This window comes from Anomaloglossus baeobatrachus, chromosome 1, assembly GCF_048569485.1.
Source record: "Anomaloglossus baeobatrachus isolate aAnoBae1 chromosome 1, aAnoBae1.hap1, whole genome shotgun sequence".
Taxonomy (NCBI): domain Eukaryota; kingdom Metazoa; phylum Chordata; class Amphibia; order Anura; family Aromobatidae; genus Anomaloglossus; species Anomaloglossus baeobatrachus.
The window spans coordinates 919,035,801-919,107,889 of record NC_134353.1 but is presented as its reverse complement, the minus strand read 5'-3'; the positions used below and the strand labels follow the sequence as shown (position 1 = coordinate 919,107,889).

Below are 72,089 nucleotides of genomic sequence, written 5' to 3'. Positions count from 1 at the left end.
GGGTACATTCTGAGAAAAAAGGAATTGACTGGTGAGCTTGGGAACTCAAAAAGGCTTGGGCGTCCACGGATGACAACAGTGGTGGATGATCGCCGTATACTTTCTTTGGTGAAGAAGAACCCGTTCACAACATCAACTGAAGTCCAGAACACTCTCAGTGAAGTAGGTGTATCTGTCTCTAAGTCAACAGTAAAGAGAAGACTCCATGAAAGTAAATACAAAGGGTTCACATCTAGATGCAAACCATTCATCAATTCCAAAAATAGACAGGCCAGAGTTAAATTTGCTGAAAAACACCTCATGAAGCCAGCTCAGTTCTGGTAAAGTATTCTATGGACAGATGAGACAAAGATCAACCTGTACCAGAATGATGGGAAGAAAAAAGTTTGGAGAAGAAAGGGAACGGCACATGATCCAAGGCACACCACATCCTCTGTAAAACATGGTGGAGGCAACGTGATGGCATGGGCATGCATGGCTTTCAATGGCACTGGGTCACTTGTGTTTATTGATGACATAACAGCAGACAAGAGTAGCCGGATGAATTCTGAAGTGTACCGGGATATACTTTCAGCCCAGATTCAGCCAAATGCCGCAAAGTTGATCGGACGGCGCTTCATAGTACAGATGGACAATGACCCCAAGCATACAGCCAAAGCTACCCAGGAGTTCATGAGTGCAAAAAAGTGGAACATACTGCAATGGCCAAGTCAATCACCAGATCTTAACCCAATTGAGCATGCATTTCACTTGCTCAAATCCAGACTTAAGACGGAAAGACCCACAAACAAGCAAGACCTGAAGGCTGCGGCTGTAAAGGCCTGGCAAAGCATTAAGAAGGAGGAAACCCAGCGTTTGGTGATGTCCATGGGTTCCAGACTTAAGGCAGTGATTGCCTCCAAAGGATTCGCAACAAAATATTGAAAATAAAAATATTTTGTGTGGGTTTGGTTTATTTGTCCAATTACTTTTGACCTCCTAAAATGTGGAGTGTTTGTAAAGAAATGTGTACAATTCCTACAATTTCTATCAGATATTTTTGTTCAAACCTTCAAATTAAACGTTACAATCTGCACTTGAATTCTGTTGTAGAGGTTTCATTTCAAATCCAATGTGGTGGCATGCAGAGCATAACTCGCGAAAATTGTGTCACTGTCCAAATATTTCTGGACCTAACTGTATAATTTACATGTGGTGCATATCATTGTTTGCAGGAAACCTGATACATTTAGGTTAAACATTGGAAATTGATGGAAAATGAAGATGGAATATATGTAGTGTAGGATGGCCAATGGATAGGTCCTTGAGGGGAGATACAGTATGTATCTTCGAGATTAGTAGCTTTATTGATGTACGCCCAGAAACAAATCCCAAGCACATATAGTGCTCAGAGAGTTAATAGGGCGTGTCAGGGCCAGGTTTACGAGCAATCAGAGAGATGGGTGCGGCTGACTGCTCACATATCCCCACCCTAAGGCATGAAACGGCAGGTAAAATGGAGATCCATTGTCTCACTCAGGGTCTGTGTGAGGAGGTGTGTGTGTTTTTTCTTGCTAAGAAATAAGAGTTGGATATTAACTTGAGAAGAAGAATAGGTTGCCACTCACCGGATATCAATTCAGTCCTTTATTTCATCTTGTTAAAAGTTAAGGTCTTAAAGGGAACCTGTCACCACTTTTTTGGCCTATAAGCTGCGGCCACCACCACTGGGCTCTTATATACAGCATTCTAACATGCTGTATATAAGAGCCCAGGCCAGGGTTATAACATAAAAAATACATACCTAACGGTCGCACTGTGGGCCTTGTGGGCGTCTCCGTCTTCCGGTGCCGGCGCCTCCTCTTTCGGCCATCTTCATCCTCTTTCTGAAGCCTGGATGCATGACGCAGCTACGTCATACACACTTGCCTGGTTAGGACCTGAATGCCGGCGAGTGTGTATGACGTCAGACCCGTCATGCACCGCGGCTAGAGAAGAAGGAACACAAAGATGGCCAAAAGAGGAGGCGCCGGCACCGGACAACGGAGACGCCCATAAGGCCCACAGTGTGACTGTTAGGTATGTATTATAAAGAGTTTTTTATGTTATACCCCCGCCTGGGCTCTTATATACAGCATGTTAGAATGCTGTATATAAGAGCCCGGTGGTGGTGGCCGCAGCTTATAGGCCAAAAAAGTGGTGACAAGTTCCCTTTAAAACAATTGTTAGTGCAGTATCTACACACTGCATCTTGGCAATTTATATTGCCTTTAGAAAAATTTTAAAACACCGCTCTGGGTATAACCACGTATTATTGGCGGTCCTAAAAAAAATTGCTAGTGCAGTATCTATACACACTATTTGGCAATTTAAATTGCCTTTAGAAAATGTAACTAAAATCACCGCTCTGGGTATAACCACTTATTATTGGCGGTCGTAAAAAATTGTTAATGCAGTATCTATATACTGCATCTTAGCAATTTTTATTGACTGTAGAAAAATGTAAAAATACTGCTCTGGGTAGAGCCACGTATTTAGTGCATTATATAAAAAGTCATTATTGCCACTTTTCTGGGTCTGCTCTAAATGACGCACTGAAATAAATGTATTGGTATTGGTAGTGGTCCCTGCTGAGAAATTGCTACTGATCAAGGTAAAATGGTGTTCTTCTAATTTTTAGTAACTAAATAATTTATCTTTTGTGTAAGGTGTCTGACAGGTGTGGGCGTAGGGTTGTGAAACATCTGTTTTAAAGGGGCACATTAACCATGAGTGGTAAATCATGACGAGGTTGTCGTACAAAGGGGAATAGGCGGTGACTTGGAGGTGTACATGTGAGAAGTACTATTAGTCAAAGGTCTAGTGAACAAATGCCAGCTCATCCTATTCCAAGAGATATGAGAATGACTTCCGTTAGTGGACAGCCTACTCCACTTGATTTCTTTGGCAGAAGCACATTGCTTCAACTTCGACATGAGACTGATAAACAGCAGGTGCTAGAGTGAATGGCAATCGCGGCATCAAGTGGCCTCTCCTCCTCTTCCTCCATCTCAACATCACACACACTTAATTTCCCAGAGGTGCCAGCCCAATTATACTTGCATACCTCCCAACCGTCCCGGATACAGCGGGACAGTCCCTCTTCTGAGCCTTTGATCCCGGGTCCCGCCCGTGAGGCTGTTTATCCCGGCTCCACCCACCCACTGTAGCCCCGCCTCGCTGTTTCTCCCTTCTATTCATTACAGAGCCGAGCGCGCACCTACTCCTGTGACTGCTGCTGAGGTATGAATCACCCCCTGCAGCAGAGCGACCCCTCCCTGCAGCAGAGCGATCCCCCCTCCCCCAGAGCCGACCCCCCCAGTCCTGGAGCCTGCGTTTCTCTGCAGCTGTTCTCTGATTCCCCGTGTGCGGCTTCTCACTGCTGCAGACACGCGGGGAGTCAGGACGCTGAGGAGACTGTGCAATCAGCACTTCTCTCTCCTGCAGATAGCACTGGCCAGTAATAACCTATGCAGAGTGGCATCTGCAGGCTTCTATTAGCTTACCGATCAGTGGTCTCCTGCCTGTGGAGCAGAGCTGCTGGGTCCTAGCTTCCCAACAGCTTCAGCTCTGCTTTATCCTGGCTCCTCTACCAGTTAAAGGGAACCTGTCAGCAGAAATTTCACAATAAAAGTAAAAGCTTCCCCTCTGCAGCTCCTGGGCTGCTTCTGGAAAGGTTCCTGTTGTTATTGTGCCCCCTTTGAGACCTACAAAAATACTTTATGAAGTCTTACCTTTTTGTATGCAAATGTGTTTTTATGGTCACGGGGGCGGGCTGTCTAGCGTCCGTTATTCCCCCTCCTGCCGCTTTACGCAGTCCCCCATTGCTCATTTACATACACAAGGACACCTTCCTCATGTAACTGTCCTCCCGAAGTTTTGCGCATGTGAACGCTTTTTCAGGTGATTGCGCAGGCACGAGATTATGGGCGGCGCTGTGATTGTCATCAGCAGCGTTAACCAAGTACCCGCCCATAATCTCGTGCCCGCACTTTTCCCTCTGACTCCACCGTTATGCGCAAGTGCTGGCCATATGAACCATGTTACCTATTACTGCTTGCACGAGATTATGGGCGGGTACTTGGATGACGCTGCTGATGACAATCACAGCGCCGCCCATAATCTCGCGCCCATGGTAATAGGTAACGTGGTTCATATGGCCAGTGCTTGCGCATAACGGTGGAGGCAGAGTGAGAAGCGCGGGCACGAGATTATGGGCAGGTACTTGGATGACACTGCTGATGACAATCACAGCGCCGCCCATAATCTCGCGCCCATGGTAATAGGTAACATGGTTCATATGGCCAGTGCTTGCGCATAACGGTGGAGGCAGAGTGAGAAGCGCGGGCACGAGATTATGGGCGGGTACTTGGATGACGCTGCTGATGACAATCACAGCGCCGCCCATAATCTCGCGCCCACGGTAATAGGTAACATGGTTCATATGGCCAGTGCTTGCGCATAACGGTGGAGGCAGAGTGAGAAGCGCGGGCACAAGATTATGGGCAGGTACTTGGATGACGCTGCTGATGACAATCACAGCGCCGCCCATAATCTCGCGCCTGCGCAATCACCTCAAAAGCGTTCACACTTTGCACAGTGCTCAGTCTCGCGAGAGTGGCACTGGGCATGCACAAAACTTCAGGAGGACAGTTACATGAGGAAGGCGTCCTCATGTATGGAAATGAGCAATGGGGGACGGCGTACAGCGGCAGGAGGAGGAATAACGGACGCCAGGCAGCCCGCCCCCGTGACCATAAAAACAGATTTGCATACAAAAAGGTAAGACTTCATAAAGTATTATTTTAAGTCTCAAAGGGGGCACAATAGCAACAGGAACCTTTCCAGAATGCAGCCCAGGAGCTGCAGAGGGGAATCTTTTATTTTTTTTGCTAAATTTCTAGTGACAGGTTCCCTTTAAAGGGAACCTATCAGGTGCAATCTGCACTCAGAGCCAGGAGCAGTTCTGGGTGTATATTGCTATTCCCTCCCTAACTGTCCCTGTATACACTAGCATAGATAAAGGCATCTATAGAAAAAGTATTTTTAAAGAGCTTATATCTTATGCTAATTAGCGCGGGGACTAGTCCCAAGGGCGTTACTTCACTTGGCTAGTCGGCTCACATAGCGTGTTAGTACTCACACAGGGGCGTAATAACATGCTAACATGCTATGCGAGCCGACTAGCCAAGTGAAGTAACGCCCTTGTGACTAGTCCCCGCGCTCATTAGCATAAGATATAAGATCTTTAAAAATATTTGTTCTTGATCTCTTTATCTATGCTAGTGTATACAGGGACGGTTAGGCAGGGATTAGCAATATGTACCCAGAACTGCTCCTGGCTCTGAGTGCAGATTGCACCTGACAGGTTCACTTTAAAGGGAACCTGTCACCAGATTTGGGGCCTATAAGCTGCGGCCACCACCAGTAGGATCTTATATACACATTCTAACATGCTGCATACCTCCCAACCGTCCCGGATACAGCGGGACTTTCACGCTTTACGTTGTTTGTCCCGTTGCCACGGGCGGGACGGCCGGCTCCCGGGCTCCGCCCACCCACTCTCTCTCCGCCTCCCTGCTTTTCCCTCCTACCATCCTAGTAGACGTGGCATAGAGAGGAGCGCTGCCTGTGCTGCTGCTGGTACAGTAAACTAATCTCCCCAGCGCTGATTTCCCTCCCTCCCCCCTCACCCCCGGCCGGAGCCTGTCTGTGCGGTCGGCCGGCCGCCTGTCTGTGCGGTCGGCCCGCCACCTGTCTGTGCGGGCGCCCCCCTGCCGCCTGTCTGTGCGGGCGCCCCCCGCCGCCTGTCTGTGCGGGCGGCCCGCCGCCTCATTCTGCGGGCGGCCGGCCGCCTCTCTCTGCGGGCGGCTGGCCGCCTCTCTGTGCGGGCGGCCCGCCGCCTGTCTGTGAAGGCGGCCGGCCGCCTGTCTGTGAAGGCGACCGGCCGCCTCACTGTGGCTGCCTGCGTGTCCGTGCTGGAGGCCCGCCGGCTGCCTGCGTGTCCGTGCTGGAGGCCCGCCGGCTGCCTGCGTGTCCGTGCTGGAGGCCCGCCGGCTGCCTGCGTGTCCGTGCTGGAGGCCCGCCGGCTGCCTGCGTGTCCGTGCTGGAGGCCCGCCGGCTGCCTGCGTGTCCGTGCTGGAGGCCCGCCGGCTGCCTGCGTGTCCGTGCTGGAGGCCCGCCGGCTGCCTGCGTGTCCGTGCTGGAGGCCCGCCGGCTGCCTGCGTGTCCGTGCTGGAGGCCCGCCGGCTGCCTGCGTGTCCGTGCTGGAGGCCCGCCGGCTGCCTGCGTGTCCGTGCTGGAGGCCCGCCGGCTGCCTGCGTGTCCGTGCTGGAGGCCCGCCGGCTGCCTGCGTGTCCGTGCTGGAGGCCCGCCGGCTGCCTGCGTGTTTGTGCTGAATGGGTGTGGATGGGGAGTGGATATGGGCGTGACTGTGAAATGGGTGTGGTTAGGGGGCGTGGCCTAAAAATTTGCCGCGGCGCGCTACGCGCGCCGCAAACTTTGTCCCTCTTTTCCTTCTTTAAAAGTTGGGAGGTATGTACTTGTTTGCGCCCACGTCACAAATGCCCAACTGTCAAACTGACTGTGGAAGCACACAGGGGCGAGTCTGCAGAACTGTTCACACATTCTATCCCACGGGCATCACAGGTCCACTCCAAAGATTCCCAGACTCTTGAGGAGGAAAGCATCTGCACCAATGCCCAAAATCTTTGTGAGTTGGATCCTGGCTCGGACAAAGTAGGGTCCTAGCAGAATCCCAACCCATGTCAACTGACGTTAAGATGGGGGTGATGATGACGAGACTTAGATACCTGAGGCACACGCGTACTGTGCTGTGATGTCAGGTCAGGAAGAGGAGGAGAGAGACAGCATAAAGCATGACAAGCAAGTTGGAGATCCCACTTATTCTCAACCCACAGGCTTGCAGCTGAGTAGCTCAGTAGATGACGAGAAGGAGGAGGAAGACGAGGATGTTACAATGGCATTTCCCTCACAAACACTTAATAATGCAACCATGAAAATCACTGCATCCTTACCCATAACTATAGCTGTGGCTATCAGCAGTTGCAGGCTGCAGTTTGCAGGAAGGTTTGCGTAGCCTGGGCCTTCTGTTATCTACTAGCATTGTAAACAACGATTGAGTAGAGGCAGAAATTACAATTATTTGACTACTGCATGTGTGACACCCTGCTAAAACCAGGTAGTCACAGAAAGAGTTAATTCTCCTTGGCAGCTACACAATCCCCACACAGATGTACAGCAGCCAATCAGGGCCCTACTCACCTCCTCCCCAGGAAAAGGGAGGGGGCGAAAGGAGCTAAGGAAGTAACAGAGCAGAATTCAGGTCAGTTGTGCTATAGCCAGTGGAAAGCTGACAGGGGAGGCTTGCAGCTCCCCAGAGAAAGTGGTAGCCGGGGTTGGAGCCCTGAACTACCGGACTAGGTAGCTGTGAGGGCCACAGGCGACAGAGATCCGGAAGCGGGGAACCTGAGGCGACCGGGACAGGGTTGTAGCCCGCCAGTGCTGGGAGAGGGACCCAATCCGGAGGCTGTTCAAATGAAGTAGTCCAGACAAGAGAAAGACAGACAGAGTGTGGAAGGAAGGACCCCTGGCTGTACATCTGGGTGTGGAACCCGAAGACACCCACCAATGGTGACCGGCCATTTGGCAAGTTGGTTTACAATGGACTGTGTTTTCTGACCACACACATCAGCCTAGCTTAATCCAACACCAAGACAACTGAACTGTGAGTTTCCTGCTCCCTGCAATCCCTGCCACCACCACAACTCCCAATTGGGCCCCGGGACTATAACTCTCCTACCCGTGAAAGGGATCCCACCTTGCTGCCCCACACCATCAGTCCCGGGCACGGTCCAAAGAGGCAGCAGCGGTGCCACCATCTCATCAACGCAACCCACGGGTGGCGTCACAGACAATCCCCCTTTAAATATTCCCCTTTTGTTGTGGAGCCTAGGATCACAGACCGGGTCACGCCACCGGGATACCTACAGAAGTGACCCCTTGGCCCGGATCTGAGTACCCTCTATCCCTGGGCGACACACATGCATGACCATGCACATCGTGAACCAACATACATTACTTTTGGAATCTCACTGCGCTAAAATGCAGACTAATAGGCCTACCCAACCACCGGCCACCAAATCAACATTGTCTGCCAGTTCTTTCTCCCTGGCAAAACTATTGTAACAGAGGTCTCCGACCACAGAGCCTCCTCTTGTGTACCCACTACCGTGGGGGTTAGTGAGGGACCGTCAGGTGGTATGGAAGTGACCATGCCTGGTGTTTTAGATCCATGTGAGACATCCAGCACACCACATGGTTCTTAAGCGGGCTTTACACGCAACGACATCGCTAACGAGATGTCGTTGGGGGTCACGGAATTCGTGACCCATATCCAGCCTCGTTAGCGACGTCGTTGCATGTGAAATGCAGGAACGACCGTTAACAATCAAAATTACTTACCTAATCGTTGATTGTTGACACGTAGTTCCTTTCCCGATTATAGTTGCTGTTGCAGGATGCAGGTTGTTCGTCGTTCCTGCAGCAGCACACATCGCTATGTGTGACACCGCAGGAACGAGGAACATCACCGTACCTGCGGCCGCCCGCAATGAGGAAGGAAGGAGGTCGGCGGGATGTTCGGCCCGCTCATCTCCGCCCCTCCGCTTCTATTTGGCGGCCGCTTAGTGATGCCGCTGTGACGCCGAACGAACCGCCCCCTTTGAAAGGAGGCGGTTTGCCGGCCACAGCGACGTCGCCAGGCAGGTAAGTATGTGTGACGGGTCCTAGATGTTGTGCGCCACGGGCAGCGATTTGCCCGTGATGCACAACCGACGGGGGCGGGTGCTTTCACCAGTGACATCACTAGCAATGTCGCTGTGTGTAAAGCCCGCTTTAATCCAGCATTTCATCCACCGCTACACCTTCTGCACAGTCCACCAGTCCGTTGTGCACACCTTCCTCCACCCTCTCTCCGCACAGCAGCCAGCCCTCGGTCACACAGTTTTGGACACGTAAAAGAGCATTTACTCCCACACATGAGAAAACAAAGTGCTTTAACTTCACCATATGGAATTTGTTGGCCATGGAAATGCTGACTTTCTGGCTGGTGGATACAGATGGTTTCCGAAACCTCATAGCCATTCCAGTTCCCTAGTACCAGTTGCCCAGTCACCATTACTTCTCTAATAAAGCTGTGCTTGCGCTATTCCATCAAGTTACAGCCAAGATTACCTTTTCCTTGGAAAACTCTGTCTCCCAGGGTCCATTTCACCACTGACACCTAGATGAGCAAGCATGGGCGGGGCGTTACATCTCGCTGACTGGGCACTGGGTTACTCTGGTGGCTGTGGGGACAGGCGGGGAAGGGGCCGCTTTCAAAGTCCTGGAATCCCCAAGAATTGCGGGCCAAAATTCTGAATCCACCGCTTCCTCCACCTCCGCTAGGGCCTCCAACTGCAGAAAGCATTCCCCCACCTCTGTACAGCTCAGCCAGGGCTCAACGCAATCAGGCAATGCTGAAATTAATTTGCATTGGAGAACACAGTCCCACAGCTGCAGAGTTGTAGACAGCTATCCAAGCCGAGTTTGATCAATGCCTGTCTCCACTGAACCTGAAGCCAGGGAAGGCCATGTGCGATAATAGTGCAAACTTGCTAGCCACCCTAAACTTGGGCAACATCACACATGTGCCTTGCATGACTCACGTTCTGAACCTAGTTGTACAGAAATTTCTAGCCTAGTATTCCAGGCTGGATGTGCTGCTGCAGAAGGCACGGTTGGTCTGTGCTCAATTCTGCAGCTAATCACCTGCCAACGATACGAAGGAGTTTCGGCTTACCGGTTAACCGGTTGATATGCGATGTGCCAACACGGTGGAATTCCATTCTGCACATGTTGCAGCGACTGTGCCAGCAACAGCAAGGCTTGCTGCAGTACTCCTTGAGGCATAACCTTGGACAACGCAGTATGGATGTGGAGCAAATCACATTTACAGAGTGGGCACAGATCAAGGCCCTCTGCACGTTCCTTGACAGTTTTGAAATGGCTACAAACATGGTTAGCGCTGGCGATGCCATCATCAGCATCACTATTCCGCTCATCTATATGTTGGAGCACACTTTGAATAGTCTGCAGGAGGAGGTTGGGGTCACAGAGGAAGAGGAGGAAGCAGAGGAGGATGAGAAAGGGATAACATTTCCTGTAAGGTCCGAACAGTCGTTGCCTACAGGAGAGTGTAGGCAATTGATGGAGGCGGGCTCATGGTAACAGAAAAACTGGTAGTGAAGGTGCAGGAGCCAAGCACCAAAGGGAAGAGGTAGAGGTGATGCACGCAGAAAACCCCCTAGACGATGAAGATATTGGTCCCGTCTCTTTTGTCCGTGTTTGGTGTGAAAGGACGGAGGAGGCAAGCTTGAGAGTTAACCTGCCACCAACCCAACATGGACTTGGACCACATGGAAGCATCCGACATATGAGTGTGTGACGCCCTGGCCTATCAGGGCGTCACAGGGTATTGTGCAATCTGCCCTTCTGCACAGTATCCACCTCCTCCTTGGTTACGGGTCCCTGACCTTTGGTGTTGCCAAGAACAAGCTAATCAAAATCCTAGGAACACTCTGCACCCCACCCCCAGACACGCCAGTGGACAGCCTGAAGGGAATAGGGTTGACTACTGGGGGGTTGGTTATGGGGAGGTCAGGAGTGTCAGGAGCAGTGCAGCTGAGTGGTGACTCTCGAGAGGAGAGGTCAGGAGCTGGGCTCCTTGGTACTACTAGGTGGCAGACGTTGGTCTGGGCCTGGTAGGAGCTGGACCCCGGTCGCAGGGGATCGTGACAAGGGGCACAGACTGTTGAGGAGGACAGCCGGCGGCCTTGTGCCATCACCGGGCAGGGGCCAGGGCACGACGGGTTACGTGGACCCTAGGTCAGGAAGTAGCTTCAGGCGTCCTGGCAATTTACCCGACGAGGACGGAGCCTTCAAGATCCATTCTCCACCCGCTCAAAAATCGGGGTAATAGCGCAACGAGGGGGATAGGACTTTCCACTACATAGTCCAGAAAATCCCAAGCATGAACCCTGAGAGCAAGCTCACCCAGTTAGCCACACTGGTGAGCGGGACCCAACTAGTTTTATGCTAAAGGGACCAGTTAGAAGAAAAGGTGCCAAGGAAAAGATCACAGGCTAACAGGCAACACCAACGGGCACGGGATCCAGGCGTGCTCCCTCCAAGCAGCAGCGGTGTCAAGAACTTTGGTTTAGCACAGTTGTCGGTGTCAGTGTTATTGGACTGAGTGATTACATAAGTGAGCCTTACCGTCCCAACGGTACCTCCCTGTCGCCCTCATCGAGTCCCGGGGCATACCCCTACCCGTGGAGGGGTTAAACACCAGGCTGCCCCCACCATCGCCAGCGGGTACTTCTAACTGCAGCGGTGGTACTCCACCTTGCCACACACCATGGATGACGTCACGAACTTTCCCCATCTTCCCTTGTAAATATTACCCCTTTTATTCCGAGTGGCCGCGCGACCCCGACCCCCGGGTGTGGAGATCTCTCAAGCCACTGCGGATCCAGATCCGAGCAGCCCCGGCTGCTGACGCGGGGGCGGCACAAGTGCCTTCTTGCTGCACTATTTGCAACTTGATGTCCGTATTGTTAAGATTAGAATTAGTGCTGAATACTGGGTTGCCACTCTGTCAGATCCACAGTACAAGAGTCAATTTAGCAAGATGCTTCCACCCCTGGAAAGGGACACGCGGATGCTTGAGTATCGAAACAAGCTTGTAGACCAACTTTACAGTAGTTTTCCACAACACAGCAGGGACGTACACAGCGTGCATGGCAGTTCTATGATTCCAACTACGGGAAAACGTCGTTTTCTCAACACAGAAACATTAGCAGCAGCAGTTCAAGTGCCAGAACCAATTATATGCTTGTTGGAACTCTTTTTTTACACCATCGCATGCAGCAGCAGAACAGGATAGAAGTCTGACACATAGTCAATGACTAGAAAGGATGGTGCTAGATTATCTAGAGCTCAATATGGATGCAATACGAGGAGTGATTGGACCCTTTTGCATTTTGGTATTCAAAAATGGAAGAGTGGCCTGAACTCTCCACTGACGCCTTGGAAGTTTTGGCCTGCCCGGCAGCCAGCATTCTCTCAGAATGTGTCTTGAGCATTGCTGGTTGTGTATTGACGGATAAGTACAGCCAGCTGTCCCCTAAAACTGTAGCCCGCCTAATGTTCATAAAGATGAACAAGTCATGGATGTCCAGTAACTTTGCCATCCCAGTCCCAGACTGTGCAGTTTAGGCGATGGTGTAGTGCCAGGCTTCTGTGATCAAGAGGCCTATGTCTGTCTGTCATCTTGCTTGCTCTGGTGTCAAAACAAATGTTTCAGGCGTTGTTTTGGTGCCGGTCCAACGCAGCCATATTGCTTCTTTGGCCTATGTGTATTGTGTGCCAATTGTGGCCACTTTTCCTGTTGCCTCACCTTAATTTTTGGAAATGTAGAAACCCAAAGTAGGGTCTCCAAGTTTGCTTTGCTCTATCTTGGCAGGCTTGTGGGAGCAAGAAGCCTACGCCTGTCTGTCATCTTGTTTGCTCTTGTGACAAAACAAATGCTATTTCAGACCTTGTTCCGGTTCCGGTTCCACACAGCCATGTTGCTTTATTGGCCTATCGGTATTGTGTGACAATTGTGGAAATTTTTACTGTTGCCTCACCTTAATTTTTGGAAATGTGAAGACCCCAAGTAGGGTCACCAAGTTTGCTTTGGTCTGTAGTGCCAGTCTTCTGGGGGCAAGAGACCTACACCTGGCACTCAGGCATGTCTTGATTTTTAAAATTGAAATGCCAGGCCACATGTGTTGCATGGATGAGAACTCCCTGGTGTTTTAACGCCCTATGGGGAGGGGGAAATTAATGCTACTATACTGCTCTGCTGTCTGCCTGAAAAATTTTTGAATCTTGAGTCTCCAAGATGGGTCTCCAATTTGGGTATTGTCTGCAGTGGCATAGCTTTGGGAGCACCAGCCCTACACCTGTGTGTCATCCACCTTAATGTTTCCTTCCTTATCTGCCAACATGATGAAAAACTACTCAGTAGAGTCAAGAATTGAATAAATTTGACTACCACATGCCTGACCTAGCACATGCTCAAACAACATGCATTACTATGGTAATCTCACTGCAGCCTACCATGTTTACCTAACCACCGGCCACCAAATCAACTGCATCTGCTGCTTACTTCTCCTGTGATTAACCCCTCATGAGCCCAGTAGATGGGTGTCCCACTCAAAGTTGTCATTAATGAGGTTTCGCCAAGAATTTAGGACTACCAAAATTCTGTGATCTTTACACAACATTATTCATTCATGGACAATAGTGTAATGCATGTCTTCACCATTTAAAAAAAAAATAATGAAAAAAAAAAAAAAATACCGGCCCACAGCCTGTGTTGCATGGACCGTAATGCCCTGGTGTTTTCCAGTCCTATGAGGAGGGCACAATTCCCTATGGGGAAGGGGAAATTGATGTTAATGTACTGCTGTTTTGGAAAACAAAGAATAAAAGATGTGTCTCCAAATCTTGTGTTGAGGTTATTGCCAGTGTTCTTGGAAAGAGAGGCCCACGCCTGTCACTGGCCCAACAATGCATGTCTTGATTTAAAAAAAACAAACAAAGAAAACACAGCCTGTGTTGCATGGACCGTAACTCCCTGGTGTTTTAAAGCCCTATGGGGAGGGGCAATTGATGCTATTATTCTGTTCTGCTGTCTGCCTGAAAGGTTTTTTAATCTCAAGGCTCAAAGATGGGTCTTGATGTTGGGTCTTGTCTGTAGTGGCATGGGTATGGGAGCAGCAGCCCTAAACCTGTCTGTCATCCACCTCAAGATTATCTTTGTTATCAGGCAGTTTTGTGAAAAATTACTCAGTAGAGGCAAAAACTCAATAAATTTGACTACTACATGCATGAACCAACTCATGTGCAAATGACACACCCCAGAGCCTTTTGGATACTTGGTTCTGGGCGTTGAATCATGGGGACATGTCACAGATGGCCAGTGCCTGGTTCCGTGGCCCTGGTGGTCGCTTGAAAATGATAAAGGAAAATAAAATAAAATTTAAAAAAATGTCTTTCAAGACGCCACTTGCGGTATGTGGCTATATGAGGGAGCCGATGCTGCGTAGTCTCTCACGGCTGGGGCTATTGGTCTTATGCAGCTTGGATGTTATGGCCCTCCGCAAGTAGACCTAAGCGCCAGGGAACAATGATGATGGTTGTAGTACAGCAAACGTTGGTGATGCAGAGGTACGTGAAAAAATCAGACGACACAGGGACTGCGGTTCAACTTGTTCTTTACTCACTGGTTCTGTGGTACAGCCACCCGCCTGGTGCTGGTCTTTGCCAATGTGAGTCTCAGGTGATCCTGTTTTCCTTTTATCCCGGTGCCGGTGTTATGACCTTGTGAGCTCTTTCTCCATGCACCCTTCTATAATTGGTGGGTCCCCGTGGCCTGATGCGTTTTAGGGTCCCCTCCTGGTCTCACAGTCCTGGCCCATATGGCAGATAGCTTGAACCTATCACTGGGTTGGATGTCTATCCCAGTTCCCAGGTTCCCTCTTGCTGCTGTGCCCTGGACTCTAAAGTCGGTGAGGAACCTTGATGATCCCCTCACCTGGCAAATTTAACACGTGAGCCTAAAGCGTCCTCCTGAACCAGGGCTCTGCACCCCACCTGTGCTAGGTCCCATGAGTACTAACACTGTACTCTACCTGGCGACCATACTCCTTTAGCCCACCGATGTGACTCCTCGTGTTTCTCACTGGACTTGAGTCTCCTCACACCCTCCCTGACTCACTGTCAACTCCTGACTGACTTTCAAATGTCCCTGTCAACTGTCCAGACTAGCCCCTCCCCCTCCAGGGTTTCTGACAAGTGGGATTGGATAAGTCCCGACCAATAGGTGACCATCCATCAGATCCATCTCTAGCCTGTTACCCAGTCTGGAAAAACGCGAAACAAATGTGTGTGTTTTAAATGATGTTGTTTGGTGTTTACCAGCACTGATCTCCCAGGAACCCCGGATAAGTACTGCACCTGTAACTGGATACAGTACCCTGTGGCACCTGCTGCCTCAGGGGTGCCAAACAAACAACATGCATTACTGTGGTAATCTCACAGTGTTAAAATGCAGACTACCATTTATGCGCATCTGCTGCTTCCTTCTCCTGTGATCAACCCATCAGGAGCCCAGTAGTTGGGTGTCCCACTCAAAGTTGTCATTATTGAGGTTTCGCCAAGAATTTATAACTACCAAAATTATGTGATCTTTACACAACATTCTTCATTAGTGGACAATAGTATAATGCATGTCCTCACTGTTTTCAAAAAAATACCGGCCCAAAGCCTGTGTTGCATGGACCGTTACTCACTGGAGTTTTAAAGCCCTATGGGGACGGAGCAATTGATGGTACTGTACTGTTGTTTTGGAAGGCAGAGACAAGATGTGTCTCCAAATGTTGTGTAGAGGTTACTGCCAGTGTTCTTGGAAACAGAGGCCTATGCCTAAAACTAATGCATGTCTTGATTTAAAAATAAATAGCGGCCCGCAGCCAGTGTGTTGCATGGACTGTACTTCCCTGCTCTTTAAAGCCCTATGTGTAGGAGGGCAATTGATGGTTTGTACTGCTGTGTCCCTGGAAGGATTTTTAAATGTCCAGACTACAAAATGGGGGGGGACGTATGTCTTGTGGGTAGTGCCAGGATTCTGTGACCAAGAGTCCTTGACCGGTTACTGTAGCATGTAGGGGGGGGGGGGGCAATTGATGCTATTGTACCGCTGTGTCTGTGGAAGTATTTTTAATGACCAGACTACAAAATGGGGGGGAACGTATGTCTTGTGGGTAGTTTCAGGCTTCTGTGATCAAGAGGCCTAGACCAGTCAATGTAGCATGTCTTCCTTTGTCTAATTGTAATGCCGGCCCACAGGCCAGTATGTTGCATGGCCATACCTCTCTGCTCTTTTAACGCCCTATGGGGAGGAGGGCAATTGATGCTATTGTGCCACTGTGTTCCTGGAAGGATTTTTAATGTCCAGACTACAAAATGGGGGGGGAACGTATGTCTTGTGGGTAGTGCCAGGATTCTGTGACCAAGAGTCCTTGACCGGTCACTGCAGCATGTAGAGGGGGTCAATTGATGCTATTGTACCGCTATATCCCTGGAAGGATTATTAATGTCAAAACTACTACATAGGTTTCCAAGTTGTGTCTTGTCTATACTAGCAGGGGTATGGGAGCACCAGCCCTACACCTGTCTCTCATTCACCTCTATATTTCTTCTGTCAATTGCATTGGAAACTAATGGCTAAGCCAAAACAGTGGTGCTGGTCTGTAAAGCATATTTTTGCCATTTTGGAAGCTTTTCGACCCCCCTAAAGGTGTTTTCTGTGCCTTACATTTGGCTTTACATTGAATCCAATGGGGTTTGGAAAGGTTTGAAGTTCGGGTTGATAAAGGTTCGTAAATGCACGACTTGTTTGGTCAGGTTCCGCGAACTGAACTGCAGGGGGTTCGCTAATCTCTATCCTTGATAACAGATTTCTTCAGTAGATGTGAACCCAGCCTACAGTGCATGGTACATTAAAGTATTAATAGTGCTGGTAAAGACATAGTAGCTGACAGATGCAAATAAAGTACAAAATAAGAGCAAAATAATTACTGGCCAATAGTCAAAAGAGCCACGTTAATCTATGTGGATGCGAAAGCCTGCGTTAAGTTGCCTGGAGTGTGGTCCCTGCGTCCCAACGTGCGTCTCGCCCTACTTCCTCAGGCTGACTGCCTGCAGAGTCCATATAACCTGCAAACAGATATTAGACTTTCTAATGCTCACTTATGACACAAGATTAACACAGGCAAGGTTTTCATCTAAAAAAAGATCACAAGGCAGTTTATGATCTTCAGCCTTAAGCTGCTACTTAAATCATAAGACTCAATACCATGAAGACATTTTTGTTTAAGTTTCCCATCCCTCCATTAGCATTTTGGAATGAAGTTGCATACATTACAGTTAAGCAAACTCATCAGTCGCCTGCCGACTCACTTCACAAGTCTCCATCTGCTAAGGACACTGCACCATAATTGGACAAAACCTTCAGGCTCCCCATCCAAGATGCAAGTATTAATCTAATCTTATTTTTCAGTAGCTTTGCACCTATTATGACCACGCAATCATCAATACATCATGAAAAAGCAGCTCCCATCTGCCTCAGGGTCTCTATTCAGAGACTTTGTCACAGCTTCACGTTGGGCAAATAACACTGCATTCGGCATTATGGTGGATGTCATATGCCCCTATTAAATTAGTTGGGTCTGTTGCTAGTATCCAATGGGCTTCAGATCTGGCACAGCCATGTCACTTCTGTTTTGTATAGAAACCACAACACCAATGCTACCACAGCAGAAGATGTTAACCTGTGTATATTGTGATCTATGGTGAAAAAAGGTTAATAATGATACATATTGTCCATGGTGGTCTAGGATGGTATAGCATTCTTTAGTGTGATAGGATATGGTTTAGGATGGTGAAGGAGTTAGTGGTGTGCTACTCTTTGCATTGCTTCTTTTAAAATTGGCTGTGTGCAACCCCCACAAGGAGAAGCTATCACAGATGATCATAGATAAAGAAAGGGTTTGGCTAAGCTCTTAAAATGGGGAGTTGTTGAGACCCAAGACAGATGTCGATATCTGTAGATCAGAATACCCACATTGGAGGCAAACTCTAATCTAAGCCCCAGCTTTGGTGCCACCTTACAGCCCCATGTAAAGAGGTTCTTCCTGTTTGCAGAAGCACATGGCATCATTGCCGTGACATCTAACGATGCTGCTACTCTGTGATGCATGCATAAATTTTAGAGGACTCCTCGGTACATGGGTCAGGCTTCCCATGACAACTATATTTTTACAATTTTTTTTCCAAGTCGACAACCCTTTTTAAAATTTTCCCCTAAATTGTGCAAGGAGAAAGCTTCCCTGCTAAGTTTTCCTTTGTTCTTAGACACCCTAATAATCATAATTAGGAATGATCGAATTCTTAGATTTTTCGGCTTCGCGAATATTTTACGAATACCTCACCACTAGTCGACTATTTGATGCGCAATGTAAGACTATGTAAAGACCGAATAGTTCCGAATAGTAGTTATTTGGGTTTCCCATAGACTTACATTGCGCATCGAATATTCGCGAATAGTGGAATAGCGGTGAGGTATTCGGAAAATATTCTCGAAGCCGAATAATCAAAGTATTCGATCATCCCTAATCATAATGCAATGGGTGCTAGGGAAATGACTGAACTCCTGTCAAGGGACAACATCACTAGTATTTTCTTGCTCCTCATAAGCACACAGTATTATTTTGGTTGACTGTATGAAGTGTTGTATGTGGAAACTCAGGACAATAAATATACTTTTCTTAAATCCATTAATATTAAATGTGTCTTCTTGATCCTTGTTTCCCATTTAAGATTCATTGATCTTCAGATATGGTTGGTCTATCAGTCTCTCCTGAGATCTCCTTGGCTGATGAACCTGTGAAGATCCAAGCTTGGGGCCTTCCCCTCGACCAGGTGATCACTCTACAAGCATGGCTAAAGGATGAGAAAGGTCATATATTTCAATCCAGAGCTTTCTACAAGACAGACATGGAAGGGAAGGTGGATTTGGAGAAATCTCCTGCCACTGGTGGAGACTTCCATGGAGTCTGTCCAATGGGATTATTCTGGGCCCTTAAACCAACAACCCCATTTAAAAAGCTGATAAAACGTGATGTAATAGGAAGTCCTTTCTTGATTCATCTGGAGCTATATTCCTCATTGGTGGTCAAGCCCCATGAAGATGAACCTGCTGCCAGCAAGGTCATTGAAAGATGGTACTCAGCTCCCGGAGTCCAGAGAATATTAATAAGAGAAGGACGGGTACGAGGAGCACTTTTTCTGCCACCTGGTAGGTAAGAGTATGAAAAGAAACACATAACAATATCAGGGCCTAATTATCAGGGTAATACAGTTACTATAAAGATTCTTGGGGGTTGTAATTAATGAGTGGTACATAATATGTGGTGTCCTTTTTGGCAAGAGTAGTTAATGGGCCCATTAGCTCATGTCACACACCAATGTTTAGGTTCCCATGTTCTAAAGTGATGTTATCCCTTGGACCCCAATCCAAATAATGGATGGATAAGCAACAGTAGTGTAGTGCACTGCGCCTTCATTGTTTTGTCATCATTGCGTTTAAGTGAATGGAGATTGCTCTAGTTGGGCAACAATGGGGATACATAAATTGAACCCCTTTTGAAAATCCAACTGATTTATGGAGAGCATCACTATCTGTCTCCTTTGTGGAATGCAAAAAAAATTAAACTCCAAGCTTGCATCCCACCTCTTGGGATATTCTCCTTGCAAATAAAGAACATTTCAGATTACTTCACTAGGGGTCCCCCACCACCTTCACATTACAGACAAGACCACTACTCCTCAAATAAAGATTTGGAAGGCAACTGTCAGCTCCGGAGCTGCCATCTAATTGGTGAGTCTACAATATGACCTACCTACACTGCTCCCACTCAGTCTCCTGCTCCCCTACTGTCTTAATACGTCATTCCGAACTTTAGGATCTGCCTTTTTTTTTTTACCTTTTTAACATGATGTGGACTCCCGAAAGACATATATAAAACATGCTTGGTGGCGAGAACAATTTTCAATACATTTTTGAATAGATTTAAATAAATGGAAGTCCCTCTAATTGGCCTTCAATATGGTTGAAATCTATTTTTGTTTCTGTTTTGTATTCTCTTCAGGTGAAGGACCCTTTCCAGGAGTTGTTGACATGTTTGGAGGTGTTGGTGGCCTTTTAGAGTATCGTAGTAGCCTTCTGGCCAGCCGTGGTTTTGCCTCTCTTGCTCTGGCTTATTTTGCTTATGATGATTTGCCCAGCTTCCTTGGTGAAATAGATTTAAAATATTTTGAAGAAGCCGCTCAGTTTCTATGTGATCATCCAAAAGTAAGTTAGAATTTTTAATAGGAACATGTTTGCAAGTGTTAAGCGTTAAGGAGTCCATCATATAGTTGACATGTCATTAAAGGGGTATTTCTAGTGATGAGCAAGCGGTTTCTCAATCGAGCATCGGGGTACTGAGGTACTTGCAGAGCTCGGATGAGTATAGCGGGTGCTCTGATCTTTCGTCCGTGAAACAACGACCACAATTCACAGGCATGCTTCTCTGCATAATGGGTGCAGGCATGGCTTTAGGCATGTGCGACTTGTGCGGTCGCACAGGGCGCCGACGGTCATGCTTCAGGGGGGGCGCAGCAGAGAGGTAAGAAGTCGTAAATTTCCTGGCTCCTCCGGTTCCAGCACTGCGTTTTTACTGTAACCACCGCTGGTTAATTACTTAGCTTTATGTAGCCCCTGGCCAGCCGGGCCCACCATGTTCACCGAGCCCCAGTCACAGCTGCAGCAGAGGGGCCCGGCGGTGTCGCTCCAGCCACAACTGCAGTCTGCACATGACTAAGGTGCATGCGAAGTCATCCTAGGGCATCGCATGCAAATTAGCCATGTGGTGGTGAGGCACTGTGAATGGAGCAGAGCAGAAAGGTGGCGCGTCATCCCGCAGCCCAATGTGATGAGGTCATCACTCTGCACCTCATCAAAGTGCTGCGGGCAACGCAGAGGTGGTGAGTGCGCGGCATCCGGCATGGAGAGGTAGGCGCTCTATGAGCTGAAGATTGCCGGGGGTGGTGGGGGACCCACTGACTCCAGCCGTGGCGGGCCGCTGACTCCATCCGCGGGAGGGCCGCTGACTCCAGCCGTGGGGGGCGGGGGGTGCTGACTCCAGCCGTGGGGGGCGGGGGGTGCACTGACCCTAGGGGTGGGGGGGTGCCTACTCCAGCTGCGGGGGGTGGGGGGGTTCGCTGACTACAGCCGCGGGTGGTGGGGGGGCACTGACTCCAGCCGCGGGTGGTGGTGGGGCACTGACTGCAGCCCCTGCCTTGCTTTAGCTGGATGTGTGGAGGGCACACATCCAGCTGAAATGCATCGCTGCTCAGAGAGGACGCTGCAGGACGTGGGAGCCGGGGAGGGTGAGTAAAAGGTTTGGCTTTTTTTCTTTTTAGAGTAGACAAATATACGAGGAGAGACCCAGGAAAGGCACATATACACAAGAAGGAGATATATACCAGGAAGGGGACAAAAACCAGGATTGGGACATATATACCGGAATGTATACACATCAAGAGGAGCCTAGGATGGGGATATATATGCTGGGAAAGGGACAAATAAACCATGATGGGAACATATATACCCCAGGAGGAGGACATATATACCAAGAGGGGGACAGAAACCAGGATGGGGACATATATACCAGAATGTGCCCATGAGTGGGGTATACATACCAGGTGCCCAGGATTGGACATATATACCAGGATAGGGACAAATAAACTGAGATGGGGACATGCATACTAGGAAGGTCCCTGGATGGGGACATATATACCTGGAAGAGGACATTTATGCTAGGAAGGGAACAATAAACCAGGATGGGGACATACATACCAGGAAGGGCCCAGGATACAGACATATATACCAGGATTTGGACATATATACCACAAGGATATTATACAGAGAGACAATGTGTGTGGGGGGATAGTATACAGAGGGGTAGTGTGTGTGTGGTGATATACAGAGGAGCATTTTGTGTGTGAGGATATATATAAAGAGGGGCAGCTTGTGTGGGGGATAGTGTACAATGGGGCAGCGTACATGAGGGATATTACACAGAGGGTCATTGTGTGTGTATATTATATAGAGTTGCAGTGTGTGGGGGATATATAGAGGGGCAATGTGTGTGTAGGATGCTACACAGAGGAGCATTGTGTAGGATATTATACAAATGGGCAGTGTGTGTTGGTATTTACAGAGGAGCAGTGTGTGGAGAGGGATATATTGAGGAGCAGTGTTTGTGGGGAGATATTATCCAACTAGTGTAAACTCTCTGCTTAACTGGGAGATTCAGTCAGTCTGTGTGAAACTTGAAGAAAGAAGATTGATCCTCTGGGAGGGAATAACTGAGGCTGGATCCTAGAGCCGGTGTATGGACAGTTACAGACTGGAGATCAGTGGCCACGTGGGATTGCGTTTTGTTGTTCACCTGTTGGACTCAAGGAACTCATATAAGGACCATTGCCCTATTTTCCCTGGCATCGGAATACCAGGCGGTGCCCCTGGATCTTTTGTTTTGTTGTGGACTCCTTGCAGACTTTAAGGATCTATATTTATGTTTGGTGCTTTATCTTTGTGGTTCCAATAAAGCCCTTTGGATTGTTCCTTGGCCTGTTGTCCCTCCTTGCTCTGCTATACACCCCGTCACAGGGGGATATTATACAGAGGAGCAGTGTGTATGTGGGGATATTATATAGAAGACCAGTGTGTGGGGGGGATATTATGCAGAGGAGCATTGTGTGTGGGGGATATTATACATAGAAGCAGTGTGTGGGGGGATATTATACTGAGGAGCAGTGTGTGTGGGGGATATTATACTGAGGAGCAGTGTGTGTGTGTGGGGAATAGTATACTAAGGTTCTGTGTGTGTGGGGGATAGTGTACTGAGGTGCAGTGTGTGGGGAATATTATACAGAGGAGCAGTGTAGGGGGATATTATACAGAGGCGCAGTGTGTGGGGGATATTACACTGAGGAGCAGTGTGTTTGGGGGGGATATTATACAGAGGAGCAGTGTGTGTGTGAATATTATACACAGGGGCATTGTGTGGGTATATTCTACTGAGGGGCAGTGTTTGTGGGGGATATTATACATGGGGCAGTGTGTGTGGGAGATATATTATACAGAGGAGCAGTGTGTGTATGTGGGATATCGATATCTTACAGAGGGGCAGTGTGTGGGGATATTATACACAGGGATATCGTGTGGGGGTACACTGACGGGCAGTGTGTGTGGGAATATTATAAATAGGGTCAGTGTGGGAGAGAGATTATGGAAAGGTCGGTATAGAGAGTATATTATGGAGAGGGGAAGTGTAGGGGGTGTTATTAATTTTCTAAGGCAAATGCTTTATTTTCTTGAACAACTTCAAAGGTGCTAACACTTTTGGCCATGACTCTGTGTGTGTGTGTATATATTTACACACACACACACACACACACACACACACACACACACACACACATACTCGTTTTTGGTGGTTTAGAGGGACACCTGACTGGAACATGCATTGTGGGGACTACCATTCCCTGCAGTGATATTAACAAGGCAATCATATAGGAATATTTTAGTGCAATGTGTAACCACAGTTATCACTTGAGCTAATCAATATTGCTTAAAATAAGGAACCTGACTTTTACTATCCTTGTGAGGACCGTTTCATGAACAATGACCATCTGAGGACATCTGTAAATACACACATCTCAGGGTTTTAACCACCTGGGGACTAAGATATTTTTCTGCTGTTAGGTCACTAACAATGGAGGTCTATAGGAGAAATTACAATTAAGGCTCGCCCACACAAGCGTATTTGCCCGTCTGTGCAGTGTCCGCAAATAGGGACCAAAGCTTTGGTCCCTAATTGCGGACACTGCACAGACGGGCAAATACATTCGTATGGGAGAGTCCTAACTTGTTGAAAAAAAAATCACCACACCAAGACCATGCTGTTTTTTTAAACAAACTGCCAATTACCCAAGAAATACAAAGTGAGAAAATGCTCCATCTACAATGCTTTTCATTTTGTGGTTATTATACTTTCCCTGTTCAGTGCTAGCCAATCTGTCAGCAGCATTTTTCTGCGAAAAAAACAGGTATAAACATTTAATCTGTTTGAGAACAAAAATTGTTTGATTTGCCCATAATAACCAATCACAGCTTTGGTATCAACCTCTGATTAGTTGCTATAGGTGATTAAGACAGAGTTATAAGTACAGGCCAATGGATTTTTATAGAAAATGGTGCGTGTAACACCAGCCTTACCAATTTTACCATTGATGTTGCATTCAGGCCCTTAAAGTTCATGTATTATTTCCTTCCCGCAAAATGACCTAACTCTACATTAAAGGGGTATTCTGGGAATACAGAATTCACAGTACCTGGCAGGACACCTGTAAGGAGAGAAGGGGGACTGGTGCTTATAGTCTCGTCACCGGCGGCCTTCCATGCCATGCAGCAGCCTCCATCACCGGCGCCGCAAAGTCCCAAAGTGTTGGGCCGGCATCTATCGTTCATGTTACCGGCGGCTACTCACGCTTCACTGGTTAGGCTCGATCTGCTTCTGAAGCCTGTGAGTGGCTGGCAATCACGTGTACAATGACGTGGTAACAGACACTTCCGGTTTTTGTAGCGCCGGTGACGGGAGCCCCTGCTCAGGACAAGAGACCGCGGATGATGGTAAGTACCAGTCCGCCTCCTATCCCTACAGGTGTCCTGCCGGCTGACAAGAATTCTCTATTCCCGGAATACTTCTTTAAGTTTTTAAGAGACTAGTTTACAATTGACATATGGTAACATGATTTGGATGAAGTGAGCACAAAAGCAGTACTAATATACAGCTGGGCTATTGCTACAATGGATGGGGTTGGAGCGAACTATGATCCCAGTACTGAAGTTAGACAGTAATACAGTTAGACCTACAGTGTAGGTAAATTAATAAATAAATGTGACAGACAAATATTGAATGCCAAAGTAACAAATTTATTCAACATTTTATATAAAATACATATGTAAAACAATTGAAGTTGCAGGGTTGAAACAGAGTGGAGTAAGAACAGTTCACAAGTTGTGGAAGGAGGGCGAGTGCACTGAGGTCACAAAAAGCCTTTGGTAAAACAGATCAAAATCTTGGAGTTTCTTTTAGTAATACCTTTGTGTGTCCTGGGTTTCTGGGAAACCTTCTTTCCATTTAAAATTTAAGTTGAAATTAACCCAAAACTATTTAGTCATGTTGACTAAACAACTAGACACAATGTTAGCAATGGTAAAATGCTTTAGAGAAACTGAGAACAAAAATAATTTCATTCTATCTAATACTTACCATTCAATATGTCCAAGTAAAAGCTTATGTAACTGAGCAACATAAGCTTACAGCACTATGAAAATAAGTGTGAAAAACAAAACGCACAGTCAAGATTTACAGGTGTGCTATTCATATAATAGGGCCTATTGATATCCCTAGTGTACCATATCAAATAAAGGACAAGCGGCTATATTGCACACTTGCTTGTACTATACCACTTTCAGACATGCAGGTACAAGTCTTTTATTATTAAACCAAAAGGGGTTCTGGAACCAAACAGGTGTACTCGCCTATTGTTGCGCCCCAAGGTCCTGGTCCGGACAGGCATCCTGGCTCTCCAGCACCTCTGTTAGAAACACTCTTCTTGAGCATTTCTAGCCACTTGTGGCTGAAGGACTAAAGGCCGGAAGGTGCAGTGTAGCCGAACATCATATGATGGCGTTCCAACCCATGAATGGGGCGGCACCTTCACGAAATCCCAGGCATGCACAGTGGAAGCATTGCCTGGGATGGTGGTGCAGAGCATGTGACCACTGTAAACGTGAGATTTGCTCCATAGCAGTCAAATGCTCCGCACCAATGCATCCTGGAATACCTGCCAGTAAACAACAGCAAAGAGGACCGGAGAAGACCTGGAGGAGCGGTGGGAGGAGGGAAGTCGCATTTCTGCAACATGCTATGGCACACCGATTACCATATCATATTGCAGAAAAAAAGTTGTGACAACAGAACCCCTTCAACAACTCGACAGTTATTGTTAGCACATATTGATCATCAAGTGTTACACACACTTTTGGGATTATAGGTTTTTTTTTAAACAATTGCCACAAATGTTTTCTGTAATAACGGTTTCCAGCACCTTAATCTTTTATAATTTTACTTGCCCATCATCTCTTGCATTTGTATATTGCCATACATTTTTGTTGTTTTATTGACTAGGGATGACTTTGAAGACTGAAGGAAAAAAATGTTTTTCAAATTAATGCTGGAGAGAAAGATCAGATTTGGGCATCTCAATCCTGATTATAAGTGAAATCAGGTCAATCTGGTTTGACCCGAACATCAGTGGGGTCGCTTGTTTTTATTGATCACTTACAAACATTTCATTATCATGCGGCAGTTGTCCTGCTGCTGGGTAGGGCCAGCTGTTCAATAAAGGGACATTAATTGGCCTTATCATATCAATAACTCACTTGCAATGCTTGACTGTGTGTATTTGCTATTTATATTGGTTCATTTTTGTAGTTATTTTTATGTTGCCCAGGTACATGGACTTTTATTTGGATATATTAAAGGAGCTCTGTCAGCTATTATGAATCCCATAAAGTAACATATAGGGCTTAAAGGGGTACTGTCATTTGACAAGTAAGATAGAGAGCTGGGGCCATGCCGTACTGGTTGCAATACGTACGGCACCGTTCTCCGCCCGCCTGCTATGTGTCGGGTTGTAATACCCAGGCGCATGCTCTCTGCCCAACACAGCAATGCAGTACCTCTTGAAAGTAGGGGGACCAAGGAGTCTGGGGTTTTATACTCATATGGTCACCCATTCTTGCACTGTTCTAAAACAAAAATAGTTGACTAAAAAGGAAGGAAAGAGTGGTGCCACTTGGGGATGACCAAAGCAGTAAAAAATATATACACACAATAACCCCCTGGAAGGACTTGGCCAAATTAAATGGCTACCCCACACTTGGTGGTGGGACCGCATGGTGTATACCGGAAAACTGATACGTGTTTCCGTAGAGTTTACAACAAGAGAACCAATAAAGTCACCCATGATCAAGTCGATGGAACCATTACTTCTGTAGGTCTAAATTTACTATAGGGGTATAACATGACAGTTGTTAGACGGATATAAAATGAAAAGTTTTTATTAACAATAAATACTAGACCATGGTAATGTGGCAACGTTTCGGGATACAAGCCCTTTGTCAAGCCGTAACATAAAATGCACAGGGTCTAGAATGAGAATACATATAATCAATTAAAATATTAATAAACACATAAGAAGATATAAAAAAGTTTACATGTCGTACATAATATAAATAAAACCGGGGTATCCTGATTCTGAATCATAAACACACAATTATGTATATACACATATACACACACGTACATATGTCGTATCTCCACTAAATAATAGTACATCATAAATCATTGTTTGTTGAATTAGTCATAGAAAATCCATTGATACACAGATATGCATAGGCTATTACCTTAAGCAGTGTATAATACCATAATATGTCCAGTTACATTATTCTATATAGGGGAGAGAGTTAAGAAACAGGTCCCAGTGACTCCTGTACAATAATGAGTTTTCAAAGATAGTGAGGAATAGCTTACCTAGAGTGCTTTGGTTATGTGACCAACGGCCCCATAGTGTAAAGTGTAGAGCTTCAGAGCAGTTGATAGGCAACACCTAAAAGTTAGCTAGAGTATTACAGGGCGTTGTAAGGCTACGGTCCTCACGTGTATAGAAGCATTAGACCCACAGGAGACCCTTGGTGAAGAGTGATCTTACCTATCTGAGGGGTGATGCGGAGTCACAGCAGCGTGTGCGTGTGGGCAGCAAAGGAGCCCGTGCCTCTTAGGTGCAGCGGGCTCCGGCATCCACGTGGGGTGTACCGTAGCCTTACAACGGTCTGTAATACTCTGGCTAACTTTTAAGTGTTGCCTATCAACTGCTCTGAAGCTCTACACTTCACACTATGGGGCCGTTAGTCACATAACCAAAGCACTCTAGGTAAGCTATTCCTCACTATCTTTGAAAACTCATTATTGTACAGGAGTCACTGGGACCTGTTTCTTAACTCTCTCCCCTATATAGAATAATGTAACTGGACATATTATGGTATTATACACTGCTTAAGGTAATAGCCTATGCATATCTGTGTATCAATGGATTTTCTATGACTAATTCAACAAACAAATGATTTATGATGTACTATTATTTAGTGGAGATACGACATATGTACATGTGTGTATATGTGTATATACATAATTGTGTGTTTATGATTCAGAATCAGGATACCCCGGTTTCATTTATAGTATGTACAACATGTAAACTTTTTTATATCTTCTTTTGTGTTTATTAATATTTTAATTGATTATATGTATTTTATCATTCTAGACCCTGCGCATTTTATGTTACGGCTTGACAAAGGGCTTGTAGCCCGGAACGTTGCCACATTACCATGGTCTAGTATTTATTGTTAATAAAAACTTTTCATTTTATATCCGTGTAACAACTGTCATTTTATACCCCTATAGTAAATTCTTGCACTGTGTCGTTCCAAAGTCTGAGCATAAACAGAAAAGTGACTTTTCACTCTGCTTTCCCATAGAGAATAGAATGAAAAGAGTCACTCTTCTTGTGCATCTACTGACTGTGGACTAGCACAGTATGGGAATGGGGGCAAGTATAAAAAATACATCACCGGATTTCCTGTTCCACCTACTATAAGCCCCATGAGTTTGAGGCTCAGAGTAGGGGATAGAACTGTTAGGTTTTAGGTAGAATTAAATTTCTTTTGTTCTTTTCTAGTATGCTAACCTATAATTTAACCAAACTTAAAACCCGGTGCCTGGCTCAAAATGTTGTGTTTATTCTATCGGATTGCGTTTTAGAGCTGTTATGCAGTTCTTTATGTAAAACTTAACAGCAAGCCAGTTTCTGTCTTTCAGTGCAGATGGTTCTGCAGCGATACATGCCACACAGTCATTTTTTCCAGGCACTTTACATTTATGAATAAATTTAATCATATGTTTCTCTATAGCCTTCACTTCCTCCCTGTTCCAAGGTATCTTCTTTACAGGTTTTCGGCCTGAAAAATAAAAAAAATATATATATTTTAAAATACCGGTTTTCATATCAATATATGAGAATTGCATGATATAGTATTCCAATACAATATAAAATTTAAAAGAACACATGCCTTCTGATTTCTTTAGTTTATGGTCCTGCCCAAGCTCTGACTCACTTTGGTGCTGAATTTGTTCCAAAGAAGAAAAAGATTATATATATAAAATAAATACTGTATATACTCGTGTATAAGCCAACCCCCCTGACTTTTAACATAAAAAAGTGGGAAAAAACTTTGACCCTCATATAAGCCGAGGGTGGGAAATACAGCAGCCTGTGCCCCTCTGTAGCCCCCCACTGCTCTTCTGTAACCAGTATGTAAGTCCCCTGTACCCTCCTGTAGCCAGCCTGTAGGTACCCTGTGCCCTCCTATGCTGGGTTGGCCAAGAATAAGTCGGCACCGGCAGGGTTAGCCGGGAAATGTAGCAGCCTGTGCCCTTCTGCGCCCTCCTATAGCCAACCTGTAGGTCACCTCCTGTATGCCCTCCTGTAGATACCCTGAGCCCTCCTACAGTCCTCATGTGCTGGATCGGCTGAGAACAAGCCAGCACCAGCAGGGTCTGCCAGGAAATGCAACAGCCTGTCTGTTTTCTGCGCCTACATAGTAAGACAGGACACAAACCTGTAAATAAAGTAAATAAATCATGGCAAATTTACTTTAGCCGCGGGCAGTCCTGCATATACAATAGAACACGGACGGCTGAATAGAAGCGGCCGCGTTCCATTAAAATCGTGGCCACGTTCTATTTATATTCGCCGCTGCAAATACAATAGGGCGCGTCTAGCTCAATAGAACCGGCCATGTTCTATTTACATTCGCTGTGCAGCGAACAATAGCAACTGTACAGCAAATATAAATGCCTTGTGTGGCATGGCGCACCAGCGCTTCTCACTGGTGCGCCATGCCACACAAGATTTCTTTTTCTCAATCTGTAAGTTATTGTGTATATTCCACCTGACAGGTTTCCTTTTAAATGAGTTTTTGAGTTTTGCATGTTAATGCAATATCGTCAGGATAGGCTTGAATCTGATCAGAGGGTGTAGAGCCACCATAGCAAGATCTACATTGTGAAAGGAGCCCGAAGCAGATAGCTAAATTTACTATGCAGTGGCCATGCCAGACTGCAGCAGCTCAGCTCCCATACTAGTGACTCTGAACTGAGCTAAATTAACCTGGCAGATCCATTACACAGTGAACAAAGCCATCTGCTTCTGGTTCTGTCAGGGAGCCATCGATGAATAGCAGATTAGTGGGAGTGTCAGATGTCTGCACCCCACCAATCAGCATTTTCAACACTAAAGACAAATCGTGTGATTGGTGCATGACCTGAAATGTGTGTGAGTATGTCCCCACGAGCACCGTGACCTGAAAGGAAGAGGCAGGGTGCTTTGAATGTTGGTTATGAAGTCTGGATGTGGTGAATGTCCCCATTTGGTGCATGACCTGAAATGTGTGTGAGTATGTCCCCGCGAGCACCGTGACCTGAAAGGAAGAGGCAGGGTGCTTTGAATATTGGAAATGAAGTCTGGATGTGGTGAATGTCCCCATTTGGTGCATGACCTGAAATGTGTGTGAGTATGTCCCCACGAGCACCGTGACCTGAAAGGAAGAGGCAGGGTGCTTTGAATGTTGGTTATGAAGTCTGGATGTGGTGAATGTCCCCACTTGGTGCATGACCTGAAATGTGTGTGAGTATGTCCCCACGAGCACCGTGACCTGAAAGGAAGAGGCAGGGTGCTTTGAATGTTGGAAATGAAGTCTGGATGTGGTGAATGTCCCCACTTGGTGCATGACCTTGTTGTGGAAATATCTATGAATTCACTAGATAGATAAGTTCTATAGTTCTAAAGTATTGTTCAATGTGTAGTCAAGTCTCTTATTAGATGTCTAGAAGACTGTGACCTTTAACTCTGCTTTCTCTAAACACAAAGTGTTCAGCACATTCTGTAATGTCCTAAGTAGTCTATCTATATTGCCTATGTGGCTATCGTTGGACATTAAGACCCAGGATAAGTTGAAGTATAAACACTTAGTATACTTGTTAACCAGTTTTCTGTGTAACCATATCATTTTCTTAGTAATTTCTTTGTCCAATACTGCCTCCAAAGGTAGGATGCTGCATTGGTACTGTGTACTCATAACTAAACTGAAATTCGTTGAAATGGAGCCCACATGACGAATATAACCCATGTTTATATATACTAACCAATTATCTTCTGTAAATTAACAGATGTTTTGTTACCTCACCATATGATATAATTGGAGGTATTTAACCTCGTCCATTGTAATTATACAATACAACCTTTTCCAAAACTCTACGACATTGTGTGGCGTAGATTTATTGGGCTTGCAAGCAAAGGGTAATGATAATTGCGGACACGAGTTAGGGTACCGTCACACTTTAGCGACGCAGCAGCGATCCCATCAGCGATCTGACCTGGTCAGGATCGCTGCTGCGTCGCTACATGGTCGCTGGTGAGCTGTCAAACAGGCAGATCTCACCAGTGACCAGTGACCAGCCCCCAGCCAGCAGCGACGTGCAAGCGACGCTGCGCTTGCACAGAGCCGGCGTCTGGAAGCTGCGGACACTGGTAACTAAGGTAAACATCAGGTTAAAGTGTGACGGTACCCTAATCCTGCTTGTGGAGCTCATTTGCATATAAATTGTGATGAGCAAGCACCAAAGTGCTCAGAAGAGGGGAAGGTGTCCGGATAATACTACTAGCAGGGAACAGCCTGCCTCAAGGTATCCCTGCCCTCTGGCGTACAGACCAAAGTGCCAGATGGAAGGCAAACCCAAGGATACACTCTTTGGAGACACGGTGGGCGGGGACAGCCTGGGAACACTCCTACAGTGTCACTGCAGAAGGCTTTACCGGCTGTCCCTTTCCACATTGACGCACATGGAGTTTCCATGTGTTCCCACCCACCAGCACGTCAAAGTGGGTGGGAAGAACAGGGACTTTGAATTTAGTAGTCCCTGCTCACATTTGTGAGGCGCTGGTGGGTGGGAACAACAGTGTGTCATCAGGGGGTTGGAGCCTGCCCCTGACGCGTCATATGACGCAAAAAGACGCTGCACACAGCCCAACCCGGAAGCACTCCAGGCCAGGCAGTGTCAGGAAAGTGACACCACAGCGCCGCCGACCGGAGGACGGACCCATTGACTGCTGGCAGCGTCTGCAGGAGCAGGGGAGTATAATTTCTTTTTTTGCCCTGACAGAACTCCTTTAAATCTCTATAATTAAATAACCTAAGTTGGTTTCTGCTGTCTGACCACCGTGCCTACCAAACAGTGAGAGAACTCCACACTGAAAAACTGGTGACAAAATTCCCTTGTTACAGTCATCTTAACATAAGAAATGACACTGGTTGACATCTATTAAAGGAATTTGTCACCAGTTTGATGCTAGCTAAACTGCCAACGGCCATGGAAAGGGAAAGTATACATCTCTGCTTTTAATTTAGACATTTTGCTGCCTTTGTTGTGCTGGTAAAGTCAGAGAGGCTACATCTTCACTGTAATGAGAGATTTCTGGGTATACCAATATATTTAAAAGCCCTAAGGCTATATGTACACGTTGCTTTTTTTTCAGCGCGGAAAAAAACGCACCCTCTGGCAGAGGGGAGAATTGTAAACAATGCTTTTTGAGAAAAACGCATCGAAAACGCATGCATTTTTCATGCGTTTTTCATGCGTCTTTTTAGGTGCGTTTTTTAAGACTTGTCAGTGTTAATAAAGTTGGTTGAACACAGACCTTTGGAAAAAAAAACCTGTGATATCATTTCCTTCTTCTCCACATTCTGTTTGGATAAATGGGAGGGCTTGCAATGGAAGGAGCACCATTTGAATTTTGGAAAAGTTGAAATAAACTTCGCGCACCATGTCACATTAGCAGAGCCCCTTGGGTACCTATACGTCAGAAAACCCCCACAAGTGACCCCATTTTGGAATCTGCACCCCTCAAGGATTTTAGTCAGGAGTATATTAAGCATTTTGAATCCACAGCTACTTCACCCAAAATGTTGCTGTAGCAACAATATTCTCACTTTTAGGCCCGTTTCACACGTCAGTGAAAAACACTGACGTTTTTCACTGGCGTGTAAAACATGCACATGTCCCTCCGTGTGCCGTGAATCACGGCACACGTGGGTTGTCTAAGTGCAATCCGGGCTCCGTTCTCCGTGGCCCGTGATTGCACTTAGTAATCAACTCACCTGCGCCCGCTCCCGCTCTCCATGGTGCTGATCGCTCCCGCGGTGCAGCATCCGGCCGGCGCTGACCCCCGCAGCAGCTGCTTACGGGTCGGCTGTGTCGCGCATCATGAATATGCGCGACAGTAATGAGCCGCCTCAGAAGCAGCAAGCTGCACGGGCTGCAGAGGACATCGCTGGACGCCGGGTGAGTAAAAATGATTTTTATTTTAAAAGCACGTTTTTTTCTGGCACGTGTTTCACGGACCACACCACTGCGTGGTCCATGGAACATCAGTGATGCCAGAAAAAAATGGACATGTCTCCATGCGGCAATCACGCACACGCGGGTACGCCGCACGGAGACACGTGCAGTGAAAAATCACTGACGTGTGGCAGACCCATTCATTATAATGGGTCTGCGTATGTCAGTGATTCTGGTACGTTTATAAAAAAGCACAAACGTACCAGAATCACTGACGTGTGAAAGAGGCCTAAGGCTATGTGGCCATGATCCAGCGACACGGCGTCTAGTACACAGTGTCAGCCTTCCTGCAGAGATGTGAGTGTTGTCCACGGGAGAACGCAGCTGCCCATGCCCACGATTTGGGTTCAGGCTGCTGTGGACTTTAGCTCTATTCTACCTTCAGAGAACACTCTCGTCTCCGCAGCATAAATTGACATGCTGATCCTCGGGAAGCCACGCCACCGGTCAGTTTATGCTGCGGAGAAAAGAAGCACAGTGGGCACGGGCTCTCCAAAAATCCTTCCACTGTGCTTCTACTGCACAACGCAGCGTTATGGACGCAGGGAAAACACTCAGCGCCCAAACCACTGCAAAACCTGATTGTGGGCACACAGCCTAAAAAGCGGCAATGGATGAATGGATGTCAAATATATATAACGTCCCACCCCCGCCTGCATATTCTAAGCTGGCACCTTTAGTACCTTTCATGTGGCACTAAAGAGTGCCTAGCTTAGTATTTATCCAAAAAAAAAAAAAAAAACAATGAAAAAAATGGCGTGGGGTCCCCCCTATTTTTGATAGCCAGTCAGGGTAAAGCAGACAGCTGTAGCCTGCAAACCACAGCTGGCAGCTTCATCTTGTCTGGTGATCAATTTGGAGGGCTCCCCAGGCTTTTTTTTTTTATTTATAAATAAAGAATTAAAAAAAAAAATAACGTGGTGTCCCCCCAAATTAGATCACCAGCCAAGGTGAAGCTGACAGCTGGGGTCTGGTATTCTCAGGGTGGGAAGAGCCATGGTTATTGGACTCTTCCCAGCCTAAAAATAGCAGGCCACAGCCGCCCCAGAAGTGGCGCATCCATTAGATGCGCCAATCCTGGCGCTTCGCCCCAACTCATCCCGCGCCCTGGTGCGTTGGCAAACGGGGTAATAAGGGGTTGATACCAGATGTGTAATGTCACCTGGCATCAAGCCCAGCAATTAGTGATGTCACGGCGTCTATCAGATACTAGACATAACTAATTGACAGTTAACAAAAGCAAAAAAAAATGACAAACATTTTTTATTAGAAAAAACACTCCCCAAATCATTCCCTTGTTCTCCAATTTAATCAAAAAATTTGAAAAAAATGGGTCCGCAGAAATCCATTTGGATGTCCAACGTCGGCTCTGGACCTTCTAGAATATGGGGGCACGTTCAGGGAACGTATCCCCCATTTTCTAGGAGGGCAGACCCTCCATGTGAGGAGAGTGGGTGCCAAAAATCTGCACCCACTCTCCCCGGGTCACAGCTGCAGAGTGCAGACTGCCGAGCAGCCAGCACAGCTCTCTGAACACAGTGCTGGCTGTCAGCTGCTCTGCTCATGTGACCGCACTGACCGGCGTCTGCTGTGAAGGAGGAGGGGGCCGCGGGGGATCAGCGCTGCGACCGGACAGGTAAGGGGGAATACCGGGGGGAATAGGGGGTGACCTGGCAGGGCCTGGGGGGCATTTTTCTGTCGCATGTCTCAAGGCACATGCGACAGAAATCATAGGAGCAGGGCGGCCGGTGCGCTACTGTGCGCGCGGCCATGTTGGATTTTCGGGAGGGGGGGGGGGTCGGGGCGGGCACTTTGGCGACACCGGGGCTTTCCAGGACTTTGCCAGGAAGTGAGGTCAACAGGAAGCCTCTTGACCTCACTTCCAGGTAAATGCCTGCGTTCTGTATGCCGACAAAGCCCGTGGACCGCAACAAAAAAGCAGCTCACTGCGTTGTAGCTGCGTTCTGACCCCACATCATTGATTCAATGGGGGAGAGAACGCAGCCACAACGCACAAAAGAAGTGACATGCTGCTTTTCTTTCCGCACCGATTTTTGGCATCCAAAACGCTGCGTTTAGAAACGCAGCGTGTGCACTGATTTTTCGGCTTTCTCATACACTTTGCTGGGAAAGCTGAACGCATGCAATTTGCCACTGAAACGCTGCGGTTCTAAACGCAGCGTTTCCGCGGTAAAAAACGCAACGTGTGCACACAGCCTTAATCTACCTACTATAGCTATTAAATAGCAAACTAACCCCTATTCATATTGCCCTCTTAAGGGCTCAAATACATCTGAAAATATTTCAGATTTCGGATCCGAAATTCGGACCCCATTGAAATGCATTGATTTCAATGGGGTAAAACACACGTCCGAATTTTTTTTGGCCGATCCAAAAAAAAAATTCGGATGCATGTCCGAATTTTCATTTTCAGACTGAATTTCAGCCCCATTATAATAAATGTGAAAAAAAAATTCTGTCCGAAATTCGGTTGTATTTGTAAACGGAACCAAATTTCAGGCCGAAATTTTTATTTATTTTTTTTCATTTTCCCATTTAATTTACATCCGAATTTTGGATGTCCAAAAAAAATTTCGGATCCGAAATTGCGCAAATTCAGACCCGAAATTCGGATCCGAAATTTTTTTCGATGTGTGTCTTAGCCCTAAGGGTGCTTCTTTATGTTACCTGATGTTTCAAAAATGGTGCTGCCTCAGTAACTGACTGCAGTGGATTCACATGATCAGCAGAGACAGGACATAATCAGGACTGGCTATCAACTAGGGAAAGATGGATACCCTCTAAAATGCATTAAAAAAACTGATTACTTACCACCATATTTTTTCATTCCACTAAAATTCGTACACGAAGTTCTTAAAATTTTCTGGCTCTCATCGAAATTGATGAGCTCGCCTCGATATTCTGCAACAAAACTCCCTTTTTTGATTTCAGTTTCCGCAAACACTCCTCTTCCTGTAGAAAATATTTATCATTACCTAAGACAGTCATTCTAAGGCATGACAATATTAAGGCAATTTAGTTAAAACTTGTTTTAACTCACCTTTAAGGGGATTGATGTATTTCATGGTCAGTCCAGGTTTGTCAGTGATGGCACTGACATAAGGTATGGCGTCTTTTTCGGGCGTTATCCTTCGCCTTTTCATTGTGAAAATCCAGTTGCCTATATCAAAGCAAATTCTACTACTTGTAAAGTATGCAGAAAATAAAATGTAGAGCATATAACATGAACTGCTTAGGAACGCATCATAGGTTAGTACTTAAAAGGATATTGTCATGTTCTAGTCATAATGCAAGCCGGACATTTGTCATGTTACCCTGTAATCGCCGGCCTGTTCTAATGCTCACAAGCCAAGATATAGGCTCAGCTGCTCAGGCTCCCCTCTGCCTTCTGTCTGGGTGCCCTGAGTTATGTCCCAGACACACATGTGCAGTAGGGAATATCCCTGCTGAGATGCCAGTGCTAGAGCACGCGTTTGCTGTGGAGTAGGGGATATGCCAGGGCTAGAGCACGCGTTTGCTGTGGAGTAGGGGATATGCCAGGGCTAGAGCACGCGTTTGCTGTGGAGTAGGGGATATGCCAGGGCTAGAGCACGCGTTTGCTGTGGAGTAGGGGATATGCCAGGGCTAGAGCACGCGTTTGCTGTGGAGTAGGGGATATGCCTGCTGAGATGCCAGTGCTAGAGCACGCGTTTGCTGTGGAGTAGGGGATATGCCAGGGCTAGAGCACGCGTTTGCTGTGGAGTAGGGGATATGCCAGGGCTAGAGCACGCGTTTGCTGTGGAGTAGGGGATATGCCAGGGCTAGAGCACGCGTTTGCTGTGGAGTAGGGGATATGCCAGGGCTAGAGCACGCGTTTGCTGTGGAGTAGGGGATATCCCTGCTGAGATGCCAGGGCTAGAGCACGCGTTTGCTGTGGAGTAGGGGATATCCCTGCTGAGATGCCAGGGCTAGAGCACGCGTTTGCTGTGGAGTAGGGGATATGCCTGCTGAGATGCCAGGGCTAGAGCACGCGTTTGCTGTGGAGTAGGGGATATCCCTGCTGAGATGCCAGGGCTAGAGCACGCGTTTGCTGTGGAGTTGAACCCTATGTGAGCAGTTCTTACCTTCAATGAGCAGAAGTCTCTTTTTTCAGATTTCAATATCTGTGGGTATCTGGCAGAAATATGGAATACTCTTAAAGACCCTGTACACCACTACTGCTAAGTGACATGACCAAGACTGTATCTGTGTCCCTACAACACGACAAATGTGTGTGTGAGCCTACATTGTGGGGTATATACAATATATTATAGAGCTGGGAAGGATCGTTCTAAGCAGTGAGCTGTTCCAGTATTAGTAGGAAAATACCCAGTAGAAGCCTCAAACACAGCACCAATACCTCCCATCAGTATCCCACCACAGTGCCATGTAACCCATGCCCTGCACTCCCATCTACACCAATACTATACAGGCACAAGCTAGTATATCTGACTAAAAGCCCCCAAAATATGAAGAACGGCCTATAGTTGAGTGTGGATATAAAATCTATGTGAGCAGAGCTAGAATAGAAATCACTGATCGCATTGAAGTCATTCTGACCATAAATCACCATGATATCAAGGTGAGGAGTTGTGTGTTACTGCTGGGAGGAAAGGGTTAACAGTGGAATATTAAGCTGCATTTCTGTGTGCTGTGTTGCTAGTCAATGTAACAATTCAGTATGAGCTGCTCTTGGTGCCGGGGGAGGGAGATGCTCTCCTGAGCAAGCTAGATGGGGAATGAACATGATATCTATATAGTGTAAGGGATATATATTCCACATACTCCGCTTTCAAGCGGCCGCAATTGCGTCCCACTTTTGCAAGAACGGACCGCAAATGCGGCCACAAAAACAGCAGCAGTGTGAATGAAGTGCAAATAGTAAATTTGACAAGTCATTTAAGGGTACGTTCAGACGTGGTGGATTTTTCACAAGGTTTTGCACGGAAATGCCACTGCGTCCACGCCCTCCATTATACCCTGTGTGAACTGCAAAAAGCAGTTCACACAGGGCGGAAAATTGCCACTTTGGAAAGCAGGCCGCAATTTTCAACCACATCTTGTCAATTTGCCGCTCGGATTTCTTGCGGAATACAAACGGAAATTGCTTATAGGTTAGAATTGAACCGCAGTCAGAGCGCTCTTGCAACATCTTAGCAGTGTATTTTTTGGCGCTTTTGCCGCACATAAGAGCGCCAAAAAAGCACCTCAAAACCTGCAGAAAAGGTGGAATTAATTTTGCCAATTGCAATAACAAGCATGAAGTCTGTGACAGAATTACCTAACAGATGAGAATTATGGCTCGTCCACACATGCCGGATTTGTGGCGGCTGATCCGTAGCCGCCATCAAAACCAGTACTGATGTCATTGGTCGGATTATTTTCATCCGGAAATTGATCTGGACTGCCGTTATTCTCAACCGCATCATGTCAATTTGACGGACAGGATCCGTCCGATAATTTGACATGCTAGAATGGCAGAAACCGTGGCTAAATATCAGCCACGGCTTCTTGCGGGAATTAGCGGTGGTAAGGAACTACCGCCGCTATTCCACCCTATTACTGCCATATATACGCCGACCAATTGGTATATATACTCTGGAATACCGCCGCATTTAGCGGCCAAAGTCCATACGGATTCCAGACGCCATACACCCGCAGCGTGTGGACGTACCCTTAGACTTAACTCAGATTTAAGGTCCGCTAAGAGGTCCCCTTATCCTTTATATATTACACATATATCATGTTTATTCACCAACTATTTAATCGCTTAGGAAAGTTACTGGAAAGCTGGGTATGTGGGATATATCTATTACACTGTATACTGTACATATATCATGTTCATTCCCCATGTCTCTTGCTCAGTACAGTTACTGGAAAGCTGGGTATATGGGATACTGTATATCCATTACACTGTATACTGTACATATATTATGCTCATTCCCCATGTCTCTTGCTCAGGAAAGTTACTGGAAAGCTGGGTATTTAGGATATATCTATTACACTGTATACTGTACATATATCATGTTCATTCCCCATGTCTCTTACTCAGTACAGTTACTGGAAAGCTGGGTATGTGGGATATATCTATTACACTGTACTGTACATATATTATGTTCATTCCCCATGTCTCTTGCTCAGTACAGTTACTGGAAAGCTGGGTATGTGGGATACTGTATATCCATTACACTGTATACTGTACATATATTATGTTCATTCCCCATGTCTCTTGCTCAGTACAGTTACTGGAAAGCTGGGTATTTAGGATATATCTATTACACTGTATACTGTACATATATTATGCTCATTCCCCATGTCTCTTACTCAGTACAGTTACTGGAAAGCTGGGTATGTGGGATATATCTATTACACTGTACTGTACATATATTATGTTCATTCCCCATGTCTCTTGCTCAGTACAGTTACTGGAAAGCTGGGTATGTGGGATACTGTATATCCATTACACTGTATACTGTACATATATTATGTTCATTCCCCATGTCTCTTGCTCAGTACAGTTACTGGAAAGCTGGGTATTTAGGATATATCTATTACACTGTATACTATACATATATCATGTTCATTCCCCATGTCTCTTGCTCAGTACAGTTACTGGAAAGCTGGGTATGTGGGATATATCCATTACACTGTATACTGTACATATATTATGTTCATTCCCCATGTCTCTTGCTCAGGAAAGTTACTGGAAAGCTGGGTATGTGGGATATATCCATTACACTGTATACTGTACATATATCATGTTCATTCCCCATGTCTCTTGCTCAGTACAGTTACTGGAAAGCTGGGTATGTGGGATACTGTATATCCATTACACTGTATACTGTACATATATTATGTTCATTCCCCATGTCTCTTGCTCAGTACAGTTACTGGAAAGCTGGGTATGTGGGATATATCCATTACACTGTATACTGTACATATATCATGTTCATTCCCCGTGTCTCTTGCTCAGTACAGTTACTGGAAAGCTGGGTATGTGGGATACTGTATATCCATTACACTGTATACTGTACATATATTATGTTCATTCCCCATGTCTCTTGCTCAGTACAGTTACTGGAAAGCTGGGTATGTGGGATATATCCATTACACTGTATACTGTACATATATTATGTTCATTCCCCATGTCTCTTGCTCAGTACAGTTACTGGAAAGCTGGGTATGTGGGATATATCCATTACACTGTATACTGTACATATATCATGTTCATTCCCCATGTCTCTTGCTCAGTACAGTTACTGGAAAGCTGGGTATGTGGGATATATCTATTACACTGTATACTGTACATATATCATGTTCATTCCCCATCTCTCTTGCTCAGTACAGTTACTGGAAAGCTGGGTATGTGGGATATATCCATTACACTGTACTGTACATATATTAAATTCATTCCCCATGTCTCTTGCTCAGTACAGTTACTGGAAAGCTGGGTATGTGGGATACTGTATATCCATTACACTGTATACTATACATATATCATGTTCATTCCCCATGTCTCTTGCTCAGTACAGTTACTGGAAAGCTGGGTATGTGGGATATATCCATTACACTGTACTGTACATATATTATGTTCATTCCCCATGTCTCTTGCTCAGTACAGTTACTGGAAAGCTGGGTATGTGGGATATATCCATTACACTGTATATATATCATGTTCATTCCCCATGTCTCTTGCTCAGTACAGTCACTGGAAAGCTGGGTATGTGGGATACTGTATATCCATTACACTGTATACTGTACATATATTATGTTCATTCCCCATGTCTCTTCCTCAGTACAGTTACTGGAAAGCTGGGTATTTAGGATATATCTATTACACTGTATACTGTACATATATCATGTTCATTCCCCATGTCTCTTGCTCAGTACAGTTACTGGAAAGCTGGGTATGTGGGATATATCCATTACACTGTATACTGTACATATATTATGTCCATTCCCCATGTCTCTTGCTCAGTACAGTTACTGGAAAGCTGGGTATGTGGGATATATCCATTACACTGTATACTGTACATATATTATGTTCATTCCCCATGTCTCTTGCTCAGTACAGTTACTGGAAAGCTGGGTATGTGAGATATATCCATTACACTGTATACTGTACATATATCATGTTCATTCCCCATGTCTCTTGCTCAGTACAGTTCCTGGAAAGCTGGGTATGTGGGATATATCCATTACACTGTATACTGTACATATATCATGTTCATTCCCCATGTCTCTTGCTCAGTACAGTTACTGGAAAGCTGGGTATGTGGGATATATCCATTACACTGTATACTGTACATATATCATGTTCATTCCCCATATTTCTTGCAGAGTACAGTTCCTGGAAAGCTGGGTTTGTGGGATACTGTATATCCATTACACTGTATACTGTACATATATTATGCTCATTCCCCATGTCTCTTGCTCAGGAAAGTTACTGGAAAGCTGGGTATTTAGGATATATCTATTACACTGTATACTGTACATATATCATGTTCATTCCCCATGTCTCTTGCTCAGTACAGTTACTGGAAAGCTGGGTATGTGGGATACTGTATATCCATTACACTGTATACTGTACATATATCATGTTCATTCCCCATGTCCCTTGCTCAGTACAGTTCCTGGAAAGCTGGGTATGTGGGATATATCCATTACACTGTATACTGTACATATATCATGTTCATTCCCCATGTCTCTTGCTCAGTACAGTCACTGGAAAGCTGGGTATGTGGGATACTGTATATCCATTACACTGTATACTGTACATATATTATGTTCATTCCCCATGTCTCTTGCTCAGTACAGTTACTGGAAAGCTGGGTATGTGGGATACTGTATATCCATTACACTGTATACTGTACATATATTATGCTCATTCCCCATGTCTCTTGCTCAGGAAAGTTACTGGAATGCTGGGTATGTGGGATATATCCATTACACTGTATACTGTACATATATTATGTTCATTCCCCATGTCTCTTGCTCAGGAAAGTTACTGGAAAGCTGGGTATGTGGGATATATCCATTACACTGTATACTGTACATATATTATGTCCATTCCCCATGTCTCTTGCTCAGTACAGTTACTGGAAAGCTGGGTATGTGGGATACTGTATATCCATTACACTGTATACTGTACATATATCATGTTCATTCCCCATGTCTCTTGCTCAGTACAGTTACTGGAAAGCTGGGTATGTGGGATATATCCATTACACTGTATACTGTACATATATTATGTCCATTCCCCATGTCTCTTGCTCAGTACAGTTACTGGAAAGCTGGGTATGTGGGATACTGTATATCCATTACACTGTATACTGTACATATATCATGTTCATTCCCCATGTCTCTTGCTCAGTACAGTTACTGGAAAGCTGGGTATGTGTGATATCTATCCCTCATCATCCACATTACGAGCCTTGTGTACACTTATATTCATAATCCACATTATGCAACCCTATGTGCAGTCACCCCAAACATATAAAGAGCAACATACAGCATAAAATAGAGAGTTGTTTGCTGTGGAGTTGAACCCTATGTGAGCAGTTCTTACCTTCAATGAGCAGAAGTCTCTTTTTTCAGATTTCAATATCTCTGTGGGTATCTGGCAGAAATATGGAATACTCTTTACTGCTAAGACCCTGTACACCACTCCCACTAAGTCATATGACCAAGACTGTATCTGTGTCCCCACAACACACTTTAAACAAATTTGTGTGAGAGCCTGCAGTACCTCGGTTTGCCAGAGGTGGAATCTTGAGGCTTTTCTGAAGTGTGTATCAGCTTGCAGTACCACAAAGGCACCAGAGAGGGAGTGTACACACATTGAGCACACGCAGTCATACACACTCATACACACTTTCTCTTATATATGTGTATAAAGAGGACACTTGAGATTTTGATGCTAGGTATATAAACAAGGTCTTCTCCATTGATTAGCATTGGCAGCTTTGTGGGGACCTGATTTTTGGTCCCCACGAAGACAGAGGTCCCCACACTGTTGGTGTGTATTCAGGTCCATGTCCCCACAAGTATAGCAAAACAAGTACACACACACACGTTTTTCCAAGAATGGTGGTGAGTGTGGAGGGCTTGAGGGGTGGAGTCTGAGCTGGGGTGGGGTGTAATATCCATGGATGCAGCATAAATGGTTGAAATCGGAAGACCTCTAAAAAACGAGATCAGACGTGATGGATTTGGAGGTGCAGATTCTCCAGCACAAATTTGTAATTTATTGTACATTTGAAGAGATTAATTTTCTTAGGATATAAAAAAAAAAATGGCCTCCTGTCCTCGTTTGTTTCCTGGGAAACTTGGTAAAAAATCAGTAGGGAGGGCACCAAAGGGCAGTTTTGCACAGGGCACCATTCAGGCTAAGGCCGGTCCTGGGTGCAGGCACACCAAGGAGAGCCATTTTCAATTCTCTGAATGGCTTTCACTGGGGTTAAAGTAACATTTTTGGATATAGTGTGTGAAAAGAAAAAAAAAACCTGTCCTCTCTCCCCCGAAAATACTGTTTTTTTATGGATGGCTTAATGTGAGCAGAGAACTGAACTGCCCAGTCAATTAATTCCATTCTACTCATTACTTGGATTGAGCACTTACAGAGCGTCTGACATGCTCGACTCGAGTATAGAGCACCCGAGCATTTTACTGCTCACCCATCTCTAGTTATTTCCAGAACATGAATCACAGATCAGTGGATTACAATCCCAAAATAAGTAAAGTTGTCAAACACAATCAATTGCTAAAACTGCTCACGATATAACCTGCATGTCATAGGCTTTTGCCCACTTTGTTGCCCAGAGATATGTTCTGCAATGACAGGTTGCACATGCTCAGTAGATACCTGCTATTTTTCTATAGTGAGCATCCTTTTCTTAGTTTGCAGTGACATGGCGCATATGTGATTGTGATGCGCCCACAGGGTCCCAAGGGTTACTTGTAACCGGGCCGGTGTTGATTCGGGTTGCCACAGCGGCCAGGCCCGGTTTCGTGAACCCGACAGTGTCAATAAATGGGGGAATGATGAGGATGGGGATTGTAGTTGTGATGCCCCTGCGGTAACCAGGTGTCACAAAAACAAGGTAACAGCTCGGATCCTACATGACTATGCCAGTCAGTACACACACACTAGCACACCAGGATATTTACACTCACAACCAGGGTGGGAGACCCCCTTTAGAGCCAGGTGACAGGGCTGGGCACTGTGAGCCAACAGGCAGCCAACTGGGAAGGGAGGGACCAGACCTGGAGGAGGAGAGAGTGACCTGGGAAGTGTGGCTAGTCCGTCGTAGAAAGGAACAGAAAGAGGAAGGAGTTAGTGAGTTAGTAGGAAGGAGTGAGAGAGGAAGGAGTAAAAGGAAAGGTGTCAAGACAGACAACAGACTCTTGAGAGACATTGAAAGTAACAAAGAACCCGCAAAGACCTGAGTAGAAAGATCAGCCACTCAGAGGAGAAAAGTAGCTGGAGAGCGAGAGAGCAAGCTCCAAGGACAGAGGGATTCTATGGGGTGGACATCCAGGGCTCACAGTACTTTGCACACACGGGGTGCAGATCCCAGAACAGACTAGGACTTCAAGCCATCTGTTAACTCTTCCAGGCAGGTGGGTTTCCCGGACTCATCTGCCACCACCAACGTCCAAGGCATCAGCAGCAAAGAGGGGACTGGGAGAAATTCCTTTCAATAGTTCAAACTGCCTGCGGCAGGACCCAGACACCAGAAAGACCTCCAAGTGCTCAACGCCAGAGAGGACTGACAAATACACAAGAATGCATCTTTGGTAGAGTGGCACCAGGTTGGCTGGCACAGCTGTAAGGACACGGGCGCACCTGGGATCCAGCACCTCCCCAGGACGCGAATCCAGTAAGTAAAAACAAGCAAACTGCACTCCCAGTCTGGACTGACTTATTGCTGTGCGCCTCCACGTTAACCCTTCACCTACCCCTGGGGAGAAGCCCTGCTCGTGGAGGGCTCCACCATCAACGCTGCCCCCATCCATCATCCCCAGCGGGAACCTGCAGCGGCGGCCCTACCATCCCTGGCCGCAAACCGCGAGTGGCGTAGTCGGACTTTTTATTATTTTATTTTTCTTTACTTTTCATTTAAAACTGGTCGACGGTGACCCCTCGAGCCATGGACTGCCCGGATCTGGGCAGCTCAGCTGCCCTGGGGCGCGACATAGTTATTTGTGACGCCACCTGTAGTGTGTGGCCAAGTCTTAGCCGCAGCTGCAGGAGGTCTTCTCTAGGGCGGATGATAACGCAGCTCGGATGGAAAAGCTCTCCACAGGCAGAGCTCAGGCCCCAGGGAGGAGTAGTAGTCCACTATATTAAAGTTGCAGGGTTCAAGGAGGTCAAGAAAGGGGCAACACAGTGGTTGTAATCAAAGTTCTTTATTCACTGATATGTCACTGCCTTTGGATTGCCGGTCCCAGCTAGCCTGGGCTCCAGACGATCCTGGATAGTTCGGAGATCAGATTCGGTGGGTTTCTCTGTGAGTCCTTCCTCTCTGGGATGTTTTGTATGAGTCCCGGCGGCTTGAAGCTACACTGGGACCAGAGTCTTTGGATTTGACTCCATTCCTGTCCCGTATGGCAGGCAGCGCGAGTCTGTTACGGGTGCCGCTATTGTGTCATGACTCCTGGCTCTATATGCTGCTGTGCCCCGGGCACTTGGTGTGCGCCAGAAGACTTGAAATCCTCTGCCCAGCAGATTCTGCTGGTGGGACGTGCAGTGCACACCAGCCTAGGGCTCTGCACCCTGTTCTCTGTGCGCCCATTCCTGTGGGAGCTATATCGTAGCCCTCAGCGACCGTGTCTTCCACGTCTCACTTGTTCCCTGTCCGTCACTGTCCGATGACTGACTGAATGGCTGTGTGTGTGTGTGTGTATCACCTTACTCCCCGTGTCAGGCTCATCCCCCTTGGTTCCTGAACTAGTGAGCAGAAGGTCCACTACATTAGTGATGGCCACCCCCCCCCAAGTCTCTACCTTAGCCCAATCCCAGTGAGAGGGCAACTAAACTGTGTTTTGGTGGATTGTGGTGGTTTTACCAGTGATGACCTCCTCTTTATCCAAGGTAAATACTGCACCCCGGATGAGGTGCAGTACCCTGTGGCTCCTGAAGCCACAGGGGCGCCACAATTGCACTGTCATCTCTACAGAGAGTTGACCTGTTGCTGTCTAAAGAGTAGCAGCGATCCTCCTCTACAGCTGCGCCCTGGCTATGTGAGAAACAAAGCAGAGCAAGAGCAGGAGCACAGATGGTTTTTCTAATCAAAAGTTTGAATATTTCTGTCAATATTGATTATAATTTTACACCTCCTACATAAGAATATGTAGCGTCCGTCCCTGAAGCCATCAGGAGCTACAAGGAACTGCATCTTGTCAAAGATGCAGGTCCTACCCCCAGAGACCCAGAAGGCCAGTGCCGGTAACAACAAAACACACATATAATCCCTGTTTTTCCCTTCCCCAAGGACTGGTGACAGGCTAGGGTTGGACCCAATGGATGACCACCTAGGGGTGGAACCAATCCAGTCCACTAAATGACAACCAGGGAGGAGGGGTCAGACAGTCAATAAGTGGAAGTGAAAGGAGACAGACGTAACAGTACTGACGGGAGAGTGTAACAGTGACCTGTCAGGCTCAGGCGTGTGCTTGCCGAAGGAGTACGGTGGAGTACTCTTGGAAGCATAGCTCCGACGGGGTGCAGAGCCCTAGGTCAGGAAAACGCTCCAGGCAGACCTGATAAACTCTGCACGGTGAGGGTGTGACGCCCTGGCAAAACCAGGTAGTCACAAATAGGCCCCTGCATAACACCTTCCCTCACTAGGAAACACACAGCCAACCAGTAAACCCTAGTCACTCTCCTTAGGGACAGATAGACACACCAGTGGGCATGACCAGGCGGTTGGAACACGCCCACCCAGGGGGCCCGGGGGCCGGAAAAGCAGTCAGTCAAGTCAAGTCTGTCTTAGAGTTCAGTTTGGAGAGGAGTGTGGGCTGGACCTAGGGGTAGCTCCAGCAGTGAAGTCCAAGTTGAGCGGTACCAGGGTAGGAGCCCTGGTGCCTTGGCTAGGAGGCAGACGGTGGTCTCCATCAACAGGAGACGGGAAGACGGCTCGGTGGAACCGAGGTGGACCAGGACAGGGTAGGAGCCTGCCGATACCGACACGGGAAACCGAGCAGGAAACCGTAGCACAAAGGGCGGTACTCGGACCCTGAAGCCAGGAATCAGAACCTACTGGAACTGGTTAATTAACCAATTGAGGCCAGGACTAGAGATCCTGTCCCACCCAAAGTCCCTCATAGAAGACAACAGCCCACCGATTAGGGATAAGAGGTCACCGCCAAGGCTCATAGATCCCACGGGCCAGCGTCTGCGGGCACGGCTCCTTAGGCCACATCCAGCCGGGAGCGGACTCCTGAGTTTCACACTAGGAAATTCCACCTTACACAAAGCAGTGCAGGAAAAGGATAGAGACCACCAGCCGAGTGGGGGACCAGAACGCAACCGGCCGCGGCACCGGCCACCATCACCTTGGTTTACCAGAGACTCGTGTGTGTTTACTAACAATGAGTACACCAGCACCCCTGCGGTCACCATCTCTCCTGCACCAGAGCCACCGGGTCCCGGGGTCACCATCCCTGCCCATGGAGGGGTTAACAGCTTGCTGCACAACATCTCCCCCGGGTGCCCCGTAACAGCAGCGGTGGTGTCCCACCTCACCACACACCGTGGGTTGCGTCACGAACTTATTTCGGCCTAGCCCGTACATCTACGTCCCCTATTTATTCGGCGTGTCCGCGAGACCCCTGGGTCCGGAGACCCTCAAGCCACCACCCCTGAAGGTCCGGGCCTGAGCAGCGACCGGCTGCTGGCTCGGGGGCGGCACAAGGGGACCATCTAGGACCTCACTTACCTTAAAGTCCGGGGCACTAGAAGTGACGGGAGAACCAGGGACTGGAACAGAGCACCGACCCTACAGGGTTTAAACTGCCCGCCGTACGGACTAAGACAGAAAGACTACCAGGAGGGGACCCCCAGACGCTCCAAGCCATGGGGACCAACCAACCAGAGACAGGTGCAGGGGAAAGAAGCCACCAGGTTACCACACCGGCACTGGGACTAAGGGGATCACTGGTGAGGAACAGCCTCCATCAGGTTGCAAGCATCACCATCATGAGTAAAGAACCAATTACACTGCAATCCCTTGTGTGGTCTACCGTCTTTATGGTACTGATAATGGACTTAAACATCAAGTACCATAATTTGTCCCCTGAGGCTTAGCCCTACTTGCGGAGGGCAGCAACATCCAGGTTGCCATTAACATCAGCCCCAGCAGTGAGAGACTGTGCAGCGGCGGCTCCGTCCATATAACTGTTAATACTATTTAGAGGGCACCACCCATAGGATCTAATAATCCAACATGAATTAAGGGATCACCCCAACACACCAAATGTTAATATAGAGAAAGAAGAAAAGGTGGTGTGGAAAATGAGGGATACACCTTTAGAGAAAATACATAATAGGTCTTTTATTGACATATAGATGGACACAAACACTGTTAAACCCATTTAAAAAGACAAATAGAAAGCCTCCCTTACCTTAATTGATCCCTATAGGGAGAAAAAACAGCCCCCGCCTTGCATTAAATCAGGGGTCTCAAACTCGGCTGGGTGTATGGGCCGCACAGAGGAAAAAAAATAATTTGGGGGGGCCGCATTCTTTGCAGGACAAAGTGACATTTTTATTGGTACTAATATATATATATATATATATATATATATATATATATATATATATATATATATATATATATATATATATATATATATATATATATATATATATATATATATATATATATATATTTTTACACACCTTGGGATCACTGATTTTGAACATTTTCCCTTGTTCATTATAGCAAACGTGCACATTCTTTGTTTAAATATAAACATTTTTTTTTATATATTTTATTCCTTTCTTGTAACTCTTACAATTAGCACTATATAGAAATTTTGACCAACATCTTTTAGTAATGTTCCCCATATTGTTGTAACGTGCCCATCCTTGTCCCCTTGTAGTATTGTGCCCCATCCCACAGTAATGTGCCCATCCTTGTCCCCTTGTAGTATTGTACCCCATCCTAGTCCCCATCCCACAGTAATGTGTTCATCCTTGTCCCCATCCTAAAGTAATGTTCCCCATCCTTGTCCCCATTTTGTAGTAATGTGCTCATCCTTGTCCCCATGTTATAGTAATGTGTTCATCATTGTCCCCATCCTATAGTAATGTCCCCAATCTATAGTAATGTGTCCATCCTTGTCCCCATGTTATAGTAATGTTCCCCATCCTTGTCCCCTTGTAGCAATGTCCCCATCCTATAGTACTGTCCCCATTCTATAGTAATGTGCCCATCCTTCAGTAATGTGCCAACCTTGTCCCCACACTATAGTCATGTCCCCAGCATTATCCCTATTCTATAGAAATGTTTCCCATCCTTGTCCCCTTGTAGTAATGTCCCTATCCTACAGTAATGTGCCTACCTTGTCCCCATCCTGTAGTAATGTCCCCATCCTATAGTACTGTGCCCACCTTGTCCCCATCCAATAGTATTGTGCCCATCCTTGTAATGTCTCCATCCTATAGTAATGTCCCCAGCCTTATCCCCATCCCATAGTAATGTGCGCACTTTGTCCCCATCCTGTATTAATGGGTCAGCAGCTCTCCTCACCTTCCACAGACGCCGGAGTGAAGCTGAGGGGAGTGGTCTCCGGCCCCAGATCCACAGTGTTTGGAGAGATCGGTCACAAGCGCGGTCTCTCCAATCAGAGCTGGGGGCGGGTGAAACACAGGTCACTGAGCTCCAGCCAATGATCAGCCAGCTACAGCTGCCCTGATCTTGGCTGGATTTCAATGTTTCAATGATTTTCAATGGCTGAAACATTAGTGGCTGTGATTGGCTGACGAACGCCGCTCAGCCAATCACAGCCTCCGTAGGTCCGGGGAGGAGACACCACCCCTCCTGAGGTCCCCTCCTCCCCGAATCTAAGGTATTTGCAGCGATCGCAGCCACCGGGGCCGCGATTTCACCATGATGTACTGGGTATGTCATGGGTCCTTAAGTACCAGGGAGCCATAACGTACCCAGTACGTCATAGGTCGCTAAGGGGTTAACGTCCAACACACACACACACAAACACACACACATACACCATTCCTCTCACCTGTGCCGCGCTCCCTCCGCTGCCTCATCTCTGCTTCGTGCGGCCCCCAGGCCCGTGCCCCCGGTCACTATCGCGGCAGGTGCAGTGTCACTGTCAGTGATTTATGTGAGATGATTGTATTCCGGTGCGAGAGCGCAGCGCCTGCAACACATTCATCTGACATACAGTGCAGACAGTGACACTGCAGCTGCCGCGATAGTGAACAGGGGCAAGGGCCTGGGGGCCGCACCAACTACCCTGAGGGGCCGCATGCGGCCCGCGGCCCGCTTATTTGAGACCCCTGCATTAAATGATATCCACAGTATACAGGCAAATTATATACAGGTCTAGGTTAATATGGATACATATCAGAGATCACTAGAATAACAGAATAGTAGGTATAAGCATAAACCTTGCACCAAAATAGATAGAAGGAAAAAGTTCACATACCCATCAATCATATGAGCAACATACATAAATTGGCAGCAATGAATGTAAACCTATATGATAGAGAGAGATCCCTGAGAACCAGTACCCAAATAATACCATCCAGTGCTGGATTTACCAGATAAGGAGATCCATAACAAGAAATGGCAAGGGTGGGATAGCAAATTCCCAACGCGTATCGCTGTCCCATAGGGCAGCTTCGTTAGGGGTAGAACTTGGGTTCTGGACATGACAGATTATAATTCTTGGGTGAGGATTATCTGGGTCCAGAGTGCGTAGAGCTCAGCGGGCCCTCTCAGGTTCAATGTGAGTGCCAGGTGGATGGTCCAAGAAGCCGTTGACAGGTTATAACTCTGGAACGCTTCAACGGATGCCAGTGATTCTAAGACTATGTTTTCATGACATATTGTATTTCACGAAAGTGGTAAATTTAAGACGACATCTTTTGCGCTTATTTGTAAAAATACCAAAACTTTAGCGAAAAATTAGAAAATTTCACAAATTCCAAACTTTTTATGTGCATAAATCCGAGAGTTCTGTCACATAAAATAGTTAATAAATAACATTACCCCCATGTCTACTTTACATCAGTGCAATTTTTGAAACATAATTGTTTTTTGTTAATAATAATAAGTTAGAAAGGTTCAAAGTTTATCAGCAATTTCAAATTTTTTCAACAAAATTTACAAAATATTTTTTTATGGACCCCATCATACCCATAAGTGACCCCATTCTGAAAACTGCACCCTTCAAACTGCTGAAAACCACATTCAAGAAGTCTATTGACCCATTAGATGTTTCACAGGAACTAAAGCAATGTGGAAATATAAATTAAATTTTACTTTATCCCACAAAAATGTTACTTTAGACCCAAATTTAGCATTTTTGAAAAAGGGTAACATGAGAAAATGCACCATACAATTTATTGTGCCATTTCACCTGAGTATGCTGATACCTCACATATGGCACACGGCAGGGCTCGGAAGGGAAAGAGTGCCATTTGAATTCTTGAATGCAAAATTAGCTGGAATCACTAGTGGACGTTATGTCGCATTTAGAATGCTCCTGATGTACCTAAACAGTGGAACTCCCCCACAAGTGACCCCATTTTGGAAACTAGACCCCTCAGGGAATATATCTAGACAGTTCTTGAGCACCTTGAACCCCGTGTTCTGCCGTGAAAATGAAAAAATATATTTTTAATTACAAAAATGCTGCTTTAACCTCAAATTTTTCTTTGTCACAAAGGTAACTGGAGATAGTGGACCATACAATTTGTTGTGCGATTTCTTCTGAGTTCGCCACTACCTCATATGTGGTCAAAAATTACTCTTGAGGCACAGTGCAAAGTCACTGACATGATTTTTTTTAGTGTTTCTTAAAGCCAGAAAATTGCCATTTGAAATGACTTTAGTTTTGTGCCATGTCTGTGATCTGCTTTTTTTTTTTTAAACAAAAGTAAACAACTGAATGAACATCCTCAGAGCCAGGTGATTCCATAATTTTTGCCAGGGGTTGTAGAGGGAACAACAAATTTACACTGTTATACAAGCTGCACACTGACCACTTTATATTGTTTTAAAGTGACAGATCTTCATCGTTGTCCCATGAAAAAATATAATAAAAAATTTACAAAAATGTAAGGGGGTGTACTCACTTTTTATATATTTATATATATATATATATATATATATATATATATATATATATATATATATATATACTGTACATAGCAATACTGTGGTATTGTTTGTATAGTACAAGCCATCAGATGATTGCAGGTTAACGCCCCTAAGGGGACTAACAAATACAGTAAAAAGTGAAAATAAATGATTTAAATATGAAAATAAATAAACAAATAAATAAATAAATAAAAGCTCGAGCCACTCCCCTTTCCCCCCATTTAAAATTAGTATTAAAAAACTACACATACTTTTTATCGCTGCATGCGTAAATGTTTGTGTTATTAAAATATAAAACAAGTTAATCCAATCGGTAAATGGCGTAATGAGAAAAAAATCAAAACATCAGAATTGCGGTTTTTCACCCACTGTAACAGCGGTAAAAAATATAATAAGAGGTGATCAAAACATTGTATTGTCCCCAAAATGGTATCAATAGAAACATCGACTTAGTGAGCAAAAAGCAAGTCCTTAAACAGCTCCATATCCCGAAAATTGAAAACATTATGGCTCTTGAAAAATGGCGACACAAGTGAATTTTTTTCATTACTTAAATAAAACAAAAACTATGTGTGGCACCCCTTAGGCTTCAGTCGCCACAGAGTACTGCATCTCATTTAAGGTGCAGTATTCATCTCGGGTAAGAAGGAAGTTAATCACTGGTGTTTCCACATTTCACTTTACATACAGCTTAGGTGCCTTCTCACTAGGGTAGGCGGAGGGTGGCCATCATGGCATGGGACTTTCCCAGTCACTAGGACAACCACCTGGGGGGTGGGTACAACTTGGGGTAGAAGTAGGAGCAACCTTCACACAATTATCAGTCAACTTAAGCAAGCATTGTTGACCTTAGGGAGATCAACACGTGATGGTGTCTCCGCAGTGGATATGTTGATCTCCCTAAGGTCAACAATGCTTGCTTAAGTAGTCTTTTACTAGGCATTGCCCCCACTAGCCAGATTCCTACTCCACACTGATGAGGGGCAAATACCCCGAAACGGCTGTCTGTGGATGGATACCATGTTTGGTATAGGTGGTCTCCTTGACTGGAGACTGCCCTTCCCGTGGTTGTTCCTTCCCGGTGAAAGACCTGGCTAGTTTCCTGGCAGCGTTGAGAAACACGTGATGGTGTCTCCGCGGCTTTCTTATTTACAATTATCAGTCAAGTCGGGACTACAGTTCTGGCGACACAACACCATTCTCATCAACTTCTTTCTTCTCAGAGCCTGAGGCTTGGAGCAGGAAGCTCAGCCCAGGTTCTTTACTTCATCAAGGGGTAACTCTTGTGAGAGGACACACTCTGACACAGGTGGTGACCTCTAACTTATCCGGGATAGTCTGGGGCAAATCACAGCAGAAATCGACACTCTGTGGGCAGCTATGATACAGTGAGTAAAGACCTTGAACCGCAACGACTGTGTCAACCCATCCTTGCCGGCGTCCCTCGCTTCGGCGCCAACGGCCACCACCACCATCATCCTCCCCTGGGGCCTGGCTCTACCTGTGGGGAGCCGAACCATCTGAGCTGCGACACAATCCGCCCCAAAGGCCAGCATCCACAGCGGCGGCTAATCACTGGCCGCATACCACAGGTGGCGTTACAAAACAACTACTCCCGACATCCTCACCATCATTCCCTTGTCCATCCCTTTTATTGACACAGACAGGGTCATGAATCTGGGCAGGGCCACCTGTGACATCCCCTGACCCTCACCAGCCCGGTGACGAGTATTCCTGATACCCCGTGGGGCCCATTATATGCATGTTTGATTGCTAGGACACATGGACATGATATATGGGGACCTTTGTCTAGCGTTCACTGTCATAGACCATGTCGACACCCGTATTACCTGGATAGCCATTAGTTTGAATGGTCGGCTAAACACCATGTAATTGCCATAGGTTGAATGTGCTCCATTAACTGTGTGCACCAATTTATATACTTATAGATATAGAAACCAATGTCATAATGTATTCTACTCTTTAGGTATCAGGTGATGGAGTTGGAGTGGTCGCTATATGTAAAGGAGCTGAGGTGGCTTTGGCTATGGCGTCCTACCTGCCTCAGGTCGCTGCTACAGTATGCATCAATGGATTCAATGCCGTGAATGGCAGCAACCTATTTTATGGTGATCTCTTTATTAAAGCCATACCCTACAAATTGGAAAGAATTTTATGCATAGACTTTTGGTCCATCAGCTTTACCAACGCCATCAACGATCCAAGAAAACCAGAATACCAAGACTCTATACTTCCCCTGGAGAAAGCCAGAGGCCCCATCCTCTTTATGGCGGGAGAGAAAGACCAGCATTTCAATAGTTTGTTGTTTGCGAGAGAAGCAAAATCCCGGGCAGAAAAGCATGGCAAGAAGGATGTATATGTGCAATGTTATCCAGGAGCGGGGCATCTTATAGAGCCTCCTGGTTTCCCTTTCTGTCCAGTATCACAAGGTTCGCTCTTTCCGTTTCCTGTGACTTGGGGTGGAGAACTTCTTCCTCATTGTAGAGCGCAAGAAGCTTGTTGGAAAGCGCTTCAAGAATTTTTCCGTAGCAATATTAGGTGCTCTCGACGGAATAAATTGTGATCATTTCTATTAATTGTGGAATCTAGGTCCCTCTTGCATCTTATGCACAAAGCTGAAAATGAAGATTATTGTAGTTCCATTGTCTAGACTGGTTAACGAATGTACATGTCTATATGTTAAGGGTATTAGTCAGTTGATTCATGCTGACCAAACCAAAGGCTGAATGAATCAGAGCCCAAATGCCGCCAGATTTGTTTTTCTCTGAAATGCTCCATTGTTAAATTTCCCTCCAGGATCTTAGGGAGCGATGTGACTAGTCCAGCCCTGCCCCCGGCTGTCTTCTTCCTGTTCTGCTCCAGGTTATTGACAGGTCTCTTCCTTCTCTGTGCGTAATGCGAAAGAGACTGAAAAGACAAAAGGCGCTAATAGGCTACTAACGTTACAAACGTTTATGGAATAAATATCAGATGTGCTGACCTGATACAGTTGTGAATTAGTCACAACTGCTATTGAAAGTGTGTAGGTTACGGCTGCAGCAGGCACCACGAGGAGTTAGCGTCAAAAGATCAAATAGAAATGGACTTCCCCGCTGTCGTAAGAAGATGGTCACGTTGATTTTATTACGCGTTTCAGATATCACATCTCCTTCCTCAGATAAATCACACATGTAAAACTATCAGACGTGCCTGGCATTCAGAAGCGCGGTCACAGCAAACACAGGTACGCGAGGCACTGCTGGTGATGCTGCATTGAATAGCATGTTAGGTCGCCCCTGTGGGCGTGCTAACATGCTAAGAGGGCGGCTAGTTGGGGGATATAATTTCCTTGGGACTAGTCCCCGCACTCATAAGATAAAAGATCTTTAGAAATACTTTTTCTAAAGATCCCTTTTTCTATGCTAGTGTATACAGGGACGGTTAGGCAGGGATTACCAATATGCACCCAGAACTACTCGGGATTCTAACTGCATATTACACCTGACAGGTTCCCTTTAAAGACTGCAGTTATCCCTGTTGCTTATGCACCTTTTTCTACCTCATTTTTTCCTTCCACTCAACTTTCCATTAATATACTTGGATACAGCACTTTGTGAACAGCCAGCTTCTTTACCAATGACCTTTTGTGGCTTACCCTCCTTGTGGATTATGTTAATTACTGCCTTCTGGACATCTGTCAAGTCAGCATACTTCCCCATGACTGTGTAGCCTACTGCACCAGACTAAGGGACCATTTTAAACGCTTAGGAAGCCTTTGCAGGTGTTTTGTGGTACTTATTCTAATTTTCTGAGATAATGACTTTTGGGTTTTCATTGGCTATAAGCCATAATCATCAACATTAACAGAAATAGACATGAAATAGGTCACTCTGTGTGTAATAACTATACAATACATGCGTTTCCTTTTTGTATTGAATTACTGAAATAAATTAACTTTTTGATGATATTCTAATTTTTTGAGATGCACTTGTATTTGCATAAAAACAATGGAAAAAACACAGGCAAAAAAAAAAAGAGTGCAAAAATACAACGTGTGAACATAGCCTAATGCGGGCGTCACACGGTACGATATATCTGGCGATATGTCGTCGGGGTCACGTCGTTAGTGACGCACATCCGGCATCGTCAGAGATATCGTACCGTGTGACACCTATGAACGAGCAGAAATACTCACCTTCTCGTTCATCGTTGACACGTCGTTCATTTTCATAATATCGTCCCTCCTTCTGTGCTCCAGTTGTTCGTCGCTCCCGTGGCAGCACACATCGCTCCGTGTGGCACCCCGGGAGCGACTAACACAGCTTACCTGCGTCCCGCCACCAATGCGGAAGGAAGGAGGTGGGCGGGATGTTTACGTCCCGCTCATCTCCGCTCCTATTGGCCGGCTGCCGTGTGACGTCGCTGTGACGCCGAACGTCCCTCCCCCTTCAGGAAGAGGATGTTCGCCGCCCACAGCGACATCGCCCGGGAGTAAGTGCGTGTGACAGGGGTTTAATGACTTTGTGCGCCACAGGTAACTAATTGCCCGTGACACACAAACGACGGGGGCAGGTGCGATCGCTTATGCGATTGCACGATTTATCGTCCCGTGTGACGCCCGCATATGTGCGCACATGGCATAGTGTCCATGCTGAAAATTCTGCAGCGATTTCGCAGCACATGTGCGCTTCAAATCGCTGCAGAAACACTGCGTCATGGATGCAGTGTGTCTGCAGAATAGATGCCGATTTCATGCCCTCGGGATGCTGCCTCTCCCATAGACAGAGTGGGAGCAGCATCCAAAGCGCACGAAATAAGTGACATGTTGCTTTTTTGAGCGCAGCGATTTTGTCAAAATTTCAGCATGCAAATCGCTGCGCTCTCAAACACAACGTGCGGATGGATTATGCACAATCATTATAGATTGTGCTGGGCACGCAGGATGCATGCGTTTACACTGCAGTGCAATAAGCAGCGTAAACGCATGAAATGACGCAACGTGGGCACATAGCCTAAAACTTCTTTTTCTTTTTGGACTAATGAGTTATGTTCATTCTATTTATTCATTGCTATCATTCTTTTTAGCACTTCCCCTGCATTGATACAAAGACTCGTAGACTCGAGTCCTGATATTTAGTTTTTACGTCTTAGATGTGTGACGCCCTGGCAAAACCAGGTAGTCACAGAGGTTAATACAAATCTCTCTGGTACAAGACTCCATCCTCCTTGGGATTCCAACAAAAAACCCACACACAGGTGCACAACACCAGCCAGTAAAGCCTAGTCACCCCCCATGACAATAGGGACACACCAGTGGGCGGGACCAGGTGGATGGGAGCGCCCATCTAGGGGTCTTGAGGTGTCCTGGGAGGGAACAAGGCAGTCTAGGCTGAGTTAGGAGTGGAGTGTCGACAGACAAGTGGAGGAGAGTAAAGTGTGCAGTTAGACAGTTGAAGTGACAGCGGTGTCATGGGTTGGGACCCCTGGACTACCAGACTAGGTGGCAGACAGCAAGCAGGACCACAGGCGACGGAGATCCGGTCACGGGAGACCTTAAGTGGACTGGGGCAGGGTAGCCCGCCGGTGCCGACAGCGGGAATCTGGTCCGGAGGCTATGCACAGACGTGGTGCCTGGACCCTAGAGCGAGGAAGGTTTCAAGCCCCTTGTCAATTGACCAGCCAGGGACAAGGTTTCAGGCCTTGTTAAACAGTAAGCCCAGAGAGTGAAATGGAAGCCCAACGCGGGGGATAGGGTGTCCGCCAGAAGCCACAGAGATACCAAGGGTCAGATTTCGAGGGCCACAGCTACATACAAAGTACCGGGAGTGGACTTCCCCGTTTCAAGCGGAGTCGTCCCATTGAAGACACAAACACTGAGTGCAGAAGGAAGGAACCCCTGTTTGCTACACCCGGGTGTGGGACCCAAATACACCCGCCGGAGGCAACCGGTCACTGGCAATTTGGTTTACCACAGGACTCTGCGTACAATTCTTTGGAACAGGGAGTACAACATCCATCCCCGTTCCAGCCCTGCATGACCCTCTCCGCAGCCACCACTCCCGTTCACCTGGGCCCCAGGACTACACCTCCCCTACCCGTGGAGGGGATTCCATCCTGCTGCCCCGCTCCATCAGCCCTGGGCGTCCCATCACCAGGCAGCGGCGGTACTACTAATTCTCACCGCAACCCACGAGTGGTGCCACGGACAAATCAATCCCCTGTAAATACCCCTTTTCTATGGTTGTGAGGACGGACGGCTGTACGAGCCCAGGTCCGGCTACCACTCGAGCCGCAGTAACGAGCCCGGATCCGAGCAGCCCCTGCATTGGCCCGGCCCCCGTCCGCAACAGATGCCCTAGTGCAGTAAGAAGTAATTTCAGGTGCATGAGGACAGGCATGTTTTTAGACTGTGGAAATATGCCCCAAAGTTATCATGTCTGTGCCATTTAGCTGTTACAGAGCTGTCGGATACCTCACTATGTTAACTGTCTGCCTTTAAGAAAAACTGTGGAAAAAGAAGCGCAATAGGGTCTTACCCCAATATATATACGGGGTGAGGAAATGAGCAAACCTACTCACCAATATGGGTTGTGAAAGTCACAACTCCTATAACAGCATGTAACTCCAAGCCACAGCAGCGGTCCCCACAGGGCAAATAACAGAGAGCAGTAGAGATGGGTTTCAAAGCCGCGCCAATGACCGACAGATCATGAAAGCTTAAAATTAATGTTGCTTTGACCTGTGCATGAAATAAAGCAACATTAATCTTAAGCTTTCATGATCTGTCGGTCATTGGCGCGGCTTTGAAACCCATCTCTACTGCTCTCTGTTAACTGTCTGCCTTTGCAAGTAATGCCAGATTATAGAGATGGTTCCTATCTTCTTCTGCCCAATGTTCTGCCTTTAGGTAAGAGTTAATGGATCTGCTCTGCTTTGAAGATTATTAATTATTATTAATTATTATAGCACCATCAATTCCATGGCGCTTTACATGTGAAAACGGTATACATAATAGGGACAAGAACAATAATCATAAACCATACAAGGCACAGACTGGTACAGGAGGATAGAGGTCCCTGCCCGCGAGGGCTCACAGTCTACAAGGGATAGGTGAGGATACAGTAGGTTAGGGTAGAACTGGTTGTGCGGCGCTATATCAGACTGAGGGTTATGGCAGGTTGTAGGCTTGTTGGAAGAGGTGGGTCTTCAGGTTCCTTTTGAAGCTTGTCAAGGTAGGCGAGATTCTGATGTGCTGTGGCAGAGCATTCCAGAGTATGGGGGAGGCATGGGAGAAATCTTGGATGCGATGGTGGGAAGAGGAGATGAGAGGGGAGTAGAGAAGGAGATCTGGTGAGGATCGAAGGTTACGTGCAGGTAAGTACCGGGAGACTAGGTCACAGATGTAGGGAGCAGACAGGTTGTGGATGGCTTTGTATGTCATGGTTAGTGTTTTGAACTGGAGTCGTTGAGCAATGTGAAGCCAGTGAAGGGATTTGCAGAGAGGCGAGCTCGGGGAGTAGCAGGGGGACAGGTGAATTAGCCGGGCAGCATAGTTTAGAATAGATTGTAGGGGTGCAAGACTGTTAGAAGGGAGGCCACAGAGCAGGAGGTTGCAATAATCCAGGCGGGAAATAATAAGGGCATGTACTAGGGTTTTTGCAGCTTCTTGGGAAAGGAATGTACGGATCCGGGAAATATTTTTGAGTTGGAGGCGGCAGGAGGTGAAGAGGGCTTGGATGTGTGGCTTGAAAGAGAGATCAGAGTCTAGGATTACTCACAGGCAGCAAGCACGTGGCACTGGGGAAAGTGAGCAGCCATTGACATTGATGGATATGTCAGGTGGGGGGGGTTGAGTGAGGAGGAGGAAAGACAATGAATTCTGTTTTGTCCATGTTCAGTTTTAGGAATGGAGCAGAGAAAAAGGAAGAAATAGCAGACAGACATTGGGGGATTCTGGTTAGTAGGGAGGTGATGTCAGGTCCAGAGAGGTAGATCTGCGTATCATCAGCGTAGAGATGATACTGAAAGCCGTGGGACTCTATGAGCTGTCCCAGGCCAAAAGGTGTAAATGGAGAACAGCAGGGGTCCAAGAACTGAACCTTGGGGGACCCCGACAGATAGGGGGCAAGATGAGGAAGTGGTGTGAGAGTGGGAGACGCTGAAAGTTCGGTTGGTTAAGTATGATGAGATCCAAGATAGGGCAAAGTCTGTGATGCCCAGAGACGAGAGAATTTGTAGTAGAAGGGAGTGATCTACTGTGTCAAAAGCAGAGGACAGGTCCAGGAGGAGGAGGACAGAGTAGTATCGCTTGGATTTTGCGGTTTGTAGGTCGTTAGTGACTTTGGTTAGGGCAGTTTCAGTGGAATGATGGGGTCGGAAGACAGATTATAACCGGTCAAAGAGAGAGCAGGAAGAGAGTTGTGAGGACAGTCCGAGATGGATATGCTGTTCCAGTAGTTTTGAGGCATAGTGGAGAAGTGATATGGGGCGATAGTTCGACACAGAGGAAGGGTCAAGGGAGGGCTTTTTGAGGATGGGTGTGATTGAGGCATGTTTAAAGCATGAAGGGAATACACCAGTTGTTAGTGATAGGTTGAAGAGATGGGTTAGGGCTGGGATGAAGACTGTACTGAGATTGGGGATGAGGTGGGATGGAAGTAGATCAAGCAGGCAGGTTGTGAAGTGTGATCTTGGGAGTAGAGTGGAAAGATAATCTGCCAATATGGTCACATGGTGAGGTACATTGGGGCACAGTGAGCTGTGGAGACATGTGAGGAGGCAGACATGTCTGTGTGAGATGCAGAAATCTGACTAGAATGTGCACAGAGACCTGACACAGAATTGTGCTGCCTCCTTGTCCTGACGTGTCGCCTGCTGCTGGTCCGAGTGCCTGTAATCTGACACAAATCAGCCCTGTGGGGTCACAGCCTGTTTGGGCCTTTATTTCACACCATTTTTTTTCACTTTTCTATTGTCACCTTCAGCGAGCCATAACTTATTTATTTTATTGGTGATCAGCATCTTTATTGTCCAGTGTAGCTCATAGCAACCAATCAGAGCTCAGCTTTCATTTTCTAAACAGCTCTGGTAAAATGAAAGCTGAGCTGTGATTGGTTGCTATGGGGAAAAAAAAGAGCTAAGAGAAGACACATACAGGGAATATATCTGAAACATATAGAATTGGAGGATTAGAAAGTGGAAGGATTAGTTTTGTAGAGACAGGATGTACTGATACAATATTGGACACTATGCACAGCACTTCACACTGAACACGAAGGACATCGTTATGGAGGAGCTAGACACAGAAAAAGATGAGACATTAGCCAGCGAGTTTCTGAAGACATGACTGAGCTAAATTTGAGGGGTGTTTAGTAGAGATGAGCGAACCGGTCGCGGTTCGGCTCGAGGTCGGTTCGCCGAACGGAGCTCCCGTTCGAGTTCGGTACGTCGAACCGAACTCGAACTGCATAGGAAACAATCAACATAGGAAACAATCAAGCAGGCAATCACAAACACATAAAAACACCTAGAAAACACCCTCAAAAAGGTGTCCAAAAGGTGATAAACAACTCACAACACAACACAAACACATGGGAAAGTGACAAGGACATATACTCATGCGAAAACAAAACAACTGGACAAGGAAAAAGAGGAGGACACACAGATATGAGTATATGCAAGGAAACATCGATGCCATTACTGTGCAACTTGATCCCTGCTCATTTTAGGCTTCCAATCTGGATAAATTGCCTGAGCTCGACACGTACGCCTTGGGGATCTTGTCGTGTCCTGCAGCCAGCGTTCTCTCGGAACCTGTCTTCAGTGCTGCTGGGGGTCTGCTGGCAGATAAGCACACGCGTCTGTCCACTGACAATGTGGACATGGCTCTCAGAGGACTTTTCTTCCCCTGGGTCAGCCAGGGGAGGCGAAAGGCACGCGTATTTTTGAGAGTGCTTCATGCAAAGCATCTTTTTCATCTTGAAAATTGGGTCAACTGATGCCAGTCAAGTGGGGTGTGTGTGGCCCAATTAGTGGCAACGAGGGAGACTGCGGTTGGAGTCCCCTCGCTGTGTTTTACATGATTTTCGAAGGGCATGATATGCCTAAGAGGTTGAGTTTCATCATCTTCAAACTTGTTGGCAACAGAAAGGCTGCCTTTACACCCTTTTGAGACCGAGGATTTTCGAGACCTTATGCCCATTGCAGTGCCCCAAGAGCCGATGGCCAGTCGTCACTCCTTCTCCAAGAAAGGCGTGCCCGCGCTACCACAGTAGGTCGCACACAACCTCACCGATTCCTTGAGAAACTCTGTGTGTGACAGGGTGCATTTCAACACAGATACTTGGACCAGTAAGCATGGACAGGGGAGTTACATGTTGCTGACTGGGCACTGGGTAACTATGGTGAGAGATGGAGAAGGGTTTGCTGTACAAGTCTTGCCGTCCCCACGACTTGTGTGTCAATCCTTCCTCTGTATGTACAAGTTCCTCCACTGCTTCTGCCTCTTCAACCTCGTGTGGGTCCTCCACCTCGGCCCAAACCCTGTGTGGTCAGGCCACCCTTCCTTGTAACTGCGCCCAAGGAATCCCACACACCTCCTTACTATGCTGGCAGCAGAGCTCAAGGCCATCAGGCGGTCAAATGTTTACTTTGAAATGTAGGGGAAATGTGAGACACCGCTGAGGAATTGTGGACGGTTAGCTCTGGAGAGAGACCGAGTTTCATCAATGGTTGTCTCCACTCAACCAGCAGTCAGGGAAACTCGGGTGCGACAATGATGCAAACCAGTCTGCGACCCTTCTTCAGGGCAATGTGACACACGTGCCTTGTATGGCTCACGTGTTGAACCTGGTTGCCCAGCAATTTTTAAAACACTATCCCGGCCTACATGGCCTTCTGCAGAGGGCACGGTGTAACGCCTGCCTGGATCGACACACTCAGATGGGCTGTAAAGGATAGGCTAGAGGCAAGCCACTCACCAAGCTGGACACCCAGAACCCTGAAACCCTTTAACCCCTATACAGTGATTTGGAATTACACAGGGCCCAAGTTGATCAATACCTGTGGAAGGCTGCAGTTCCAGAGAATAGTAGTCATGCAGGGTCAAAAACATTAATTGAGGAAGAGGAACAGAATGGGACGGCCAGGACTTAATCAGAAAACAAGCAGAGGTGAAATGCGGATCGGCCAACGAGGTACATAAACAGCAAGCAGGAAAAGTAGTCAGGTAACAAGCACACAAACTCATAAAACTGAACTGGGGGTAACAGTAACAAGAGGTTCATAGCTTTGTCTGGCAGTGGTCTGCAGACAGGAGGGGCCTAAAAAAGGGTGTGGTGTCTTCCCATTGGGACCAGAGTACAAATTGATTGAGTGGACTACGTTGGTGACTTAACAGCCGTGTGCGGCAATGATGCAAACCTGTCTGCGGCCCTTCGTCAGGGCAATGTGACACACGGGCCTTGTATGGCTCACGTGTTGAATCTGATTCTCCAGCAATTTTTAAAATACCATCCCGGCCTACATGGCCTTGTGCAGCGGGCACGCTGCTATGTGCTCACTTTCATCCTTCGCACCCAGCAGCTCAACAACTTTCATCACTCCGGAAGTCTTAGGGTCTGGCAGTTAAACGCCGGAAATGCGATGTTCCGACACGCAGGAATTGGAATCTGCACATGTTGCAGCGTCTGTGGCAGCACCGCAGAGCCCTGCTGAAATACGGTATGATGTATACCCTGGGCTAACTTGATCCAGAGGTGGTGCAGATCACCCTGCTGGAGTGGTGTCAGATCAAGGACCTATGCACCCTTCTACACAGTTTACAAATGTCGACGAAGATGTTTAGCACTGGCAATGCCATTCTCAGCGTGACAATTCTGGTCATCTACATGATGGAGCACACTGTAAGCATTATTCGGACTCAGGTATTGGTCCAAAAGGAAGGTGAGGAAGTACAGGAGGAGTCATATGCAGAAGGGATAATAAGATCTACAAGGTCCATACGGTAAGCGGCACCTAGGCAGCAGTTATGGTGGGGGATAGGGATTAACAAGGGCGCATAGTATCAGCAAAAATTGTTGAGGAAGGTGCAGGAGCCATGAAGAAATGGAGGACGAACTTGCGATGGGCATGGAAAACTCAGCAGATGAGTGAGAGCTTGCTCACATTTCGGTTGTGCGAGGTTGAGGGGGAGAGGGCAGAGGAAGGAGGCACGATTCTCACCTCTCTGCCACCAACACACCAAGGACTTGGTCCTCCTGGATGCACAAGACACATGAGCGTCTTCTTGCTGCACTACCTACAACATGACCCTCGGATTGTACGAATTTGAAGTAATGCTAACTACTGGGTTGCCACACTGTTAGATCCCCGGTACAAGACAAAATTTGGCGAAATAATTCCTGCCATAGAAAGGGACGCACGTATACAGGAGTATCTGCAGAAGGTGGTACGCAATCTTAGATCTGCTTTTCCACTAAACACCAGTGCTGCACAGAGTGAATCTCAACGCTTTGTCATGGATAGGAGGAAATGGTCTTTTACTTGTCCACATCTGAGGGACCGAGGGCTGGCTGCTGTGCTGAGATAGCATTGAGTACGGTGTCCCTGCAGAGTTGCACTTTTGGTCATATACAAAATGAGTTGAAAAAGGACAGATGCTGGTGGAAAGGGGAACAGGTGTGTTGGAAAGGGGAAAAAAGTTTTTGTCCGTGGGTTTGGTGGTTAAGCAAAAGTAACATTTTATGAAGACACACCATCTGTTATGGTGGGACTGGCAGATTTGGATAAGGTGGTATATACTATGTTACCGCTATATAACGAAAATTAATAAGAAAAGAAAGAGAAAAGGTATATATCCCCATCAGCAGTCAGTGTCCACCGTGCTCCCAGATGGAAAAGGAGAGGTTGGCAACTGGAAGGTTAGGTGGAGGATACAGAGCTGTGTAGCTATGAAACTAATAGTAGCGTGAACCAAGTTACACGCCACTCGGATCTTGAGACTGGGAGCCCTGTTAGCGTCACAGGGTCCACACGCCCACCCAGCCCAGGAACTCCCTGTTAACATCACAGGGGCCATTCAGTACGCTGACCGTGTGCATTGGTGCCACACCTGTGGACAGCAGGCGTAGCAGCAGCAGCAGGCCTGTTAATGCCACTGGGCTGCACAAGCAGGACTGGTAGGACAGGAGCTGGTCTTAACCGTTCTGCGTTACCAACTGTGGTGGCGGCCTGCATCGACGCCGTATCCTTGCCTACCTCTGGCCTAAAGCCGCAATGGGTTCAACACATGGAGGTGTGCTCTTTCGGAGCATAATAGAAGACTGCGCACCTCCTTGTTGTCTCCAGCCCCTTTTATAACCTGGGTCCGCCCCAAACCAGGGTGGACCACAATGCACCTCCTGGAGACTATAGCAGAGTGATGCGTCACGAGTGGCATAACTAGCGTCCTATTTGGAACCGCAACTTCAATGATGACCTCATGGCTGTCATGACCCAAACACCTCACCAGTCATCGTCTGACCATCAATAATGAGGTGACAAGTCATAGGGGCGGGCCTCTGCAAGCCATTTGGGAGTGGCCTGGCCACATCGTCAGGACACCTGATGCCCTGTGGTCTAAATGGACCCCCCACATCAGGGGCAGGGCCAAAGAGTTCATTACCGGACCTAGTTTCTGATGCAGTAAGTGCCTGCCCATGGTCAGTTGCATGAAATACAGTCTCTGAAAAAAGACCATCAGCTTTAGCATGGTGTCTAGGCACAACACAGGACTTAGACCCGGCACGGAGTGCAAGTACCTGTGCAAAGAGGCTTTTCGCACTAAGTGTGGGAGCATGCGCTGTAGCCCGAAATGAAGACTTAGCCTCAGGAATGGCACAGTCAGGCTGAGCATACTCACTAGGCGAAACACTGGAGTTAGGCTGCGGCTGGGGTAAATCGGCACACGCATGCGCACTAGCTGCCTCTCCACACTTAGACGTGGAGGAGAAAGCAGCCAGCTGGACAACCCGAGGCACAGGCCTAAATGGCAGCTGATGCCTGGGCGCAACTGAAACCGCAGCAGGCTGCTTGCGTTTAAGGAGTCACCATTTTGTAACAACAAATACCATCCAAAAGAACAGGGGTACTTCTTCCCATGGATAATCTGATATGATCCCTTTTTTCATGGACACGACCATCGCTAACAAATGTAGATGAGGCCAAAACAGCAGCTGCTTCAATGGATCTCAAGTGCTCCATAAAGTGGCCTCTCCTCCACCTCAAGTTCAAGATCCCAAATACTCCATTCCTCTGTGGTGTCAACCCAATCGCACTTGCTTCCTAACAGCTCTCAAGTTTCCACCAGCCCTGCTGAGTATGGGGTAACAGAGATGGTTGAGTCTGCATAGCTGTTCAGTCACACTATAGCCTGGGAATCAGAGGTCTGCTCCAAAGCTGCAGTGAGTACAGACAAGGAAGTTATTATTATTTTTATTATTATTGATTTATAGAGCACCATTGATTCCATGGTGCTGTACAAGAGAAGAGGGTTACATACAGAATAAATATAAAAGTAACTATAGACAGACTGGTACAGAGGGAAGAGGGACCTGCCCTTGCTGGATTACATTCTAAAGGATTTTTGGGAGGAGACAGTAGGAGTGGTGTAGGTTGAGCGTCAGGTACGTATGGTGGTGGTGTCATTGAAGGTTATAGTCATTTCTGAACAGATGAGTTTTCAGATTCAGTTTGAAGCTTGCGGGTGTAGCAGATAATCTGACGTGTTGAGGTAGCGAGTTCCATGAGACAGGGGAAATGATCTGCGCAGATAACCAGAAGCTTTATGAGTGGGATCCAGGCCCCGATGAAGAAGGTGCTGAGCCTAATCTACACCATCATTTCCACAAAGTAAATCCTCCTGGTGGAGACAATGGTGAACATGATGAGGAGCACAGATACCTGATTAAAACGACAACTTTACTATTCGGTCAGGGCAGGAAGAGGTTGTCTCTGAGGACTCAGGACGAAGGGAATGAAAACACACAGGTTTATTGATGAGGTTGGAGACCACACTTACTGTCAAACCAAAGTCAGCCAGTCGATGAGGTCAGCAGAGTAGGTGGAGGAGGATGCTACTGACGACGAGGTTACGTTGCGTCTTCCTGGCCAGAGACAAAGTACTGGAAGCACGTCAACAACTGAATCATGGGCCACAACTTTGCCTCTGAGCAGAAGTCATGTTGGCTATGCAGGTCGCATGGGCTGTAAGCCTTGCCTAGCCTGTGAATTTTTGGACATCGCAAAGGATCACCCAAGTCATGGAATCTGTAAGATTTGTCAACAATCTGTAAGTAGAAGGCAAAAACTCACACTTTTGAGTACTTCCTCCATGACGTATCACATGGATATGAATTGACAGCGTGAAGGTGTATTTCTCAGCTTTAGCAACTGTCAACGCAATATGCTTATTTGCCGTTCATTGCATGCATTGTTGCAGACTACACACAAGGGGCTGCTGTTTTTTTGGATCTGCCTTGGGTCACTATAGCAATATTAAATTGCTCTTCGGGTGTGGACTTGGAGATGCTGTCTATGAACAGAAGGAAAAGCTAAAAGGTGTGTGTTACAGCAAGGAGCCACCGCGGAAACAGTTCGTTCAATTGTGAGGGGAGTTGTGTTGTACTTTGATGATGAGCACTGTAACGTCAGTGAGCAGCATCCTGTGCCACAGACCAACATTCTTACGGTGCTGTCTATACTGTTTACCGTGAGAGGAGCGTAAAGTCTGTATTTCTGGCAACTGGACATCATAGTATCATAGTATCATAGTTTTTAAGGTTGAAGGGAGACTCTAAGTCCATCTAGTTCAACCCGTAGCCTAACATGTTGATCCAGAGGAAGGCAAAAAAAACCCAATGTGGCAAACAAGTTCCAATGGGGAAAAAATTTCCTTCCTGACTCCACGTCCGGGAATCAGACTAGTTCCCTGGATCAATACCCTGTCATAAAATCTAATATACATAACTGGTAATATTAAATTTTTCAAGAAAGGCGTCCAGGCTCTGCTTAAATGTTAGTAGTGAATCACTCATTACAACATCATGCGGCAGAGAGTTCCATAGTCTCACTGCTCGTACAGTAAAGAATCCTCGTCTGTGATTATGATTAAACCTTCTTTCCTCAAGACGTAGCGGATGCCCCCATGTTCCAGTCGCAGGCCTAGGTGTAAAAAGATCTTTGGAAAGGTCTCTGTACTGTCCCCTCATATATTTATACATTGTGATTAGATCCCCCCTAAGCCTTCGTTTTTCCAAACTAAATAACCCCAAGTTTAATAACCTGTCTTGGTATTGCAGCCCACCCATTCCTCTAATAATCTTGGTGGCTCTTCTCTGCACCCTTTCCAGTTCAGCTATGTCCTTCTTATATATCGGTGAGCAGAATTGTACACAGTATTCTAAGTGCGGTCGCACTAGTGACTTGTACAGAGGTAGAACTATATTTTTTTCATGAACACTTATACCTCTTTTAATACATCCCATTATTTTATTAGCCCTGGCAGCAGCTGCCTGACACGGTCCACTAAAGTGAAGTTTACCATCCACCCATACACCCAAGTCTTTTTCTGTGTCTGTTTTACCCAGTGTTCTACAATTAAGTACCCGGGTACGGTAGGCTGTGCCCAGACAATAATGCGGGCACGCAACACTTTGTTTTATTAGCAAAACACATCTGTTCTGGGTAGGCCGACTATATAGACAATAAGACTTGCTGCCTCTGCACTGTCAAATTGTCACGTACAGTTTAAATCATAGAGGGACAGCAACACATGTTTGCATTGACTGTTGCTTTTCAAGATTTCCATGACTGTGTTGCAGAGCTGTGTGGTTTGCATTCACACTGTTATCATCTGCATTATCTGTGAGGCTTCAGCTAACAAGGGTATTCGCGGGGGTAATGTGTTTTGTCTATGTTTAGGTAGATAACTTGGAAGCTCTTGTGATGCGCCACTGGTAAGTCGTGTTCGCACACACACACAAACACGCACAAACACACAATTACTGCTACACAGAGGGATTAGCAGGTAGTAGGCAACAGAATAGATTGTTCAATTATTTAAATTGTATGCATGGTTCTTATTGTTTGTTTTGGTAAAGTTAAACAATCATTTATCAACCCAACTGCCTAGAGTCCTTTTCCTGTTGCCTGGTTTTGCTGCATACTGGGGAGCCCACCCTGTACACGACTTAAAATGAAGCATAAGTCGCAATGTGAATTTCACTGTGCTACAATGCGGCCTAGCGTGCCTGTGCAACCACCGCCTGCCCCATCAAGTGCATCTGCGTGCTCTTCATCCTCTGTGACTGTGGGGACAGCAGTCACACATGGTTTTTCACACTGAACTTCCACTCCTTTACCCGCAACAGGGAGTGTGATTGGCAGGTCATCACTTGTTTTGGAAGTGGAAACAGAAGGTATTGTTGAGCTGTCAGACATCGAGAGAACCATCATTGGATGCAGGCTACATTATATCCATGCCTGCACCTTCGTCACAGATTGGCTGGACTACCTGCAGTTAATAATTGCATTCCAGAAATGGAAAGGAGTGTAGAATGCACATGTGTTGTACCTTGCTTGGCAGCAAAGGAACACTAACTTAGTATTCCAGACAATTTTAGGATGGCAGAAAAAGAGTCAGCTCTTTGGGCAAATTAAATAGCGTGGCAAAAGTGGGCAGATGGGTACAGTGGCCGTGTTCTGTGGGTACCAGGACAGTAAAAGAAGCCTCCGTTTCTATCCCTCCTAATGATCAAATGCAGCAAGGAATTCCCTGAGTTTGCTATAAAATTAGCATAGCAAAATGTGCATGAGGGTAGAATGCAGAGGTTCTTGAGATTGCTTGGCACAAGTGGCACAATAAAGGAGTCCAATAGCCATTTTTTGTATGCCACTAAATGACAGCATTTTTTGCTATCATTATAGCTTATTAAAAACAGAGCAGGAGGGTGTCATGCAGAGGTGCTAGAAATAGCTTGGCACCAGTGGGACAATAATGGAAGTCCAACAGCCACGTTTAGGATGCCACTAAGTTCACTCAGTGTTTGCTAGTATAATGGCTTAGTAACAATGAGTTTGAGTGTGCAATGCAGGCAGACGTGCTGCAAATATCTGTGCACTACTGGGACTATACAGAAGTCCAATAGCCACGTTTAGGATGACACTAGGTACACTCAGTGTTTGCTAGTATAATGGCTTAGTTATAATGAGTTGGAGTGTGCAGAGGACAGGAGGGTACAGTGCCAGGGTTGTGGGGCTCTGGGTAGAGGAATGGAAGCCTGCCTTTCTATTCCCTCCTAATGGGGAAATGCAGCGAGGAAATCCCTGACCTTAGCTACACAGACGCTGTCTCTGTTTTCAGGACCTGTCACCTATGGCTCTGACCCTGCCGGTACGAGCCCTTAAAAAGGACTGATAGAAAGTGCTCTCCCTAAGCTGTCCAGCGCTGTGTATGGAGCGCATACAGCAGTATCGGCGATAGGACTCAGGACGGAGCTGCGCCAGTGATGTCTGACACCAAGGATGCAGAAGGCAGATAATGGCGTGCTGGAGGAAAATGTCCGGTTTTATAATGCAGGGACATGTGACATGGACATCCTATCACACATGCCGTTGCTTCTCTGGCTAAAAGTCCACTTAGCTGTGTGTGTGTCTGGGATTGGCTGACATGCTGGCCCTCCCCACTACACGCGCGCGCTTAGGGAAGGAAGACAAGGAAAAAAAAAAAATGGCGATCGCCATTATCCATGCAGCAGTGATCTGAAGGCGCTGTTCCCGCACACTATACACTGAAATTTCATAATAGTGTGAGTCACAGAGTGACTTACACTATTACAGCGGAAAGCCAGCTAGGAATTAGCTGTTTTTTTTCTGCTAGAACCGTTCTCGAACGTATCTAGAACTATCGAGCTTATGGGCACTCCAGTCATTCAACTGGGTGCCTTTGACTGCTGTGACCAGCACTGATTGGGTTAATTGCGTCCCATGCAAGCTCTCCTCCCCCTTGCTTAATGTGGTCCAATGGGATTCTCCCCCCCCCCTCTACCTTTCCTCCTCCTTATACTCCCAGTGTCCAGCTTGTCCGGTCTCTCCTTGCTGTTGCAAGACCCGGAGGCAGCTGTCCCACCCTCCCTTCCTTGTTGCTTTACAGGTGAAGTTCCGTTTGTAATAAGTCACAGCGCGGTCATGTAATGTTTACAAGGCTGATTTG

General features: G+C 46.6%; 1 protein-coding gene across 1 annotated transcript; it reads left to right on the top strand.

The window, feature by feature from the left end:
• Positions 1 to 18,579: 18,579 nt before the first annotated feature.
• On the top strand, positions 18,580 to 56,754 carry LOC142256216 (acyl-coenzyme A amino acid N-acyltransferase 1-like). Its single transcript, XM_075327787.1, has 3 exons — positions 18,580 to 19,048; positions 19,902 to 20,104; positions 54,828 to 56,754. Exons 1-3 carry the CDS (start codon positions 18,589 to 18,591, stop codon positions 55,422 to 55,424), a joined length of 1,260 nt encoding a protein of 419 aa, XP_075183902.1. The 5' UTR covers positions 18,580 to 18,588; the 3' UTR covers positions 55,425 to 56,754.
• Positions 56,755 to 72,089: the final 15,335 nt, after the last annotated feature.

Coding starts and splice junctions, on each gene's coding strand:
- LOC142256216 (XM_075327787.1), top strand. CDS start 18,589: ATGGTTGGTCTATCAGTCTCTCCTGAGATCTCCTTGGCTGATGAACCT. Junction 19,049..19,901: donor AGCACTTTTTCTGCCACCTG/GTAGGTAAGAGT, acceptor TATTCTCTTCAG/GTGAAGGACCCTTTCCAGGA. Junction 20,105..54,827: donor TTCTATGTGATCATCCAAAA/GTAAGTTAGAAT, acceptor TCTACTCTTTAG/GTATCAGGTGATGGAGTTGG.